The following is a 63,486-nucleotide window of genomic DNA, read 5'->3' on the forward strand; positions in this document are numbered from 1 at the left end:
CTCTTTGGACTGTTCTTGCCCATGTACCTGGCCACAGGGATTGGAAACTTGCTCATCATGGCAGTCAGCTCTGATCTTCACTTCAATGGCACCATGTGTTTTTTCTCTTAAAGCCATGGTTGTCTGACATCTATTTTATGTCTCTCACAGTCCCAAAGATGATTGTGGACATCCTAACTGCAGTCATTTCTGACATGGATGTGTCTATATCTTTTTCCTCCATGGATGTCTAACACATTTCTGAATGTGATGCCTTCTGATCAGATTTTGGCAGTCTATCTACTTCTGAATTTCCAAGTTGGTTGGAATCCTTGCTTCTTATTGTTTTATTTTTATTTAGTGTCTTGGACTATTACCTACACATTACAGTCATTTTGCAGTTTATCTTACTTAAAGGATGTGGAAATTTCTAGTTTCTTTTGTGACATGTCTTAACTCTTCATCTTAGTTCTTCTGATCCTTCTTTAATATCATTAAGTATTTTGTGAGATCATATATGAGTTCTTCCCAATTCTATGATCTTCTTACTCTAAATTGATGCTACCATTCTAAAACCACATCCATAGAAAATAGAAATCCGTTTCTATCTGTGGATTTCACGTATCTGTCATTTGTCCATTTTTGTACCAAATCTTGGTAAATACATTGGTCTCATTGTAGCACATTATATCAGAAAGCGTTTGGTGGGTTCGGTCATTTATACTGTGGTCAGTTATCTGCCAAGTCCCTTTATCCACTGCCCAAGAGATAAAGACTTTAAATGTTCATCAAGAGGCTTTATGACAGGAGACAGTCTGATCTCAGGGTCTGTGCCAGCTGTGTGGAAAAATGAGGCAAAGTGCAATAGTAAAACAAATTAGTATTGCACAGTATGACTCAGTTTTACAGTTTACATTTTCAGTATTTTACAGCTTGAAGGCTTAAAAATCTCACATGTTTTATACTGGAATAGTGTTAGCAGTGTTTTGAATAGAGATAATAATTCCTGAAAATGGCTGATACTCTGGTGATTGAACCAAAATCTGCACCCAATTAGTACCACAGGGTTGAGTACTTGACATTGGATTGAAAAATTGAAATATCTGAAATGCTCGATTTTTCCATGAAAAAGGAAATAAAATCAAATAAGTCATTTAATAGTGGACACATTTTAGTGTATGGAATCTGTTCCATGAACATCCTCCTCAGGAGAGTAAGCACCAAAGAAATTTGGCCAATCCTGTCCTCCTCTTTTTATTGTATTAATATTTGAAAGCACTTGGAGAGGACAATAATCTCATTTAATATGGCTAACTAAAGACAATGTGAATTGAGACTCTCCAAGATCATATAAAATCCAGTAAAACTACAGATCGTGCCTCGGCCCTTCAGTTTGAGTACTCTAGCCCAGCAGGCATGAAAATGGCGTCTCATCCTCCTCCTTTAGTCATCTTTATGAAGAAATTCCTACCAGAGACTGCTGTCTTCATTTCTGAGCATGGAGCCTGACCGCTTATTGAGTATCATGCTTGGAGTGGTGCTGCACCTATAACACCTGGCCAGGCTCCCACACAGAAAAGCCCTAATTCAGAGGTGCTGCTCTAAATAGGGGGAGGGTGAGATCATCAAATATCGTATTTATTTCTCCATACAACATGGTAGTTTTGATAGCCAAGTGGGTGAAAAACAGTGTGCTAAATTTCAGAAAACAATATCGCAAGTTTATTTTTGCAAAAATAACATTATTAAGGAAATGAACTTTGATACAGGCATGAAAGCACAATAAACAATAATGGAACAAGATAGAAATTCATGAAGTAAATTTACAAATTTATAGTCAAATATGGCCAGTTATCAGGAACACATAGTGGAGAAAAAACTCCTTTTTAAATGTAACAAAAGAACTACATTAGTAAGACAAGTTAACATCTTCCAAGAATCAACCATGTTGGAACATGAGGGATGAACCAAGAAAGCAATGAGCCAGCCTTTATGGTAAGTGGTGATGTGTGAGCGAGCCAAAGGTAGGCCAGTGAGAGAACAGGTCAGGGTCTCCTGTTAACCTACAGGTGGGTTGGAAATCAGATGTCCTGTGCTCTCCACCTCCCCTTAGCAACTGGAAGGTGTCCAGGACAACTGGAGTTGATAGCAACTAAGGCACATAAAGACACTAAATTCTTGTATTGCTGGGTTGATTAGGCTGACCTGGGACCACAGGTCTGAGCATCTATTGGGAGGATGACAGTATGCTGTATAGCAAGTATGAGGGATTTCCTTCTAACTTGACTTTGAAGGCCAGTACGGATTTAATTGTTTTGCTTTGCTCTGATGAATTGTTTTGCTCTATTGAATATTTTGTTTTAATTATTTTCATAGTGTTTTGTTTTCGGTTTCATTTTGTTATACCTGATTGAATGGACAACTACTGTGTAGATATCAAGACATACTATGGTACCATCTATTGTTATCTCGGTAACCCGCTCTGAAGTTCTATACCAGTTTCACTGCATTGTCTTTATTGGTTTATTCCTGTCTTGTTTTGTTGTATTTTACCATCTTTAAAATAAAAACAACCAAACTAGACACTCATAACACCATAAAATAGAATAAAGGGTTATGTGTAGCACTTGAAAGTGAATATCCACAAGTAAACACAGAGAAAGGCTTGATGACTTTGATCAAAGAATTATTTCCTACATACAAAGTCCAAAATCAAAGAACAAAAGAGAGATTGCATTACACTTAAAAAGGTCCAGACAGTTGGAGAATATATTTTAAAGAAAAGTCTATTTTTATCTGTATTTAAATATATCACTTATGAGATAAATATAGAAATTACAGTACAATCTTGATTTGCAACATAATTTGCTCCAGAAACCCATTTGTAATAAAAACATTGTATATCAAACTGAATTTTCCCTTGAGGAATAATGGAAACTTAGATGTTTTGTTTCACAACACAAAAATACTCATATAAAATGATTATAATGCTGTAATATAATACAAAAATAAGAAAATACAAAGTATAAAAAAATAAATTATCCTGCAGTTGCCTTTGAAAATCTTTGTGATGGTGCAAGTGAGAAAAAGAGAGGTGAGCGTTGCTGTGTAAGACACCTGACATTATCGTGATAGACCCTCTGCTGTCTGTGGGCACAGTGGAATCATTCATTCTCTTTTGTGTAACTCTGACTTGGAACCTATCCAGTGACACTTTTGCTTCCTTTGGATGATTTCCCAGAAATGTGACATGCTTAAACATATAGATTCATCACTCACACAGCTACAGCTGTATGCTTCTTTCCACCAGTGCTTTTCTACAAACGTCTTCAGTTTCCTACATTTTACATATCATCCTAATCTCACATGAAGTGAGAAATTTTTCTTTTTCCCTTTTCTCCTCCTCATCTGCAGATGAGATCTCCATTACCTCTGCCTGTTGGGACAACTGCTCACAATTGTTCGGAGGTGGGGAAGAAAGAAAGAGAGACAGAGAGATAAAGAGAAAGAGAGACTGAAGTAGAGAAAGAGAGCAAGAGAGAGAGAACAGGAAAGGAGAGGAGAGAATGGGAGAGGAGAGGAGAGGAGAGGAGAGGAGAGGAGAGGAGAGGAGAGGAGAGGAGAGGAGAGGAGAGGAGAGGAGAGGAGAGGAGAGAGACACAGTCATAGAGAGGCACAGACAGAGACTAGGAATCCATCAGCTCAACTGTGATCATGTGATGTGTGGAATCAAATACACCTTGCATTTCAAAACATTGCTCATTTAACGATGAAAATTTATTAGAAATATTTGATTGTTTTACAAAATACTTTTAGGACAAATCTCTTGACATCTAAGGTTTCACTGCATAGGGAAATCAAACCTAGCAACTATTAAAATACAAATAACTGTTAACAAGGCAAAGGAATTCTTTGGACATTTCTAGAAAGACACAAAATGAGCAGGAGCAATAGCCTCGAGAGATCTAGTGTATATCATGATGAGTACATTTTATAACAATCAACTCCATACTTAAATAAAAATATAACACCTAAGTGGGGACAGATGTTTATACAACCTATGTCTGAGAAAATCCCTGTGTCAAAAATGTACAAACAAAACTGACAGATCAGAAGTAAAAGTGCACACCACACTCCTCCAACATGAGCCTTAAAAAGAGACTTGAAAAGCCATTTCTCCACAGAATATGTATCACAAAGAATCACCTATATAGATGCTCAGTTATGGGGAAAAGAAAATCTCCTGATTCCCTTACCACTAACAAAAGATCTAGTGCTTATTTCCTACTATCTTTTATTTGTTCCTTATGCATACTTTGAGTTTCTCATGTAAGAGAATCCATGAAATATTTAAGCTTGTGTGCTTGATATATCTCACAATATTGTCGTGGCAAGGTGTATTCACTTTCTTTCAAACAACTGATTTATTCTTCTTTACAGAAAGTTATGGAAGCAGGAAGAAGGGATAGAATGTTAAGGAGCAGAGTGAACGAAGACACTGTGTGCACGCACCAGCTCCCCACTAGAAATGTAATTGTCACATACAGCAAACATCCGCTAAGGAAAGTGTGGGCTGAATACCAAGTTCCAAGCTACCGTGCATCCCATTCTCAGCCTGTTCCACTCAGATTTGGTGAATGTGTGGAATAATTTGAAAGAAATTTTTCGAGTATGAAGGCATGCAAAATCAGACTTACACTTCATCTATGGTAAAACTTCAACTGTGATGATTTTCACTCCATTTATTCTGTAGCACACAAAAACCCATAAAAACATTAATATTTAAGTGAAATGTTTGAGAGAAGCAACAGATTATATCAGTACATTACATGACACTGGAAATTTCAGGAATGCCCACAAGAAATTTTACCGGACTTGTAACTTTATAAAACATGCAGAGTAAAGAAAAGTTTAAAACTAAACTTCTGAGCACATTGTGGGAAAGAAACAAATAGAATAATATCAAATGTAAAGTCATAGATGCTTTGCAAATACAAACATTTTAGGATGTCATTGTGGGAAGAAAAAATATAGGCTTCAAAACTTCATGGTGTTTTTTTTCATGGTACAGGATGTTCAGTTAATTCTAAGATAAGTGGGTCATTAAGGATGAGAGGCTGCTCTCTTGAGGAGTCTTCCCAGGGCTCCGATCACATCCTTGTTCCTCAAGCTGTAGATGAAGGGGTTCAAAATGGGGGTCACTATAGTATACATCACAGAGGCCACAGAGCTGTCCGGGGGAGAATGGGTCCCCACAGAACTGAGGTAGACCCCAAGGTCTGTTCCATAGAACAAGGATACCACACAGAGGTGAGACCCACAGGTGGAAAATGCTTTAAACTTGCTTTCTGTGTAGGGCATCTTCATTAGGGAGGCTATGATCTGAGAGGAAGAGAAGAGGATCCCTGTGACGGGACACACACCCAGCAGGGCAGTTGACACATACAAAACGATGACACTGACATTAGCAATGGCATCAGACCTGGCCACCTTGAGCACCTGAGCCAGCTCACAGATGCAATGGGGGATTTCCGTGTCCTTGGAGAAAGTCAAGTGCTTCCTTATTAGAATAGGAAGCAGGGAGACCAAGAGCATGACAAACAACGACATCAGAACTAAGGAAACACAGGTATCGGGGTTCATGATGGTCACATATTTCAAGGGATAGCAGATGGCCACAAAGCGGTCATATGCTATTATGGTCAGCAGTAAGTTATCCATTCCCACAAAAGCCAAAAATAAAAATATCTGGATGAGGCACTCTGTATACAAAATGCCTTTGCTATGTGTCAATGTTCGCCAGCATCTTTGGCACTTTGGTGGAGGTGAAGCTGAAGTCAGCCAAGGATAGGCTGGAGAGGAAGAAGTACATGGGCGTATGAAAATGGGATATGGAGATGATGGCCAGGATGAGGAACAGGTTTCCGAGCACCGTGACCAGATACATGGTCAGGAACAGGCCAAAGAGGATGGGCTGCAATTTAGGGTCCTTTGAGATGCCCAGGAGGAGGAATTGGGGTGCGCCTGTGTGGGTCAGTGTTTCCATGTCACAGAACATCTGCTGTGCCAGGAAAAAAAATCATTTTTGAAGGCACAGCCAGATGTCACCATATTTACCTTACACCTTAAGTTGTCAAGAATCAGCAGATCTTTCCTTTTCTACTGGTGCCTACCAGTAAACAGGGATTTGCCCAGCCCAGTGACAGCTCACGTCTATTTCAGATCTGCATGATGGTCCAAAGTTCCCTTCATACAGTGGAGATTCATCTCTGTTTACATCACTGTTGCCCGAGTTTTAATTTACCTACTTGAATTTATAAACATAAACAAATTTTAAATTTGTTAGAACTTTTCTAAGATTGCTGAAAATTTTTACGCATATTTAATTGATAATCTCCATACTTCTTTTATTTTTTTCCTTTGTGAAAAATGGATTTTTCACAGAAAGAGCATTCATTCTATGACTGAAGGTTCTCAGTGATTTGAAAGTTAACCCTTAGTCTCTTATTTTTGTTTCTAAAATGTGTTTATTACCATTGTTTGTTTCTAAGGTTTAAAAATCCATTCACACTAATAATCCCAGAAAATTAAAGGTATTATTATTCATATTAAATATTATTTTTGGGTAAGTAACTCTCTCAAGATAATATATACGTCCATGTTTTTAACATTGAATTTTTGTGTCAGAATTCCTGGGATAGGGTGTTTGCCAAACAACATAACACGTGTAGCTTTGCGGTAGTTACTTAAATGCTCTTTACTGCCACTCCACAATCACTGCAGCAAGACAGTACAGGTTCACTGCAGGATGGATGGAAATTAAGAGAGGAGGTCTAATCTATCTTTGACTCCCAGAATGCAGCAGGTATTTCATGAATATGATTCTGTTCTTAATATCTCAATAAATGAGTCTGGAATAGGTATGACAGCAATACTCCCTTGAACTCTGGTTGCCATCATAGAGGGTCTCAGATTAATGCAAACATCAAACATGGATACCTCTTTTGGAGACAGCATTTCTAGTTAAGGAGATTTTCAGTGGCTTTTTCCTTCAGAGAATTCTTGCCCAGGATGATGCATGATATAAAACAAGATCAGTTCTAGACCTAGAATACAGCTTTACATAAAGCCATTGGATAACAGAATTCATCCCAGAAAAGAAAGTCAGTGAATATAAATCATAATCATAGACCCCACTGAAAGTACATTTGAGAAAAATCCAATAGGAATGCATGAGTGGGGCATCCTGAGCTGAGATTGTAAAAAGAAGACACCAAGGCCATTTTCACACATGAATAAACACATTTGTTTTTAAACACTAGACAAGAAGTTACATTACACACTGAAGTATTTGTGATAAACTCACTACCATGCAAAGAAAGCCTCCTTCAACTTCAGTAACTTGATATTTTATGAATATTTAAAAGGGTTGGTATGAAAAAGGAAATAAGACTGGGGATGGCATTGAGGAATGAGTGAAACAATATTATAATAATATAGAAATAACAAAGTCTATCAGAAAGTCAAATCTCCTCGTAAAAATTGGTGGGGAATACAAAATAAGACCCCAAACAAGTTTGGAACAAAGTAGACAATATCCTCACAGAATAGATCTTTGGAGAAGTAGTTCATGATCAAGTCACTGAATGCAGAAAATCTAACAGGAGCATATGTTTTATTGAAAAGTATAGAGAAGTTTTAGGAACTCACCATTTTCCCATTCTTGGTAAATGTATTTTCTTCTTCTTTGTACTCCACCCACACTCACAAGGACACAGTCACTGATGATTACTGCTGGACCTTTCTTTTCTGCATGAACTGTTCCCGGGGAGCCCAGCTGCTGGAACCAGAGAAGCACAAGCAATTGAAACATGATGGTTCTAAATGCTAGGTCTCACACTATGAAGCTCCTGATTAAATAGTCTCTTTGTCTTCCCATTGGATGCAAGCAAGTAAATACAGTGCAAAATGTTCAGCTTATTTTGAGTCTATCTAGGTAGCTGCCAGGGACCCATGTGGCTCTGGAGGTTCCTGGAGTGAAGGACCCTGAAACTATGAGAAAATAGACAAAAGCTGGGGTCAGGTGGAGCCCTTCTCTCCTGATGCGAGGAAAGGAACTGTTAAACCACTGTGGCATATTTATTTATACACTCAGAAGGATGATGTCAATTTCAACTCTGCTGCCTAGCAATCCATTGCTTGGATTGTCTAAGGGCTTGGTGTTTTTCTGGGTTGAAGCAACTTCTTCATGAGGCTTGCCCTGGGTAATCTTTGCTTTTGGGACAATCATGCTACAGCTATGCACATGTGGTCAATTTCTAGCATCGATGACTCCCAACAGAAAGCATGGAGGGAGATAAATTAATTTTCTCCAGGGAGAAGCTTTAGGGTTTTTTTTTTTTTTTTTGGTTTGATTTGAAAGTCATATGATTTACTCTGAGCAATACTGAACTTATTTAAAGAATCAATCAGAGGAAAAATATACTGTGATACACTCTTCAAAAGACTCAGGAGATTTTATATCAGTTTGGGGCCATAATGATATGAAAGAAAAAGGAAAAGACTTTTAAAATTTTTATCAATTTTTTAACTTCTCCAATTTATTTATTTTTGTCAAATAAAAAAGTATGGGCTTGTCATATACAATCTGATGTTGAAAAGTGTTATTCATTATGAAATGGTTACATTTAGGAAAAGTGACGTACATCACCTCATGTAGTTTTCATTTTTGTGGACAGAATACATTCTCCCTCAGTATTTTGCAAGTGTACAATATATCACCTTTAACCATAGTCATCATGCTTTAAATTTTTGAACTTATTCCTCATATTTAGTCAGAATTTTTTATCCTTTGCCCAACATTTTGTGACCACTGCTAATCTCTGTTAGTAATTGTTCTGATGAATTTCCATGAACTCAGCTTTATCAAATCTACATATGAATGAGATAATTAAATATTTATCACTCTGCATTTAGCTTATTTCATCTAACATTTTTTCTAATTCATCCATGTCAATGTAAACACTCTCTCTCTGTCTCTCTCTCTGTCTCTCTCTCTCTCTCTCTCTCTATATATATATATATATATATGTGTGTGTGTGTATATATTCATATTTTTAAAGCCTGCTTTTCCATTCACAGACAGGAAAAATACTCACATCGCCTATTGTCAATAATGATGCAATAAAAATCCAGTTCACCCTCTAATACAGAAAGGATAGATGTACCTATCAAGGTTTATATATGACTAGAACTTCACCTGAAGAGTTTATAAGAATTAATTTTAGTATGTTTGAACAACTACACTGAGGAAAATGAGAGACCATGGTAGCCACTGATGATTTCCTGTCATTTGTATTCAGGTTTTGATTGGTTTTAGCCTGCTTTCAATTATTTGATTTTCATATATATGAAGACATGGACAGCTATGCAGAGGAGGAAAACAAAACACATAATGGTAGCCATTATTGATATCCTCGCGTCTGGTCTTGAAAGCCCTTACAGCTCTCATTCTTGTGTTTTGATTACTTTTATAGTATTTTGATGTGTTTTACCTTATTGTATGTGAAGGTACGGACAAGTATTTCGAAGAAAACAAGAGACATTATGGTAGGCACTCTTTATTTCCTGCTTTATTTTTCTGAAATCCTGTTATTTGCATTGTTTACTCTTTTCTGCTCTACTTTGTTCTGATTTGTTTTGCTTTATTCTCTTTAAAATGAAAAAAAAGTTTCCATCATTTTTCAGCGCTCCTCTAATTTTTCATCTTTGTCTTCTTTGGATATGCTCACCAATGCTTTCATTATGTTTATCATTTCCATTTTTACCTGAGAGTTTATTTCTGATCTGACCTCCTTTATAGCTTCCTGGAGCTGTTTTTTACTTCCATTGCTATTATTTCAGAAATTTCAGGTGTGATTTCTAATTTCATCCATGTCTGTCTCCTGTACTAGATCTAGATTGGCGTTTTACTCTTTCTTTTGACATTTTCTTCCCTCCAGTTTAGTCAGAGGCCACATCCTAGTTGCTTCCTGTGTTGGCAGCCCTCTGACAGCAGGCCTCAGTGAGGGTTACTCGTGGCTGTGGGTCTCTGGTTGCTGACTCACAGCCCCTGAGGGCTTTGGGGATGTTTCTGAGTTGTGGAAGCGTCACTGCGTGTGGACTCTGAGACTCTTTGGGCCTCATTTAGGGGTCAAAGGACCCTGTGTGTTGCTGGACATGGACTGTTGGGCACCATGGACCACAGAGTAGCTCCTGGATGTGGCCTGGTTTAGGGGCACAGCTTTCCAGTCCTTGAAGATTTCATTGTGGGTTCTGGATGACAAGACATTGCTGGGTGCAGGTTCCCGGGCACTTCCAGCCTAAGGAATGTTTCCCAGGTGTGGATGTGACTCTGGATGAAGAGTCCCAAACCTCCAAATCCCAAAGGCCTCAAGGAGGGTTCCCAGATGACTGTGGGTCACAGGGTACAGCTCGTTGGTCCCCAGGAGCCTCACTTCTGGCTCCTGAGTGTGGGCAAGTCACTTAGCACATCTCCCCAATTTCTGTGGACCTCACTGTGCGTTTTCAGATGATCATGTGTCTCTGTTGGAGCAGATTCCTGGTCCCCACAGGCCTCAGAGACAGTTCCCAGATCTGGGAAGGTCACCCATCTTTCCATTTTCTGATACTCTGTTTAATCTCCTTTTCATGCTATTGTTATTTTCAATATACAGATTTTTTACCTTCTTTGTTAGATTCATTTTTAATTATTTCATTTTTGATGCTATTGTGAAGGGTGCTATTTCTCTAATTTCTTTCTGAGTGATCTTGTAAAGATATGCAAGAATGCTGTTGATTTTGAGTGTTGATTTTGTATTCAGCTACTGTACTGAATCTGGTTACAAACTCGAGAAGCCTTTCATTGGAGTTTTTGAGATTCTTTATATAGGATATCATGTCATCTATAAATATTGACAGTTTAACTTCTTCCTTTAATATCCTTACTGCTATATTTCACTATCTTCTTTAATTGCTCTAATATTTCCAGAACTATAGTGAATATGATTGGTGGTAATGGGAAATCATCTTGTTCCTGATTTTAGAGTGAAGCTTTTAATTTCTGTCCATTTAATATGGTGTTGGATTTGTTCTGTCATAGATGGCTTTTATCAGATTGAAATAAAGAACATCTATTCTGATTTTCTGTAGGGTTTCTATCAGAAATCAGTTGTCAAGTTTCTCAGATTGCTTTTGCTATCTATATTGAGATGATCTTGTGTTTCTTTGTCCTTTGCTCTATTGATATGGTGTATTATTATTGATTTGTGTATGTTTAACCGCCCTGCATACCTGAATGAATCTTACTTGGTCCTGTTATACAATCTTCTTGAAGATTTGCTACATTCTATTTGCCAGTATCTTATTGAGCATTTTTGTACCTATGTGCATTAGGAATACTTGCCTAGAATTGTCTTTCTTAGATGGTTCCTTGTCTAGTTTCAGAATCAGGGTAACACTTGCTTCTAGGAATAAATCTGGAAATATTGCTTCCCTTTCTAGTTCATTGAAGAGTTTGATTATTGGTATTAGATATTATGTACATTTCACCTGTGTAACCAACAGGATATTGGCTTTTTTTATTAGTAGGTTTTTAACTACATTTTCACTTTCATGGACTGATACTGGGTTCATTAGGATTTTTATAACTTCCTGATTCAGCCTTGGTAATTCATATGTATCTAGGAATTTATTCATTTAATCTCTTTTCCATTTTATTAGAATAAAATTCTTTAAGTATGTTTGATGATCTGAATTACTGAAGAATCTGTAATGATTTCACACTTTTCATTCCTAATTGCAAGAATTTGAGCCTCTTTTAATAAGGCTAGCTAAGAATTTATCAATCATATTTAATCTTTCAAAGAACCAAGTCTTCTATTCATTGATTTTTGCACTATTTGCTTAGTCAGTTGGAATAACTTTTGGTCTCATATTTATAATTTCTTCCCTTGTATGAGCTTTGGATTTGAGTTGTTCCTTTTTGTCTCTAGAAGCTTGAGACTCAACATTAGATTATTTAATTGAGCTCATTCTGTCTTCCTGATAAGGATATTTACCACTACAAATTTCCCTCCTTGGGAAACCTTCATTGCATCCCATAAGTTCCAAGATGTTGGATCAGCATTATCATTTAGTTGTGGATATTGTTCAAACTTTAATTTAATTTCATCTATGATCCATTTGTTGTTCAGCAGGGTGTTGTTTGATTTCCATATATTCACTGAGTTTTTGTGGTTTATTTTGTCATTGATTTCCAGTTTAATTGCACTATGGTCAAATAATGTGCATGGAATAATTTCAGTTACTTAGCATTTACTTAGGTATATTCTGTGGCCCAGTATATGGTATATTTTAGAGAATGCCCCTCGTGCAGCTGCAAAGAGTGTAAATTCTGATGTTGTTGGGTGGAACACTCTGAAGCCATATACACACATCTGTTAAATTTATTGTTGGTTTTGATATCATTCTGATATTTCTTTGTTGAGTTTTTGTGTAGGTGATCTATCTATTTATGAGAATGGGGTATTGAAATTCCAATTACAATTCTCTTAGTACATATTTGGTTAATTCATACCCAGTAATATTTGTCTTATATATTTGGCTGCTCCTGTATTTAATGCACACATGTTTATGATTGTAAACTCTTCTTAGAGCTTACCATTAACAAGAATTTAGTAACCATATTTTTCTCTTTTATTCTGTCTTACCTTGAATTTCACATTGTCTGTAAATAGAATAGCTACCCCTATCTTTTTCTGGCTTTATATTACATGGAATATTGTTCTCTCTCCTTTGATTTTTCAGGTTATGAAATGTTTTTTGTGTTAACGTGGTTTTTGTATGCAGCATATTGGTAGATCTTGTTACTTAATTAATTCTAGCAATCTATTTCTTTTGATTGGTGAGTTAAGACCATTAACATTAATGGTTGTAAGTGACATTTATTGATTTATTCTTGTCATATTATTAACTGCTGTTTTTAGTTTATTTCCTCTCAGAAATTCCAATTTGAGTCCTTCGTTATTCAATCATGTTGAATCCAGACTGGAGATGTCTGTTTTGATCTCTAGTTTTCAAAGTTCATTATTTTCCCATTAGATCTCATTTGGAGAAAAACACAGAATATGGGATTCAAAATAAAAATTCAGCTCTTGAGTCAGAGTTCCTGAATCATGAAAAACCTTTTGGAGACAGGGTCTTGCATTATGGTTAAGGCTGGCCTTTAAATCATAGTGTTACTCCTGCTTTAGCCTCCTATGTGCTGAGGTCACAGGCATGCACCACTTTGCCTGGACATAACTTTGATCTTCAAAAACAATTTTAAACTCTTTCAACTGCAAATATCTCACTTCCACAGTAGGATCACTAAATGTTCATTTCACAATACAACAAAAGGAAAAACTGAATCCATTGATGTAATTGTTCTCTGGTTTCTGGGATAAAATGGCCCATTCCTCAATGCAAACTTTGGTACTTCAGTTCTCAATGAAGGTGTTTGGGGTAACTCACACTTACCCATACTCCCTTAACCCAGGCTGGCATCATACGTGGTCTTCTGATTTGTAAAAACACACTAGTTTTCTCATGCCTTTTGGCTACCATATGGTTTTAATCATGGATGACCACTTTTATGGCTTACTGTATCTTCCCCAGGAAATTTTTTACAAGTGAGAAAAAAATGTGGATTATATAGATAAAGAGTAGAAATATCACCTCATCAAAATTAAATTTAAAAAATGCTTATGTGTCCATAAACTGGAGCCAGAATATATTGAGTTATACAACTAGCTATAATGGCCAAAATGCATCAGTAGATTTGATTAAAATATCCCAAAATTATACAAATAAATTTTTAATGTAAAGATTAAGAGGTAAAATAAATATTTTGAATAAACTTTCTCATGCTGTCAGGTGTCACACATTAGTAATGGATGTCATTGTTACCCACTGCAAACATGTAGAAATAAAAATAATTTAAAATAAAAATAAATCAAGTTGAAACATAAGAAAAATTAAAAATATAGCCCCCTATCTTTCATAGTAGTGTGGGTACTAAATGACCCACAAAACCTCTAAAACTTCAAAGGCCATTTATCATATTATATTGTTTCTGGCATTACTTTGATGACCAATTTACACATTACTTAGCGTAAGCATTGGGGCTTCAAATTCAAAGTAAGGAGTAAAAACCTCTTCTTGGGGGAAAATTTTGTCTCACTCTATGCTTCTTGCATAGATGCAAAAGTTAAAAGAAATAATTGCATTCTGCACTGTCCTTTGTGACCCAAAGCAGTTGAATTGTTTGGAGAATGGAAGATAGTAGAACAATTTACTTAATTATGACTTCTGACAATTCCATCTTTGAGATGCTAGAATGTATAAACCCCATCTCTCTTGTGCACCTCCCCTGAAATTCTCTTATCTCAGCCTCTGTTGAAAACATAACATGGCTTCCTTAGGGACAGATCATAGAGGAGAAAAACCACTGGAGAGAACCATGTGTGCTGCTGAGGGCAGGCGGCATAAGGAGAAGAGGGAAGGTGGGTATAGGGGTTTCCTCTAGACTTATGATGCTGAGAATTCACAATAATCCTTTAGCCTTCAAAGGTATAGGAGCCTCTGTCTCTGGTTTCCACTGACGCCTGTCATTTTAAGCAATTTGGCTTACTTTTCTCATTGGCACTCTAGATCTTTTCCCACTAAGAATGATTTTCTGTTGAGTGTTCAGCTTTTACTTGCTCCTTGTTGTAAGTTGTGCCATTTGTTAGATTTGCTTTCTTCAATGATTTATTCTTTAACAAGCCACTGAAAGGCTAGTATGCATGAAGTGTCTCATTTGTTTCAAGTTAATGTTTTTCTATGAAATCCTCTGTTTACTAAGTAGATTCCACTTTTCAGAGCCTGCCTCCACACTGAGGCTATCATCTTATCTCAGCATTCACAAGAGCATACAAATATTGTGATTGTTCCTGTTGTTTGATCATCACTCATGCCTCTTTTACCACATAACTGACCCCTTTACATATTGAGGAACCATTGAATATTTATATTTGCAGTGGCTGTCTGGACATTTCATGAAGTTGATGTGAATACTCCATTGTTGCTTGTCTGTGTTTTGAGAACCACCGTTATCTAATGAGTTAACAGAAATGTCTTTGCGTTCTTTTTTTCCCTGACATTCTTACACTGGATACCGCTGACATCAGTGCCTATTAAAGTTTCTCAAATATAATTTTCCATTGTAGTTATAGTTAAGATTTATGTCCACTGACCTAGTGTGTGATGAATTGACTAACACTCTTGTAAGTTAGGCTTGCATTCATACTTTAGCTATTTCTCATTTGTTACCCTTTTAAAATACCTATGGGTGCATTCTAATAGACTTTATTATACTCAATTTTGGGTTTATGTTCAGGCTTGATGCCAACTTGAGGATTTATTTTTGTGCTATAGTATTTTTGTTTTGACATTTAGTATATTTATTCAGAATTTACAATAAGGCAGGTGCTCTCTAGGTCCCTGGAAAGATAACATTGAGCCAAAGCTGACAACAGTCTTAGTGCCACAGATAAATAGAACATCACCTCCTACACTGAGCCCTGGGACTGGGAGGGAAACTGTTACTTCCATCCTCACAGCCTAGGATACTGTTTCCTGCCTCTTCTCCTAAGAATGTCAGTGACTCAACCCTCCTCTGTAGCTTAAAATTTCTGCTCTAGGGAAGACTCTCCTACTTGCCATGACAGAATAAGGATGCTCAATGATTCTTTCTGTCTTGAATTCATTAACACTCTCTAAACTGGACATGGTGGCACATGCTTTAAATCCCAGCACTCAGGAGGCTGAGAGAAGACAATTATGCGTTGGAGGCTAAACTGGGCTACATAGTAAAGTCAAGGCCAACATTTACTACATAATAATACCCTGTTTCAAAAAATTAAAAAAAAATTCTCTAGGCATTCATAATACTGACACTTTACAATGTAGTGTGTAAAAGTTAATGGGAAATCTCTACTTTCCTCTTACTTTTTAGTCAATGGGTTTATTTATATAATTTTGCAGTTTTTAAAATAATCATGTTTATTGGTACATTTTGATATCCATAATGATCATATTCATCATAGGGAGTTTGAAAATGATATATCTTGATTTTTCTTTTTTACCCATTTCTCTCTGCCCTCCAACGCTTCTTCTCCTTATTTACAAACATTGTTTCCATTTTATGTTTGTTTTCTCACTTTTCTTCATTTATCCTTTCCCTCTCCCTCTTCACCCTGATGGGTTCCCCTGTCTTTTGAATACTTTCTTGCTATTTCGCATCATCTGTTTATGCTTTGGTCCTCATGTACAGTTCCAGTTTCTCACACCAGACCTGCGATGTGATATTTATATATGTGTGACTATTTATTTCACTTAAGGTAATATTCTTGAGGTGCCTCTTTTTACCTAGAAATGTCTCAACTTTATCCTCCTTTATGGCTGTGTAGTATGGAATTGTATTAAAAATGACATGCGTTTTGTCCATTCAGCAGTTGATGCACATGTGGGTTGTTTCCAAGTTTGAATTACAACAGACTTCACTGTTCTAATTAGGGCTGTGGTTTCATACATTCTGAAAGAACTAAAGCAAACGTTTATCTTCATGAGTTTTGGGGGGAGTTTTAATTAAGTCCATTAATATATATTTTGACTATTACATTTATTGATTGTCATGGTTTATGTGGGTGGCCCCCAGGCCTCATGCATTTGCATTGTGCATTTGTGATGGGTTCATTGTCTAGCGCTTGGATTGGGAATGTGAGTGCTACACTGGCCTAGGGGTGGAGGCAGGATGTGATGTAATGACAGGAAGAAGGTGTCTGTGTATTGCTGGTTTGTGCCTTGCTGTTTGCAGTCGCCATGAACTGTGACCTAGCCATGCCACTCTGCCTTGGATCCAACTGAGTATGGACTGAAATCTCCAAAAACTATAAAAAATAAACCTTTCCTTTCCCAACTTTGAGCATCAGGTATTTGTCTCAGTGACAAATAAAAATTAACTAAGACACTGATGTAATACATTACATCCCGACTCTGCGGCATGGACATATAAGCTCATATTTGATTTGATTTATTTGATTTTGATTGGATGATCTTACCTCTTCATTCTATCTATATAATTCATGTTTTTTTTTTCTTATTTGGAGGAAATTCCTGGGAAGGTATTCAGTAAAAAAATCCATAACAACCTTCATTAATTAGAAAAGCTGTATGATCGTCAATGGCGTGAGAAGCCTCCTGTGCTTATTCTGATCAGAAGTCCATCTATGATACCAGCTGTAGACTAAGGGAGTGTTGATAAATGAGAGGTATCCAGAATGTTTTCACTGAGATGTGAGAACATAATTGCATTTTTAGGAATGGGCAGTTTTATCCCAGAAACCAAAGAAGAACAATTCCATTATGTAGTCAGTTTTGCCTACCATGCAGTGAAGATTTAGTGTTCTGACTGTAGAGGCGAGGTTTGCATTTGCAAAGACATTAAAATTATTTCTAAAGATTAAAAAATGTGTTATGTTCCTGCATTCAGAGATCAGGGAACTCTGACTTAAGAAATGGAGTTTTATGTATGGTTCTATATCCAGTGTTTCCACAAAAAGAGACCTAAATAATATCAGCCTTGAAAACTACAGGTCAAAGATGAAAACCTCAATCACCATGCCTTACTAGTCATTAAGGAGTCACAAAACAAGATCATAGGGAGGTATAATCTTTGTGCCTCTGGAAAACACCATGGTAATGACTGTGCTCAGTTCTTGTTAGGTCTTATCTTTGGGAAACACTGTCTATTAGTACCTTGGGAGAGGTATATATGCAAAAAATGATGTGGAAAAGGAGAACAATAATAATGGAAATGAGCAAATTTTCTATGTGTCATTTATTGAGACTATTACTCTACAGAATCCATTTTGAACACGGCAATATTTCAGTATTAGTTGCAGTTTTAGAAAAAAAAAATGTCACGTACTCTGAGCTGTAGAATCACTACAGATATTTACTCATGTAGTAAAGGTGGATTGTGTTAAAAGTACCTTTGAATGCCCTATAGTAAAAGTATTAAAATTAACAGAAGAAATCAAAGAAAGTACATAAAATGCCTTCAATTTTTCAGGAAAGTTAATAGCAAACAAAAATGAAGAAAATGCATTCAAATTCTATTGAGAAAATTAAAAGGAGTCAAGACTATAAGAAGGAAGAAATTTCAGCTACAGTAGATGAAGTGGAAATGGTTATACACAAATTTGAAAATGAAGTGAGTTACAACTTGGCTGTTATTGATCATTTCTGAGTTTCTCAATATAATAAAAACACTTATATCAAGTACTGATCTTGTCTGCTCAAAAGTAGTATAAGAATGCAAATGTTCCTTAACTTACTTGTTTTTGTTCCTGTTTCGCCACCCCCTGGGAGAATTTGAATGATAATAATCAAATCAGAGTGTCGTCCCCCCCCCCGTCAAGACTAGGCTTTTCCCTCTTTTAAAGTATGACTCATCTTGAAATCTTGTCATTTCTGTATTTCCTTCATTTGTATCATTTCTTTTTCTTAATTTTTTTTTTATTTTAAAGAGGGTAAGATTAAAATAACAAAGCAGAACAAAACATCATAAGGAAACAATTTTAAGAAACACGGGTTTCAAAGCAAGTCCACTGGAGATCTTCAGTGTCTACCTTATTGTCTCTAGTTTTCTTCCAAATAGTTGTACCCACCTTCAAACACATTGAATACATACAGAACATTGTAGAACTAATCTAAATGAAACAGGATGATGAAGGATTTTTAGTTCTTCATGTCCTGACATTGGGGAAGTCAACAATGACTGCTGTAACGTCTCACATTCTCTTTGAAGTAGCTGTTTTTATCTTTACATATGCTGAAATTGAACATAAGAGACTAGACTAATATATCTCTGGACAGAGGAAATAGTATTGCTAGATTTTATGTCATAATGCTACAGAATTGGCACTGGGTTTCTTAGTGTCTGTTCTTCTTCAGAGAATCTGGTCATTACATCATGCATTATATAACCTGTTCCCATAAACTGTTCAGAAATTCGCCCATGTGTGGTCCTCTACATCAATATCTGTCATTTCTGTATTATAGGGAAAAGGAGATCATAACAAGACAACAAAATAAATTCCTAGAAAAACATGAAATGAAAAAGATATATAAAACCACACCCTTAGGTGATCTACAGTAGTTACTATGCTTTCCCTTGTTATTTTCAATAGAATTTGAAAGAGCTGCCGGCCCAGATGAAACACTGTAACCAGAAAAGGCTGCAGCTAAACTCCTCCCCCCCCTGCCCCCTATAGACTTGATTGTAACCCTATATCCCCATCCTTAAGAATCTGTGCACCAATGAGATACCTGTGCATCTCTAATGGCCTTAGGGTGCTCTCCTAAGCTTAGGCTATTTAGATTCCCCCACGCCACGTGTCAGAGAGAGTTCGCCAGAGAGAGAGAGACCGCCAGATTCCAGCGGCCAGCGCTGGCCAGCGCGCCAGTCTCCACTCCCCGTGTTCCCGAAGAGACCACCGGCCCCGGGTGCAGAGATACTGCGCCCCGGGGCCGGCGGCGGGGGGCCCCCTCCCCGCATTCCCGGAATAAAGTCACCGCTGCCCACTACTTTTACAGCCGTCCACTCTGCTCCATTCCTCCCACAGACTTCTCCTCTCCTCTCCCTTCTCTCAGACCTAACAGATAGTGCCCTGTGACTCGGCGGCAGGTGAGAGACTATAATTTTCTCAGTTTTGTTTTATAGTCCCCTGCTGTTAAAACTTCTTCACTTCTACAGTCACAAATCCACTACAACCCTGGTGAGTAACTCCCCTGATAACTTTTAAAACAGGCTGTTTCTTTCCCAGCGTGTGCTCTTTCCTCCCTGTGTCCCCGACCCACGCGCCCTTCTTCCGGCTCCCGCGCACAGCCTCGGCGCCGCCGGTCCCACAGTCATGGGACGGCCTCCCGCATGGCCCGAGAGGCCTAGACACCCCAGGGGGGGGCCCCGCGCCCCGCGCCTCTCTCTCCCCCCCCAACCACGTTATAGCTCCCTTTCTTTCGCCGGCGCAGCGGCTCTGGGCGCGAGGGCCCTTTATAAAACTTTAAAAGCATCTTTCTTTCCCAGCGCGGCTCCTCTCCTTCCCCACCGCGCGCCGCCTCTGCGCCGCTGGTCCCACAGTCATGGGACGGTCTCCCGCGTGGCCCTCGAGACCTAGTCACCCCGGGGGGGCCCGCGCCTGGCTCCTCTGCGCCCGGCGCCTCTCCCTCCCCCCTCCCACCACGTTTTAGCTCCCTTTATTTCACTGGTGCAGCGGCTCGAGCCCCGGCCCTTCCCATTGATTGCCTCCGCCCGCGCCTGGCTTCTCTCCCTTTTGTTTCCCACTTTACGCCAGTCCGTCCGCCACCGCCGTTCTCCCGAGGTTAAATGAGACCAGACAATGAGACCAGAGATTCACATCAAACTGCTTTTGATTTTAAAAACAGCCTTTTTTCTTTCTTTTCGCTCTCACATTGCGTTCCAATTCTGTGGGCCTCTCTGGCTTTGGCCTCCAGCCCAGCCCATTTCCTGTTTCACCACCTGCATGGCCACACGGCGGCAGCGTCCCGCAGGGTCCCTGTGCCATACCCCGCCCGCCGTAGCCGCCCAAAAGCCGTGGCTTTCACAGCACGCCCAGCTCTGGCGCAGCCGTGAGCCTTTCAAAACAAAGCCCGCCTAACTTCACGCTGTGCCTCTCCCACGGCCACAGCATACTACTCGCCCTGCCCCACACACGGGGCTTCGTGCAGCAAGCAAGCCGTGCCTCTGACTGCCCCTGCCGCTGCGGCCACCCCCTCTGTCGCCTGCCTCGGCCGTCGCCCCGTCCCTCTGGGGGACCGAACGCGAGCCACAGCTCCCATTGGCGGCAGGCGTCAACTGGGATCACCACTTGGGGCCTCCAGGCCCCACCCCCTTACGCGGTCGCAGCGAAACCATGTCATTTCCCTGCGCCGCTTAGCGCGTCACAGTAAGCCTCTGTTCTCTGCTTATGGTGTCCTGCGTTCGCCCTGCCCACTCTACACGGCCCGCCCCTTCGCGGTACCGGGCAACAGGCTGCCACTGCTGCCTCACGACAATCAAACGCGCCGGGCGCGTGCCACAGATCTCAGTGTTTCAACCTGCCTTTAACACTACATGTTTCCAAAGTCTCAGGGCCCTGCCCAAAATTTTTTTTTACAGTTCTATTCCACTCGAGAGAGGCTATTTTTTTTTTCCTTTTTTTTTTCTTACAGTTTTTCTACCATTTGTTCACTATTGCTGGCCACCTGATAATTTTACCAACCTGCCTGCCTTATAATTTTAAATGCTGATATTAAATTCCTACATACTTACTTAATTCTACTATAGTCCAAATCCCAAACAAAAAGGCAAAACTTGACCTTCAAACCTTATAGAGATCTTAATATGGTTTTTCATATTTTTAACACTTGTGACACTTGGAGTTCTAAGACAGGTAAACCTACACAAGGTGGAGCTGCCTGCCCCCTCCATGGACCACGCTCAAATGCAGCAGAAGACACCCCATCCTGGCATTCTTTGAGACCTTACTCCAGGGCTACTGGACTGTCCTAGCCACCAGAGAGTGGGTAAGTCATCCTAAGTAATAGCCCTTACAAAAAATGTCGACACTGCCAGATTTGTCACCGACAGAAAATCGCTGCTGGAGGCTGAGGGGGTTCAGGGCAACAACAGCCCCCTTTAAGGTGTCCGTCTCAGATTCCAAGTCGCACTACAGTCTCAGGTAAGATATTCTCTATATTTGTGGACATAGAGGCCATATATACAGGATTCTTCCTGAGTATTCAGGTTGCTATATTAAATCAATCTCTATGACATGGTATTGATGGTCAACCTATGCCATTTACAAACAGGCCCATTTTTATACAGGTCCCAGTCCTAAATCATAAAATGCTTTTATTCCCTTTTAAACTGCCATTCTGGTTTCACATCACTCAGGCCCTAGATCTAACCATCCTTTTGATGCTCATCTCTGCCTTATGACTCACAGGTTGTCATGTTTTGTTGTCCAGTTTGATTCTTAATTTCTTACATTCTATTAATAATCATTTCTATAGCAGGAGTCCCTAACACGGTTGCCTACAGACTCCAACATCATATATACCAGAGACAAGCCTTACCTACCTACCTTTTAACTTTTATGCTTTCATAGGGGGGAATAAACACCTCTCATAACTTCACTCCTCCTAATCCCACGTTTATTTTTCAGAATTCTGCTTTGCCACCTCAACGTCACCCTGATAAAATACCATCTCAAAGCCAAAGTCATCTTCCTATCTACCTCACCTGGGTCCTTAAATATAATAGTGCCATCTCGCCTAATAACATTATGTCTCTTTGTTTTTCCAGTCTGACATACGTACATTCACCAGTAAAGTTGTCCTGGCTAAAACACCTGGCATCAGTGTCTACCTGGGCATCAACCTTCATCCCGTCAAACTCCCCTAAACCCCCAATACAGCGCCCTCAGCCAGCAGGAAGTAGTTACAGAGAGAGATCTTTGCCCCTTTTCCTAATAACCAGAAGACGGGATATGAAAGAGTTGCCGGCCCAGATGAAACACTGTAACCAGAAAAGGCTGCAGCTAAACTCCTCCCCCCCCTGCCCCCTATGGACTTGATTGTAACCCTATATCCCCATCCTTAAGAATCTGTGCACCAATGAGATACCTGTGCATCTCTAATGGCCTTAGGGTGCTCCCCTAAGCTTAGGCTATTTAGATTCCCCCACACCACGTGTCAGAGAGAGTTCGCCAGAGAGAGAGAGACTGCCAGATTCCAGCGGCCAGCGCCGGCCAGCGCGCCAGTCTCCACTCCCCGTGTTCCCAAAGAGACCACCGGCCCCGGGTGCAGAGATACTGCGCCCCGGGGCCGGCGGCGGGGGGCCCCCTCCCCGCATTCCCGGAATAAAGTCACCGCTGCCCACTACTTTCACGGCCGTCCACTCCGCTCCATTCCTTCCACAGACTTCTCCTCTCCTCTCCCTTCTCTCAGACCTAACAGAATTGTCCACATCATCAGACATAATATAATTGAACATAGCATTACATAGCTATTTTAATAAAAACACAATTTGGAGACATTGTAGGAATTCAAAAGCAGTTAGTAATCAAACCAGAATGCATATCTTATTACATCTTGTCATCTTCAGAGCAGTTGCTCTATTCTTAGATTTGATACTATCAAGCATATCAAACTCAGATAAAATCAGTCAAGGCAAAACAGTGGTCCAACAAATCAGCTTCAAATAAGATCTGTCATAGTAAGACAATATTAGTAATACATGGCTTCGGTTTAAATTAATAGCGAATTAAGAATAGTTACCATGGTATAGCCTGTTATTTTTGACATAGTTGTCTGTGCCCTCAAACCTAGTATGAGTAGACAAACTGGAACAAAATAAAATCAAAATGAATGAACAATAAAACTACTGTGGCTTTTAAATCCTGATACACTATTAACATGTCCTCTTCCTTCATTTTTTAGGCATTTCCTCACCTTTCCCTTTCTCCAGATGGTTTGTAAATTTGGGGTCACACTAGCTCCCTTAGGTTTGAGATTACAGGGTCAACCCATTATATATCTGAGCTGTGCTAACCTTTTTACCCCTGAGCTTGATCTTGAGCTGTATTCCTTTATTTACTAAAGCCACAGAGTTTTTCTTCCTTCTACCTGTGTAGTTCTACAATGCACAAGAGTGTTATTTCCAACCTATCTGTGCCTGCTGGATGAGTTGTCCCTATTTCTCTCTGGTTCCCTGTCACATAGAGCATCATTTTCTCATCTTTGATTTTCAGTCTATTAACCTTCCTTCTTGAGTTTATTTCCTTTTTAGTGCATCTCCATGGATCCTACCGCTTAATCTACTCTTCCTGTGTTTCTTTTTTGTTAGTCTATAAGGGCTATTTTTGTTAAAGATTATAGCCTACCTTCTTAGCCTCATCTCTGCTATTCTATTTTTCTGCTTTTATTTGTGCACTTTACTCCTTCATTCCACTGTCTGCCCCATTCTCTGTGGCCTCTCTGCCATTGTTGCTGGAATTCTGTTATTTTTTTATCTCTCCCTCTAGAATGCCCTTCAGCATTTTTTGTGGGGTTAGGTTGGTGGCCATGAACTCCCACAGTTCCCCCTTGTCTTGGAAAGATCTTATTTCTCCATTAATTTTGAGAGAGAGTTTTTCAGGGTACATAAATATGGCTTGGAGGTTCTTTTCTTTCAGGGCTTGGACTATTTTCACCAGGCTCTTCTTGATTTGATAGTTTGTGTTGCGAATTCTGTCATTATTATGATGGAATTTCCTTTGTATGTGATCTGCTTCTTTTCTCTGACTGCTTTTAATATGCAGTTCTTGTGGTGGATTCCTGGGATCTTGATTATTATGTCTCTGTGTTGATCTGTTTTGTTTGTAGTTGGTTGGAGTTTTGTATGCCTCATTTATCTGGACATCATTTCTTTTTCCTATGATGGGAAGTTTTCCTTAATTATTTCTGTGTATAACCTTTGTAATTCATTTTTGGTTACTCTTGATTCTTTGCTCATGTTTTTTTTTTTTTCCCCCTTAAGTTATAAATCCTCTTATCATCTTCTAGCCTTTGAATTGTTCTTGGTTCCTTGTCATTTTAATAGGTCTTTTCTTTCTTGATCACACATAAGCCTCTCTTCAAGTTTTGAAACACTAACTTTAGTTTCTGTCAAGTCATTTTGCCAGCTTTCAATGGAGTTTTTAGTTTCCTGCTAATCTCTTTGGATCTATTTCTTGTATTCTAGTTTTTGTTTATATTTTTCACCAAAAGTTTCTCTTCCTTTTCTGTTTTCCTCCATTCTTCCATATGTTTTCTTGAGAAGGGCTTTTCTTGAGAGGGGCTTAGCATTTCTTTAATTAATCTTTTTATATCTTGCCTCACTTTGATTAGAATTTCATTTTTTAAGTTCATCTATGAGATCACAAAGGTATTTATTTATGTCTGCTGAGGTTGTGGCTAATGTTGCAGATTGCTGCACTGATTCTCTTCTGTATTTATCTCTGCTGGGCTTATTTTCCCAAGGTCAGTAGCTGCAGGCTTTTTCTTCTTTCTTTCTCTTGTCATGTTTCTGGTTTCTTTCAGACAGGTGTGTGAGCAGGTCTCAGGGCCTCTCATATTGCTTATGGATTTCTAAAGTGTGCTTCATGGGGTTTTGCTGCCTTCTCCAGTTTGCTGTTATCTGAGATACAGACAGGGACAATGCGGACTGGTCCCTCTCCTCTGAGCCAATCAACTGGCCAGTGCCTTCAACAACTTAAGCTGTGCTGTGGTTGATGTCACAGGGTTGAGAAAGTTTCATCCCTGGCTATTCAGTCCCAACCAGGGATGTGACTCAGCCCAAACTGATCCCACCAGTCCTCTCTGAGCCACGGATGGCTGACTGATGCCACTGCAGTGCTGGGCTCTGGCCCACTCCAAGATGTCTTCCAGCCAGCCACACCCACCACACAACCCACTATCCAGCACTCACCAAGAATTACTGCAACTCTCCACCTTGGCTCCACTCCACGCTGAACCATGTACTCCCACCAAAGGTTCAACACTCATTATGAGTGTTGGGGTTCAACAACTCATATTATTTGTAGCTGCAGCTTCAGCATGACCGTGGATAGTCTGACTCCACAGCACTCCCAGCACACCATGGGTCAGGTCTTAGAGTGTGTCTGGCTCCAGCCCACCACCCACATTTTTCCTTCCTCCTCCTAGTTTTCTTTTTCCTTCAGTATCCTCCTGGAGTTGTGAGAACCCGTCTTCACTCATCCAGCCCTTTCCATGTTGGCAAATTGCAGCATCTGAGTTGTTTTTCCAGAGAGGCTCTCTACTCAGCTGCCTAGAAGCTTCCGTCTTCTTCCCCTCTCCATTCCCATCATTTCTGAAGGGAAGAGACAGAGGTTGGTCCGGACTCTGATTGGAGCATTACTGTGAACACACACCCCTTGCTCTGCTGACATACTTTTTCATAAAAGTCATTTGTTAGATTTGCAAAATAAAAGCAAAAATCTACATTTTAAGGAAAGTTTGCATATTTTATTCCTGGTGAAATAATGCTGTTCTTTGGGAATTTTGCTTTTTTCCCTCTTTTATTGTCCTTCTTTTGTTATTTTCTTTTCTCTTCCTTTTCCTTCTACCTTTATTTCTCATGTGTTTTTATTCTTATTGAACTTATTTATTTCCCTCCACTTGAACTGCATTATTTGATCATATTTATTTACTTCATTTCCTTTATCTATGAATAATACCATAATGTGTATACTTAGGTGTTATTTTTTTCATGTGTGCTTTGGTGATCATTTAGGTGATTGTTATTTTTTGATTTCCATGAATTGTGCTGAAGTATATATTCATTTAAATTTATTTGCTGAAATTTTGTCACAGGCTGCATAATGGTGATTCAGGCAATGGTGGATTTCCTGTGCTCTGTTGGTCCTAAAACAGTGTCAGTGATTCTTTTAAGGTTTTCAATGATGAAAGCAGCCCACTGTGGCATCCGTGCAATGGATTCACCACAACTTTCCTACAACATTCTTTTCTCAGTGATGTCCTAGTCAACACTTTTTGTGTAACCACACACTATGATATTCACACAACAATACAATCACTTAACAAACATTTTCTCAGAACCTACCCTATCTGTTAATGATAAAAGGACAATAATTGTTTTTAATCTTAATATATCTAGAAACCAGTTCAGTGCCTATGTAAAAAAGCCATATTACTTTTTTATTGAAAACTATCATATTCTATAAGTTTCACTATACTGAGTTGTTGTCTAACCATAAATCGTTCTTAGACCTGAGGTTTTCAGCATTGGGAAAAGCCCCAAATCCTAGATTTGAATCCCAGTAGTCTTATTCTTAGATAGATTTTCATGTGAAATTTTCTGGATTCATTAATTATATATATTTTTTTACTTTTAGGCGAGGGAAAGTCCAGGTAATTCATTTATTAGCTCACATTATAAATTAGTTTTGTGAAAACACAGGATAAAAATAGATAATCAGGTTAACACAGCTATCTCATCTGTCAAATGGGGATCATAATTAGATACTTTATAGGATCTGAATAAAATTTTAAAAGCACTTTGAATTGTACAGCTTATTGGTTCTTGGTTTTTTATTACACTTTTATCTGTGATTTAAAAAATTTATTTCTATTCATGTGCCACAGACTGAAGCCAATTTAATCATAATGTACACAGATGAAATTCTTAGGTTTTATTCTTACATCACATTGGAAATCACTGCTTTGAAATATTTGTTTGAATTTTTGTATATTTGTCTAATAGTAATCGTTACTATTTTAAATGACATGGACAGCCTATATCAGAGTAGACACATTCAACGACATGCTTCTTTTTGAAATATTATTGGCACATATTTATGACATATAGTGATTACATTCAGAATGAAAGATTGATATGTATACATATCACAGCTTTTTATAGATCACATTTCAGAAGTAATCTCCTGGAAAGCTACACTGAAATATGTATATTCAGCAACATGTTTCTTGGAGAGAAAGGGAAACAATGTAGCTTTTCACATTATGAATGATACATAGCATGAAACATTCCACTTGAATTCATGTGCTTTAGCCAAAAGGATGATTAAAATAAATGTTCCTCTGTACTATATACCATACTAGGGACTGGTACACAAAAAAAGTTGTGATCATTCCTTCTGTGATCACTATAAATAATATTGGAGCATAGAACTCAGGAGTGACTAACCAAAAAGAGAAATGAGCTACTTTTTATTATTTTAAAGAGGAAAACAGATTTTCAAAACAAAATAATAGAAAAGTAACAATAATTAACACATTATGTATTGTTATCTTCATAGTAGTTACTCAGTGTACATGATATATGCATGCAATATTGTCCAAACGACATTACCAAAACTGTTCTTTAGAGAAAACTGAAAGCAACTAATCGTGTAACTATATTAACTATCTTGTGCACATTTTTTCTTTTCTTCTTTCCCCATCACAGTTTCCTTTTATATTGAATAATTTCTTGCCAGTTCAAAAAATCTATTGTATTTTTAAGATCTCATATATTCAGCTTCTCACACTTAGGGAGACAATATGATGCTAACACATATGGGTTTGGTATATTTCACTTATGACTATGTATTTGCTTTTTCAGTAATATTTAGTGTTTCTATTTAATATTTAGATCTTTGATAAATTCTGTCTTTATATCAGTATATGTTAATAGACAAAACACAAATTCAAGGGGCCAGGAATGAAAAGGAGGGTCACCCCAATGGATCCCACTGAAATCTAGATCATCAATACTTGAAATCTTTTAAGATAGAAAACACAGAGATAAATAGAAGATTCCTGCACACAAGTGAATTGCCAAAAGTAAATCAAGAAGATAAACAATTCTAAATACCACAGTTTCAGTCGAGCAAAATGTAGTTAAAATATCACTCTAACAAACAATAATAATATCACTCTAAACAAACAATAATACTATTGCTGGGTTTCACATTATGACACCCCAGCATCAGCACTTGGTAGTTTAGTATCTCTTTTTCTTTAAAGTATCTGTTCACTTCATCATGTGTCATAAGATCAGTTCTCATAAAATGTTTATAGATTCTACACATGCATGAGAATTAACATGTGTTTCTATCATTTCTATATTAGAAGGAGAAACAAAACAAAGCAAGACAAAACAAAAAATATTCCTATAAATACATGAAATGACAAAGACATATAATATTGTTGTGCAAGGAGTTCTACCATAGTTCCTGTGTTATCTCTTGTTATCTTCAATAGAATTGGCTACATCATCAAACATAGTATAATTGAATAAATCAGTACATAACAGTGCTAATAAAAACACAACTTTGATTATAGTATAAAACTGCAAAAACAGGCAGTTGTCAAGCCAGAATGTGTATCATAGAGTCTTGTCATCTTCAGTGTAGTTGCCTATATTGTCAGAATTGATACTACCTATCATATCAATTTTGAATAACATTTGTTGATACCAAAAAGCAATCAAACAAACCAGATTTAAACAAGATCAGTCATGATAAAATAGTATAAGACATAGAGGGCTCCAGATTAAGATAATAGAAAATTAAAGATGATTGCTGTGCTGTGCCCTGATTCTTTAGGATAGCTGTCTGTGCCCTCAAATATAATGCAAGTAGACAAACTGGGACAGAATAAAATCTATCTAAGCAGAGTGGTGCGAGTAATGTGGGTTTTAAATACGGATACACTACTAACAATATGTTCTGCCATCTTTTTTTAAGACTCTCCCTCCTTTCACTGTGCATTTTTGGATCTGACCAAGATTCTTGATTTTAAATTGGTGTGGAGCAACCTATTTACCTAAGTGGTTTTGAACTTTCTCTCTCCTGAACTTAATCTCTAATTATATTCCTTTATGTATTAAAGCCTGTCTTTCCAACCTATCCACAAATAATGGTCTAGTTCCTCCTATTACTCTTTGGTTATCTGTCATATAGAGCATTGTTTTCTCATATTTGATTTTCAGTCCATGTACTCTTTTTCATGTTAATTATATTTCCTATAAGTAGCATCTTGGTGTACCCTGCTTCCTGATCTACTCCACATGTGGTTCTTTTGTTTTTAAAGTTAGTGTATCAGGGCTGGGGATTTAGATCAGTGGCATAAGTGCCTGCCTTGCAAGCCTGTGGTCATGAGTTCGATTCCTGGTACTGGTAAGAATCCAAAAAATTTTTAGTGTATCAAGATTCTCTATATTAGCGATTATAACCAACCTTCTTTGCCTCATTTCTGTTACACTCTTTTGCCATCATTTGTCAGCTAAACTTCAATTCTGTTTTCTGCTCCATGTATTGAGTCTTCTTTGCCACTATTCCTAGAATCATAGTGCTTTTCTCTCTCTCTAGTATGCCCTGCAGTATTCTCTGTAGAGTTGAATTGGTGGTTGCGAATTGCCCCAGTTCCTCTTTGTCTTGGAAGCATCTTGTTTCTCCCTTAATTTCTAGAGACAGTTTAGCAGAGTATATCAATCTGGGTTGGAGATTATTTTATTTCAGGGTTTGGAATATTTCTCTCCAGGCTCTTCTTGACTTCATGGTTTGTGTTGAGAAGTCTACCATGATTCTGATGGACCTTCTTTTATAGGTTATCTGTTTCTTGTCTCTAACAGCTTTTAATATTGTTCTTATATTAAATTTCTGGGATCTTATTACATCCCTGGGTAGCTCTGTTTTGGTTGTAGGTGCATGAAGTTCTGTAAGCCTCTTACATAAGAATACATTTCCTTTTCCTATTTTGTGGAACTTTTTCTTAATTATTTCTGTGAATAGATTTTTTTAGTTCTTTTGTTTATACCCCTGCTTCTTCATTCACATTCCTTATTCTCAAGTTATAGATACTGTCGTCATCTTCTAGCCTTTGTATTGTTACTGTTTTTGATTTCTGGTTATTTAAAAAAATTTGCCTTTCATAATCCCACATTGGAAACCTGTCCTCCAGTTTGGATAATTTATCCTTAGATTCTTGCAATCCGATTTTTCATCTTTCCACAGAGTTTTTAATTTCCTGGTAATCTCTTTGAATCTGCTTCATGTATTCTATATTATCTTTATATTCTTCATCACATAGTTCTCTCCTTTGTTTGAGATCCTCCCTTCTTCTCTCTGTGCCTGCTTGAGGGGAGCTTAGCATCTCTTTTATTAATTTTTTATATCTTGCTTTAATTGGCTAAATATTTCCCCTTTGAACTCATCTATGAGGTCCCGAAGATGTCTCTTCATGCACACTGGTGTTGTGTCTAATATTGCATGTTTACTGTTCTCATTCCATTTGTATTTACGAGTCCTGGGTTATTGTTCCCAGGGTTGGGATCTGGGGACTTTTTGCTGTTGCTTCCTCTTCCCATTTTTTTGTTTTTTTATTTCTTGCAGGAGGCCCCAGTTGCTTTCGTTGTTGGTTACAATTCTTCTGAAGCATGCTGGCTAGGTGACCCTTCCCACGGCAGTGTGCTAGTGACTTGCAAATGGAGGCAGCATATGCTGGCCCCTCCACTCCAGATCAGTCAAGCTGCTGAGGTGTACACTATGTTACTGTGCTCTAACCCCCCCATAGGTCAGTTGAATTTCTGAGGCTTCACTGCATTAGTGTTCACCCCTTCCATAGGGAATTGATTTCGGATAACCTATTGCGTCTCAGCCTGGATGAGGCCTGTGTGGTCCATGATACCAGGGACACCATGACAAGGCCACAGCTGTGAACACTTGGCTCAAATACTAATTAAGTAGATAGAGACTGCACCTGCAGGAATTACTCGTACAGTCTAACTTCTGCCCTGTCATGGTGAAGATAAGATGGTTCTCCTAAATTGACATGATTTACTACTTGGAGAACACTTTGGAGTCCCAAGGTCCTGCTCACTGTCCATGCTCTTCAGTTTCCCCACCCTTTTTTTAGACCTAATAAAGATGAGCAGTTCAGAGAAGTCTTTTCTTTTTTTTTCTTATTTTTTTTTATTTTAAAAAAAGATTAAGATAAAAGAGAACATAACAACCCAGGTCAGAACAGAACAATTTAAGCAGCATAGTGTTTCACCAAAGATAACCTGACATAACAAGAGCTACCATAGTGTCTCTTTCCTTCAAATATTTGAGTACACCTTCATATACTATAGTATCAAACATTAAAAACTGTAAAACCATTCAAGAGAATGAGAGTAATACAGGGTATTCAGAACCAACTAACAGAAAATAAACAATGGTTTCTATATTATCTCCTTGTCTATAACATTTTTTCTTATAACATATAATAAAATCCAATAAAATAAGACATGATAAAATTGATGAAGACAGAAAAACAAAAACTTGGTTGAACTTCAAAATAAGATGATATTAAGTGAGCACTAGCTATTATAATGTCTTTTTTTCTTCAAAATAGCTGTTCATATGGTCACAGAGAATAAAATCAAACAAGCCAGAATAAAACCATTCCAATTAATGAATGGAAACATTGTAAAACCTCAACCAATATAATGGGAAATCATGAATATCACATAATTTTATGTATTCTTACTATTTCTTACACTAGGGAAACTATTTGGTATTTCTACATGTGAGTTTTATTTCACATATGAGTATGGTCTCAAGCTGCATGCATTTATTTATAAATAGCTCAATGTGCACATTCTTTATAGCTGAGTAGTATTCCACTGTATAAAAATATTACAATTTTTATCCATTCCTCAGTTGATGGACACTTAGATTGTTTCCAAGATCTGGCTATTACAAATTGTGCTGTTATACATGTGCGTGTATATATATCATGTCTGTGCACGATGTTTTCAGTTCTTCTTGGAATATGCCAAGAAGTCGAATAGCTGGAACAAATGGAACTTCCAATACCAGCTTTTTGAGAAATCTCTAAGCTGACCTCCAGAATGGTTGCACGAGTCTACACTCACAGCAATAGTGCAGAAGAGTTCCTTTTTCCCCACAGCCTCTCCAGCATCTGTTGTTGGTAGTTTTCTTGACCCTGGCCATTCTTCCAGGACTGAGAAGGAATCTCAGGGTGGTTTTAACTTGCATTTCTCTAATGAGAAATGATGATGAACATTTTTTCATGTATTTATTTTCCATTTGTGTTTCTTCATCTGAGAATTGTGTATTCATCTCAGATGCCCATTTTTGGATTGAGCCTTTGAGTTTTCCAGATCTGATTTTTTAAAATTCTTTATATGATTTGCACAGAAGCCTTTGTCTGAGGAACAGTTCACTAAGGACAGTTTTTCAGGGTACATCAGTCTGGGTTGGAAATCATTTTCCTTTAGGATCTGAAATATTTCACTCCATCCTTTTCTTGACTTCATTTTTTGTGTTGAGAAGACTGCTGTGTTCCTCATAGGTTTTCCTTTATAAATGATCTGTCTCTTCTCTCTAACTGCTTTTAATATCCTATTATTATGTTGGATTTCTGGGATGGTGATTATTATATGTCTGGGTGTAGTTTTATTTTGCTAATGGCTATTTGGAGTTCTACATGATTCATTAAACCTAATGTGAGTTTCCAGTCTCATGTTTGGGCAGTTTTCAGCTATTACTTCCATAAATAGTCTGTTGATATCATTCGTGTTGTCCCCTTCTATTTCATTTATCCCTACCAATCTTATGTTGTTTTTCTTCGAGAGATCTTGTAGCTGTTGGATTGTTATTTCCTGATCCCTTGTTATTTTTAAGAGATCTTTCCTTTCCTGTTTTCTAGCTGAAACCTTGTCTTTGAGATCGGAAATTGTATCTGCACTTTCATTGAGGTGGTTTTTACAACTTTTGGTGGAATTTTTGATTTCCTGTATATCTCTTTGAATCTGATTTTTGTATTCTGTTTGTTTCTTATATTGTTCATCCAGGGAATCTATCTTTTTGTTTTGTTTCTCTGATTTTTTAACTGTGTCTTCTTTAGATGTGTTCAGCATCTCTGTCGTTACTTTTATCTTCTTTTATCTAGGAGATTATTTCTCATTTGAATTCTTTTAAAGCTTCCTGGAGTTTCTTTTTTATTTCAGTTACTATTATTTCATGTATTTCAGGCATATTGCACATACATTATTCTATGTACATGGCTCTTAGGCTTTCTTGGGATGGCTCGATTTTTGAGATTGCATTTTGGTCTTTTGTTTTGTCACATTCCTATATTTCTGTGCTTCAAGTGTTGTTCCAAAGCTTATCCTGGGCGTTTTGGAAATTGTCTCCTATGTCCTGGGCTCCTGGGACTCCTCTGCTATTGTAGCTGTCTCTTTGGGCAGTGAGGCCCTGAAATAAACGGTTACCAGTTATGGCTCAGGTAGGCCTAAAGCCTCCTCAAGCCATTCAGTTTCCCTTTTTGGCAGCAAAGCTCCCCAGTCTGAAAGAAGGCCACTAGGCATGGTCCAGGCAGGCCCGAATCCCACTAAGCCCAATGTTGTGTGGCTCCAAGCTGGGCAAGTCACCAACCATCCAAAGCAAGGATCTCAAACTGTCCCAGGGATCAGTCGTTTTGCAGGCATCCACCTTTTGGGTATCAAAGTTCCCTGGGCTAAAAGAAGGTCACTCACATCGTCTAGGTAGGCCCTCAACCTCATCCACAGGACTACTCCCTCCTCCAGGTGGCTTCAGCAACAATAGTGCTCTCCAGGCTGAAAGTAGGTCACTGGCAAGGCCCAAGGAGGCCCAGAAGCCCAGCTCTGCCCTCTCCTCCTGATGGTGGCACAATAGAAAAGAGTAGAAATGATACAGAATTTCAAAAAAATTAAGAGAAAATAACAAAGAAATCATTGATAGTTAATATATTACATATTGTTATCCTAGAAGAAGTAACTCAGGTTACAAAAATCAAAGCATAAAAATGAACAATCAAACAATAACAGCACAAACAATTCTGTTTGATGAGCAAAAATTTAGGAACATGGTTATCTCTCTTTCATGCTTAAACATATATTCAGTTATATGTGTACACCTAGAGGTTGTTTTTCTATTTTAGCACATTTTTCCCCTTTCTTTACTACAATATCTATTATACATTTTGGATATTATTATCCTTTAACTTTATTATTATTATTATTATTATTTATTTTTTAGAGTAGAGAATGCATATACTGTAGAATGGGTGAAAGAGATCTAGTATTTTTATACAATGCAATATTACTCATCTGTAGAAAAGGATGATCTTGAGGCTTTTATAGGTAAATGGAGGCAACTTGAGAGTATCCTCATAAGCAAAACAGATAGTGTAAACATTGTAGGAACTTGTATTCAAAATATAGAGTAGTTCACACATACACAGTTGCTTCCATTGACAATATTTTCCTTTAAAATGCATTTAAACTATAGAGAAGCAGCAGATCTAACATTTTCCTAAGAATTCAATCCCTTGGGACTCTCCTGTGTTCCAGTCATGCAGCTTGTCCTCTCAGGGCTACTTTTGTCCACGTACCTGATAACACTGCTCAGGAACCTTCTATCACTGTGGTGTCAGCTGTGACTCCCACTGTCAAACCCCTTCTTGCCATCTTCTTTGTGACTAATTCTGTTCCATCTCCACCATGGTCTGATTTTGAGCATTGAACATCACAGCACAGTCATCTACTATGTAGGCTGCCTGACACAAGGGTCTCCTATAGGGGTACAGCACTTTCTGTGATGTATGCAGCTGTCCCCACTGTGCCAAACACCTTCACCCATAGCTTGAGAGTCTGAGGCATCATAAGCACCCTGGCAAGACCTTCAGTATCCTTTAGGGACCTGTGACCATCACTTGAATATACTTTGGAAAAAGCAAAGCAAACTGACTTCTAGAACTGTAAGTCTTGCCTAATTTATTGTGTGGTAATATTGTGGCTTTAATTTCCTTAAAAATGTCATGGAAAAATGCTGATGGGATGAATAAGGAATTTTAACATTGAGTATATATATTTTGCTTTGTTTTTAAATTTAATTTGTAAAATGAAAATTATTTAAACTTGTATGATATTAACTATTTTGAAACAATTTTAATGTAACTGAAGTCATTAAAATGTATACTTAATATGGTTAATGCTTGTGCATTGTATGCTATGTGTATTTTACCCCATGCCTGGAATATAGTCAGATGTATAATTTCAAAATTATATATAAGTAACCAACGTGATTAGTACATATCAGCTTTGCCTGAGTGCAAGAGAAACCCCAACCCTCCTGTGGACGCTTATTTTTCTTTTCTCTCATTCCTCCATTAGCATTGGAAAGTCCTTGGAGACTGGAATTACATGGACCAATTTGGCTAACTATGAGCTCTGGGCATTGATCCACCAAGATCATAGAGCAATCAATAATCAGCTGGTGCTGCAGGCCTTTACTTACGCCTACAGTCCAGTAAGCTCTATGCCTGTGTTCCAGGCTCCATGGTATCAGCATCTGTAAGCTCCTACAGAGTTTATATTTATTTAAATTGTGAGGACAGAGACTGAACCTTCACTGGACAGCTCATAGAGGAGAGGCCTTGCATCTGGTTTCCTTGACTGGGACTGGGCAGAAAAACAGCATCACAAAGTAAGTTCAACAAGATCTCAAATATATGGAAGGATTCTGGAAAATAATTTTTTTCATCATGAGGACAGTGATGACAGTTTAGTTAGTCAGAGAGGAAGAAATACGAAAAATATCATTTATAAGGAATGGAAATTTTATGATGATGGTTGTAGGGGAAAGCAGAAATATTATTTCAAATTTGATTACCTCACACTATGTTTAGACTTTCCATTGTGTGTTCACAGAATCAGAAAGCATTCTTTTCTACAATGTTTCCTAAGCAAACACAGATGCAAAAATAAGTTTTGTGAAAATAATGACAAGGAGATAGAGAAGGACAGTAACTATAGCAACATGAACTGGTTTTGAGAGCTTGCTGTATTCCAGACACTGAGCAATCTGTTCTGTGTATCTTGTTTCATTCCATGTGCTTTGTCTTCCATAATCATAAGCAACCACATGATTGTTGCTTATAGCAAATGGAAAGCCTGCCATTTTAATGGATCCTGCAGTAGATTCTGAGGTAGAAAAATGACTCATGGGAGTTGGGTGTCTGAAACAGACATGGAATTATATGACAATTACCAGCGGCAGATTGTGCTTAACAAAACCAACCATCGCATTTCTGTGTCACTCCAAGCAGGGACCACTTGCTCATCATGCCTTTCTGGCTGGGATTTCTGAAAGCTCATAGAGCAGAAGAATGAATGACATCTGTCGCATCTCCCACAGGAAAGACAACGTCCTGTACTAGTTTCTCTCTTGTCACCACTGCAGGATGTTCTTGAAACTCCTGTATCTTGCTACCTGCATGCAATGACTCTACACAGCCTATTTGAGGCTGCCACCCTAAAATAGGGTAAAGCAGGTCAAGATTTCCTATTCCTTGTGAAATATGACAGTAAAATATAAAACTATCATGCACAAGCAATAAAGGCTTAGAATCTCTGCTCAAATATTTCTGTATTACAGTAAACAATGAAAAATTTTACTGCATTGGACAACATCTGTCAGTTTATTATTTATTTATTTTATTTTGTATTAAAGAGGTTAAAACAGAATAAAACACATCTAAACAAACTAGTATAAGAGATGCAGGACTTTAAAATATTACAAAATCAACAATAGTTGCCAAAATGTCTTTTGGTGTCTTCAAAATAGCTGCAGATAACTTCAGATGTAGTAAAAATCAAAAGAATAAGGTTTGGAGGTTTAGCTCAGTGGTATAAGTACTTGCCCAGCAAGTATGAGATCATGAGTTCAATTCTAGGGAAAAAAAATCAAACAAGAAAGAATAGAATAGAAACAATGAAAACAAAACAATGAATGCAATAAAGGACTTTAAAACAAGCCAATAGTAAATCCTAAATTGCTGCCATAATAGATATTTCCATTATTTTTATTTTAAAGAAGATAAAATTAAGCATAACAAAAGAGAAGAAAGCAGATTAGAAGAAAAATGTGGGTGACACGGATTTCAAAGAAAGACAGCAGGAGATCTACAGTGGCTACCATGTTTCTTGTTTTCTTCTAAATAGTTGTCAATATCTAAAAAGCACTAGAGTCTGGGAGGATATCAATTTATATTACACATCATAGCCAGAAGCATACATTCACTTGCTCCTGTCTCTTTGTGCCTTTTTAAACCAATGAATATCTCTGTTGTGTTTCTAAACATTTGGTGTAAATGCAATTAAATGGATTAAGTGTCCATGTGTCAAAAATATTAAGTAGAGCAGAATTTCTAGGGACCAGCACCGTGTGTGGGCTGCCAGCAGACTGGAAACAGCTAGATCCAAGCCTCTCCCCATGAGTCAGCATGATTTTTGAGCTGCAGGGAGAGAAAATAAGGCCACACCACGAACAAGCCCAGTCTGGGAATCAGTGCTTTTTAGATATAGTTTACTGTATTTATCAGTAAATTTCCTACTTGTTTAATCATGTAATTAGTTTATAAAGAAACAAAAACTCACAAATACTTAAGTCCTAAATTTTTTTTGCCACTGTGTTGAGACGAATGTTGTTCTGTTTGTTTTTCTCAGAGAGCTAAACAGATTGACAAACACACTGCATATTGTAGCAGGACACGGACCCAGGACTAAAAGGTTCATTTCCCCAGTCTCATTTCTCTGCACAGGTTCCACCACTGGGACAAAACGGAAATATTAGTCCATGTCTGATGATGAAATTCTTGTGGGTTATCATAAAGAAATCTTTATTGGATAAACCTCAGGAATATTTTGAAGATATATCTAAAGTACAAGAAGATGTAAATTGTAATGACATTGTTTTCAGAAAACAAGCTGAAGTTTAACACACAATATTTGTTGGAAATCAGTAAATATCAATCACAAATATATTGTATACAAATTTTCATGAGTGACAACAGACAGATGCATGAATTTTGAAAACATTGCCTTAACAGTCAGCTTACAAGTTATGTGGAGTATTTTTGTCTCTCAAATCATTGTGGCAATAGTTAAAGGAGAGGTAAAATCACTTGAGTGTATAATTTACTCTCTTTTAGGGACAGCGTTTTGTTTACACTAGATATATGAAGTCTAGGCAAGTTTGTAACAAAACTGTTAACTCATGAATCAATACTAACCCAGAAATACTGAAAGGAAAATCCACTCATGAAATTGATGAAAATAAATTGCTATGAGGATAAGAGAGCAAGAGAATGAAATTATGGAAAGATAGAATTCAAGTTTCTTAGATGACTTCTCAGGTCTCAAAAATTAGTGTTGATATAAGTGCTATAAAATATTTAGACGTCTGTGACTGACCTATTCTCTAAATGCTAGCAAATATCTAAGACAGTGACTCTCAACTTCAGTGTAAGAAAGTAACACAAGAACCTGAAATGTATATTTCAGATTAAATTCCATAGCCTGAGGCTACAGTATCTGGATATTTCAAAATGTCCCTGGATAAATGCATTAGAAAAAAGAATGACACATACTAACTTATTTCTAAAACAATTTTTACATTAATCATGTAAGGTAGATAATTATTTCTGTTCCTTAAATGAGGAGAATTACAGATGTGTTTCCCCTATGGAATGATGAATTTCCAAGTATGTTTATATTGTTTCTTGTATTTTTCTCTTTTGTGATTTTTCCCAGTTAAATCACGATATGGTTCAACAAAAATATGTATCTTTTACCATCACATAGCTGAAATAAGAGAAATATATCACCTACCTCAGGAGAGACTTATGTGAAAATCTGCCTGTCAGTATCAGGAAAGCTGGTCATTTTTTATTTCTAATGTCTCCCATTACATACAACGGTGTTTATGATCACATGACTAATAAAGCACATTACCACAATACAGAAGAATACTGAGTCAGTAAAAAGGACAGGGTGATGTCAAACTAGCAAATGTCATAGTGACACTGTGTTATAAGAAATTCTAGTATCAAACTAAATCATCAAATCTGCTCTTTTAACATTATTTTTTAAGTGATTGTTAAGCCCAGTGTGGGATAATGCTACATTCGTGGATATAATGTTCAAACTTATGTGCACCTATTTTAACCGCATTACACATAAGAGTTCAATAAAGACAAGGATAAGAGTTGCACACTAATTCAGCTACAAACATAGACTGATAGGCTATTCTCTCACTGAAAGATGGAAATTAGAAAAACAATAGATTGATGAAAAGTTATGTGATGTAACTGGATCAACCCAATGTGTTCTGATTATGATCAAATTCACTTTAATTTCACTTCAGAAATGAATTCCTAGATGCTGAAGTATTTTAGACACCTTAAGTCAAGAGATACAGTACCATTTTCTGAGATTTAAATAATTCATATATGAATGCTTTTTATTTTCTTCCAATAGAAACATATTTTTTAAAGACAGAGGAGTAACATTCTTTTAGTTTTTGAATTGAAAATTTGTTTGTACATTGCTGGGCTCAGAGATTTCTGACCCTTGAATTTCTTGGCCTGATAATATTTTGCTGTGGAGAATCTATAAAGGTAGGGCTGCAGAGAAGATAGTGGAAAACAGGCCACCAAAAATGAAAGACTTCATGATGGTCAGTGTTGTCACAATAGAACAATGTTGGTGAAGGTTTTGATCACCATATAGGAATAAATTGATGGGGAATATTTCAATGCATAACTTATACCGTTTTGTGTGATTTCACTTTTCTAATAAATTTTCTTTCTGAACAGGTGTTCGAGTATTATCAGGATGCATAATCTAACACATGCCACAGAATTCCATCTCATGGGCTTCTCAGATGACCCAGACGTGCAGTTGGTCCTCTTTGGCCTGTTCCTGACCATGTACCTGGTCACTGTGCTTGGGAACCTGCTCCTCATCCTGGCCGTCAGCTCTGACCCCCATCTCCACATCCCCATGTACTTCTTCCTCTCCAGCCTGTCCTTTAATGACATCTGCTTCACCTCCACCACGGTCCCTAAGATGATTGTGGACATCCTAACTCACAGCAGAGGCATCTCCTACGTGGGCTGCCTCACACAGATGTCTCTGTTTATCCTTTTTGCCTGTATGGAATGCATGCTCCTGGCTGTGATGGCCTATGACCGCTTTGTGGCCATCTGCCACCCCCCTGCATTATGCCGTCACTATGAGCGCATATCGCTGTGCCTTATTACTTTTGCTGTCTGTCTTTCTTAGCCTTGTGGATTCTCAACTGCATAATTCAATTGTTTTACTGTCTACCTGCTTCAAGCACATGGAAATTGCAAATTTCTTCTGTGATCCTTCGCAACTACTCAGCCTTTTATGTTCTGATCCTTTACTGAAAACCATGGTCACATATATCGGTGGTGTTATTCTTGGCTTTTTCCCCATTTTGGGGATCCTTTTCTCTTGCCATAAAATAGTTTCCTCCGTTCTAAAAATACCATCATCTGCGGGGAGGTGCAAAGCCTTTTCTACCTGCAGCTCTCATCTCTCAGCTGTTTGCTTGTTTTATGGAACAGGCCTTGGGATGTACCTTGGTTCAGATGTGTCCTATTCTCCCAGCAAGGGCATGGTGGCTTCCCTGATGTACACTGTTGTCACCCCTATGCTGAATCCCTTCATCTACAGCCTGAGGAACAGGGACATCAGGAGCACCCTGAAGAGTATTCTCATCTAGAGAGTGTAATCCCAAGATGTTTGTGGTCCATTTGCAATGTAGGTTTGAAAACATTGTGAAAATGTATACTCAAAACTAACTTGTAAAGAACTTTGTTGGTATTTTCTTTCTGATGTTTGATTCCTGAGAATTTTATTACTATTCATATTAAAATCATAGCTTATTGTGGTAAGTGGAATTCATAAGGATGCAAAGTCTCATTTTGGCAGTTGAAAAATTTTTAGAGATAGATAAAGAGATATTTTTTGCCACAAATGATACCAACACATGTTATCTCTATGCATCACATAAATAGAGTTCTCTATGATTTCTCTTTTCTGATTAATTTTCTTTTTGAAAGGACAGTATATTACCACAGTGTAGAATGGAGAGAAAATGGTGATTAACATTGAACAAATAGAACAGTTCACTTGAGGTTCTTCTTGAGTAGTGGAAGGTCTGAAGCATTTTGTGCAGAATCATTTTATTTTTCTTTTGTTAAATTTCAGTTCCACCTTACAAGTCTTTATAGATTGGAATAAATAACCTGGGCCAATTTTTGCAGTTCAGAGCTGTTTGTATTGAGACTCCATGATTCTAGTATGTAGCCAGTTCTAGCTGCATTTCATTTTGATTGTTCTGATCAGATTTTTACTGCTGAGTCTCCTCATTCATGGTTTTCTGAAATAGGGGGCCCCTATCTTATATTGTTGATATCAGTGCTCTGGGATTGTGAGGAGCCTCCCCTGGTCCTCTGGCATCTGATCAGTGTGGGCTCTGAGATTTTGCATGTGAGCCAGTAGAGACATCACTTGCTACCCTACATCCCCAACTTGCCAACATTCCAGTTGCAAACGTCCACAGGTTTGTGCTACAAGATTTAATTTGTCAGAGACTAACAAATCTGTCTTATGAACATTCTTGCAGAAAGGAAATTATTTGTATGTAAGTAGAGGACGTAACTGTTAAAGGGAAGATGGAGAGAAGACTATTAGAGACACTTCTTTACATCATGAGCACACATAGAAATTTGGATAATGAGACAGAGTAATGGCATTGTACACTGTTTTCACCACAAGACTTTTTAGTTTTAAATACTTGGGTGGTAATGGATGCCTAAATTCTCTTTTTGTTAACAAGATAAATAATTTGCATTTAACTATGATACTGTTTTCATAATAATCTGCATAAAGCAGAGTTTATGAAAAGAAGTGTATAAGTTAATGGAGAATATGGAATACAAGTTCTAGAGTTAATTTCCTGGGTTTGAATTCCACATCACAGCCCTTAAAAACACCAAGTGCCATCCTATCTCAGAGTCTTTGCTCTTGCTGTGCCCTCTGCCTTCCCTCAAATGTCTACAGGGCTCATTTACTCACTTCTCTAAGTCATTCTTAAATGACTTGTCAGAGAGGCCTTTCTTAGAAGCACTGACTTCTCCATTTTGTTCTCTAGTCCTGACTCTGATTTATATTTATTTATTTTTATTTTAAAGAGATTAAGACAAAACAGGATGCAACAAGGCAGAACAGAACAGAACAATGTAAGCAACACAGTATTTCACCAGGAGACAACCTGTAATTAACAGTAACTACCATAATGTCTCTTTCTTTTAAATAGTTGAACATAACTTCACATACAACAGTATCAAACATAACAAAATAGTACAAAACCATTCAAGAGAATGAAAGTATTACAGAGTATTCAGAACTGAATTACAAAAAATGAACAATGCCTATTCTATTATCTCATTTTCCATAGAAAATTGGTTTATACCATCACACATAATACAATACAATAAGGTACAACATGATAGAACCAATGGAAACAGAAGGACAAAAGCATGGTAGGACTTCGGAGTAAGATGGTATTAAATCAGCATTGAATATTATAATGTCTTGTTTTTTTTTTTTTTTCAAAATAGCTGTTCATATCATCCCAGATAATAAGATCAAACATACCAGGATAAACCCATTCCATCTAATGACTGAAATCTTTATAAGGCTTCAAAGCAATGTAATGGGGAATCATGATTTTTAAAACTCTTACATAACCTCTCCATTTCTTACACTAGGGAAACTATGTGATATTTATGCATGTGAGCTTGATTTATTTTGCTTGTGTGTATGGTCTCTAGTTGTGCCCATTTATTTATAAATATCTCAATGTGATCATTCTTTATAGCTGAGTAGTATTCCATTGTATAAAAATACCACAACTTTTTATCCATTCCTCAGTTGATGGACACTTAGGTTGTTTCCGAGATCTGGCTATTACAAATTTTGCGGCTATAAACATGGGTGTACATATCACTATTATATGATGTTTTCAGTTCTTCTGGGAATATGCCTAGAATTGGAATACCTGAGTCAAATGGGACTTCTAATTCCAGCTTTTTGAAGAATCTCCAGACTCACCTCCACAGTGGTAAAACCAGTTGACACTCCCACCAACAGTGCAGGAGTGTTACTTTTTCCCCATAGCCACCCCAGGTTTTATTGTTATTAGTTCCCTTGATCCTGGCCATTGTTTCTGGAGTGAGATGGAATCTGAGTGTTGTTTTAATTTGCATTTCTAATGACTAATGATGATGAACACTTTTTCATGTATTTATTTGCCATTTGTATTTCTTCATGTGAGAACTGTGTTCATCTCAGATGCCCATTTTTGGATTGGGTCTTTGAATTTTGGGGGTCTGAATTTTTAAATATTCTTCATATGTTTTATACAGGAGTCCTTTTTCTGAGGGACAGTTGACTAAGATTTATTTCCAGTTTGTGGGTTTTGTTTTCACTATGCTGGAGGTTTCTTTTGACGTGCACAAAGTTCTCAATAAATGTGATTCCATGTATTGATTTCGCAAGTAGTTCCCATGCAGGTTAATTCCTGTTCATGAACTTTCTACCTACCGCTATGTGTTCAAGATGTTTATCTACTTTGTCTTCCAACAGATTTAGTGTTTCAGTTTTTATATTGAGATATTTGATCCATTTAGTCTTTAGTTTAGTATATGGTGATAGACATAGGTCTACTTTTCATTTTCAACATATGGAGAGCCAGTTTTTCCTGCACCATTTGTTAAAGAGACTGTCATTCATCCAGTGAACATGCTTGGCTACTTTATCAAAGACAAGGTGGTTGAGAGTGTTGGTAGTTGTGATTCTAATCTATTCCATTGATCTTCACATCTGTTTATATTCCAAAACTATGTTGATTATATGACAGTAGCTTTGTAGTATAAATTCAAGTCAGGAATTGTGATGCCTTCTCCCTTGCCTTTGCTGCTTAGAATTGTCTTTGCTATTCTAGGGCCCTTCTGGTTCCAAATGAATTTTAGGAGTAATTTCTCTAGATATGAATTATGTTAGCATTAATTTCATTGTGATTGCATTGAATCTGTATAACAGTTATGGGATGGTGGCCATTTTCATAATATTTATTTTTCCTATCCATGAACACAGGATTTCTTTCCATTTTCTGAGGTCCTTTTCTATTTCTTTTTTCAGTGTATCATAATTTTCCCTGTATAGATTTTTTACTTCTTTCATGAGATTGATTCCTAGGTATTTCCTTTTTTGGATGCTTGTGTGAAGGGCGTGGCCTCTCTTATTTCTCTCAGAGATTTTTTTTGTTAGTGTATTGCAATGCTATTGATTTTTGAGTATTGATTTTATGTCCAGCTTCATTGCTGAATTTATTATATCTAGGAGTCTTTCAATGGACTTTTGGGGGTCTTCTATGTAGAGTATCATGTCATCCACAGAAAATGATAATTTAAGTTCTTCTTTTTCTATCTTTACCCCTTTTATTTCTGTCTCTTGCCTAATTGTTCTGGCTAGTATTTCCAGTAATATGCTGAATAGTAGCAGTGATAAGGGGCCTCCTTGTCGTTTTCCTGATTTTAATGTAAAAAGTCTTCAGTTTTTGGCCATTTAATATTATTCTGGCTGTTGGTTTGTCATAAATGGCCTTAATCATATTGAGGTAAAGACCATCTATTCCAAATTTATGCAAGTTCTTATCATGAACCAGTGTTGGGCCTTATCAAAAGCTTTTTCTGCATCTATAGAAATTATAATAGGATTCTTACTTTTGGCTTTATTGACATGGTGGATTACATTTATTAATTGATGTATATTGAACCATCCCTGCATGGCTGGGATGAATCCTACTTGGTCATGATGTATAACATTGTTGATGATTTGCTGCATCCTATTTGCCAATATTTTATTGAGGATATTTGTATCTGTGTTTGTTAAGGAGATTTGTCTGTAGTTCTATTTTTTAATTTGGTCTTTCACAGGTTTTGATATCAGAGTAATATTTAATTATGGAATGACAAGAATAATTGCTTCCCTTTTGCTTTCATTGAAGAGTTTGAGAAATATCAGTGTTAAGTCTTGTATTTCTTGTAGAATTCCACAGTGCATCCATCTTGGCCTGTGATCTTCTTTGTAGGTAAAGACTTAATTATATTTTCAGTTTCATTAATAGAAATTGGGTTATTCAGCAGTTTTACATGTTCTTGACCCAGCTTTTATACTTCACATGTTAATAGGAATCTGTCCACTTCTTCTGTGTTATCAAACCTATGAGAGTAGAGATTTTCAAAATAGGTGTTGATGATCTTCCACATTTCCATGGAGTCTGTAGTGATTTCACCTTTTTCATTCTTTATTGCATGAACTGGAGCTTTTTGTTTCCATTTTCAAATTAGGTTTGCTAGGGACTTATCAAATTTATTTATTTTTTCAAAGAACCAACTCTTTGATTCATTGATTTTTTTGGATTGTTTACTTAGTTAATTTCTGCTCTTATTTGTATAATTTCCTCCCTTCTTTCAGCTTTGGGCTTGACTGGCTCTACTTTTTCTAGATGTTTGATGTGTAGCATCAGGTTGTTTATTTGTACTTGTTCTGTTTTCCTGATGTGGGAACTCAGTGCAATAAATTTTTCTTTGAGGACTTCTTTGATTACATGTCACAGATTCCAGTATGTAGTATTTGTATTTTCGTTTGCTCATAGGTATTGTTTAATTTCGTCTTTAATTTCTTCTGTGAACCACTGATTGCTCAAGAGTGCATTATTCAATTTCCATGTGTTTGTGGGGTTTTTACAGTTTATTTTATCATTAATATCATGGTGCTATGATCTGATAACATGCATGAAATAATTTCAGTTTTTTTGTGTTTATTTAAATATATTCTGTGGGCTAGTATATGGTGTATTTTACAGATTGTCACATGTACTGCAGAGAAGAAAGTATATTCTGATGTTGTTGAAAGCAACACTGTGTATATCAAGTCCATTTGTTCACAGGTGTGATTCGGTTCTGTTATTTCTTTGCTGACTTTCTGTCAGGTTGATTTGTCCCTTGGTGTCAATGGTGTGTTAAGGTCTCCTGTTGTAATGTGTTATTCCTAATTTGATTTTTCATTTCTATTAATACTTGCTTTGAAGCTCCCTGGATCAAAGGAAGGTCACTGGGTGTGCCCCAGGCAGGCTGAAACCTGCAAAGCCTAGTCCACCATGGCTGCAAGCTGGGTAGGTCCCTGATCACTGGGAGCAAGGATCTCAAACTCTCCCGGGGTTCTGATGGTGTGCAGCAGCCCACCTTCTTGGGCAGTGAAGCCTCTTGGATTGAAAGAAGCTCACCAGACAAGGCTCAGGCAGACCCAGAACCTTTTTCAGCTCCTCAGCTCCCTCCTCCGGCAACAAAGATCCCCGGATTTGGGATGCCTAAATTCTCAAAGCATTCTTTCACTTTCACACTGGTTTTGGTTCCCAAAAATGTGTAATTCACAGGAGCAAATTTTGGGTGTCTATAATCTGTTTCCTCAGCACCTTGAAAGGGGGGAGATTACTTCCAAAGGTGGTGATGAAAATGAGCAGGAGGATGGAAGTAAACAAAGCATCATGAACCTACACTGAGGGATTCATGAATGGCAAATCGGAGTCTTCAGTTCATGGTCGTTTTTCATTTTACTTGCATTGTTTCTCAAATATAAGACAGACGTGCTAATATTTTTAAAGAATGAAAGAGGCACACTGTTTTCATGTGATCTTTTACAGGGTAGTGGGTAGAACAGAATGAAGAAATGTTTGGCTATCTGATACCATTCTCAGAATATCTTGCTAGTTGAATGCCTGGAGTTAGGTCCTTTGGCAACTAAGAACCTACTTACTTTTCTTGTCTCTTTGGGATGTGGTCCCCTTTTTCCTGTCCTCTACCCTTTGGGAGCCCCAAGTAAATCACAGGGGAAAGGACGTGACACCTGCTGCAGCCACTGGCAGAAGGATTTCTGAGATCAGAGGTGATGAGAAAAATATGGAAAATTCACAGTGGCTAGGAATGACCTCATTCTTCTGTTTTGTTTTGTTTTGTTTTGTTTTCACTGTATCCCCTGTATGTTCAGGATGGTACCAAAATAACTATGGAAAATATCCAAAATATCAGTTTACAACTGCCAGAAGTACAGGTATCTGTCATCCACCATATCTTAAAAGTGATCTTGTTCTTTTTCCACATTGTAAACTTTCCTTATAGATGTTCATATCATCCTCCTATCTTTTAAACATTACTAATATCAATAATAGAAATCCACAAACGATTTGACCATTCTTCCTCAGGTAGTTGAACTTTTAAATTTTTTTTTTTACAAATTATGTCTATTAGAATGTGTTTTTAAAACATAGCAGTACTCTCCATTCATTGAAGAGTTTGTAGACGTACACAAGACTTCGATTCTATTTTCCAACTTGCTCTATTCCCTCTCCTCCATTTCTTCATCCCAAAACCCTTGGCCAAGCCTAGCTCCATGTTTCATGGTATTGATCTATAGTTGATTTAAAAATAGCCCTTCTTGTACTATAATAGGAACAATGTGAAATCATTTAATATCCTTCTGACCTAATTGTGGTTTCAAGTTCTGGATCCCTGCTGAAAACCTTTTGATGCTTGTGAAGGAAAGTAAAGTACTGGTGGATCAGATATGAAGGCTCACAATTTATTTTTGAATCAGTTTCCATTCATTATTGATTCCGTAGCACATGGAAAGTGCTTTTGTTTTCAGACTCCAGCACTCCCCCTTCACATCTGAGTTGATTTCTTGTTGATACAACTGCAGCAATGTGGATTAAACTGGTTATGTGAGATTCTCCTGTTATTAATAGATGAGAGTTTATAATACGAAGCTGAAATGCAATTTAGTCTTAGAGCCAATTATATAAGATTCAATTTCATGCTTTTAAAATACAGTATTTTAGGATCTAAAATTATCATATTAGTTTTCTGTAAACTTGCATTTTGTTTTTGTCCATGTATAAATGCAAGCCTGTGTGTGGAGAGGATCAGTGGAATCTTTCATTTCAGACTTCCTGGATCCCATCTCTGTCTTGACACATGGGAAGAATTAAAAAGAAAAAATATTCTTAAACATTGAATAAACTCTTATTTGTATCACCACAGAGACACATAATTACTGTGTCTTCTGCAGTCTAGTACTTTCCACTGCATGGATTACATCTGTCACAGGAATGTCCTGTAGAACTACAGCCAAGGTACAGTGTTTCTGTTTTTGTCTATGTTAGGAGTACAGGGCCTTTGTATCTTTATTTAGAAGCATCTACTGCATTTAATTATTCCAAGTGCATAGAAAATATTTTCATGGGTATAAAATTAGTAAAATATACAAAAAGACTGGGTGATGCTATTAATGGGAAAGGATACATTTTAGTATTTTTACTCACTTTCCACACCTTTGTCTTTCAATTTTATCTCCCAATAAATTTGCTATTTGTCAAAAGAGAGAAGGTTTCACTTGAAGATGAAATGCAAAGTACCTAAATAATTAAGTTCCACACTTCCTTTATGTCCACACGTTTTGGGGAGATGGGTGACAGTCCCCATATTTCTGTGAAGCAGTATGAACAGGGGAAGTGTCCAGATTCACCCACGTTGTGCATTTAGTAACAGGTTGATGTAGTGGTCTAAGTATCTCCTTCCTCACTGTAATTATGATTATATATAACTTTCACTCTTCTCTAATGGACCTCAATGCAAATGTTTCTGCTTAATATGAAATTTCTTGGCTACTAATTATTTATGGATTATTAATAGACAGATTTCTGGAATAATTTTGAGAATTTATCTTATTAATAACATGATGGGCTTAATAGAACTGATTATTTTTAGCAAAATGTAAACAATCTATTATAAAATTGAATATACATCAATTATTGGAGTTCATACATGTATACTCTTGGTTTGTAGTGCCTTCTAATTTTTATTTGCATGATACAGAGAATTTTGAAAGTATAAGCATAACAATAAACTTAAAAATTATATCATGTGCATTTCTTTGGTAAGGTGGTCAATCTGTGAAATCATTTCATGGGTCAGGAAAAACAGACAAAAATCCACTAATGAGAGATAAAGAGGTTCACATTGAAACTTGGATTTTAAAATCTCTTGAGCACAAATTTAAAAATTTAAGATTAGAGATAAAACATAACAGTTTCAACAATTCCTTAAAAATATAAAGCAAATTCATATTCGAAATGAACCCATGACACACGTTGCTGGAATGGATGGTTTTGATAAATGCAAGATGACTGTGATCATTATGCATATTTAACGTGGACAGCCATACTTAATACTAAAAGAAAGCTAATTCATAGAAATGGTAACTTAATAAATGATTTTGTGCTGATCTATAGACATTTTTATGCCTGTTTCCTTTTTTTTTTTGTAAATAATAGTAATGAATGTCCAGATTTAGGTATACAGAGAATACTTTATACTAATTCGTGCTAACAAAATAGTGTAATCAAAATAGTGTAATCTAAATCCAACAATCTGTATACATCTTCTTCCCCCATGAATTAAAGCTATGTGGTCTCAAGAATTCCATTGTTTGAGATAAACGTGCATATTACCATGAGGGAAGCACGAAATTGTTCAGTCGTGACCTATAGAACATCAAGTACGTAAACTAGAAAGGTGAATAAAACCCAGGGAACCCTAAAAGTCTTGTCCATTAAAAAATAATAGCACATCTTTACCCCAATAGCATCACTTAAATTTTACATCTACATTGAATGAGCAGAAAACATTTAATTTTGTAGTAGAAAAAAAAATTATCGGTACTGGGGATTGGACTCAGGACTGCCTGCCTACAAGGCAGGTGCTTATGCCATTGAGCTAAATCCCAGGCCCTAGAAAAAATATTTTTATCGTGAGTTATCTGTGAGAGTGGAGTGCCAGACCATCCTCCTGGCTTCCTTAGAATTCCAGAAGAACTAGGCAGGTGATGGTGAGCATTAGGGCGGAGCACATGTGGCAGCATCCAAAACACCAAGTGGTTTTATTAATGACTTTCTGAATGGTACCCTTGAGGTTTATGTTTTGCATACTTTGTTTTATTTCCTCTGAAGAACAGTCCCCTAGTTATAACTGTGACATTATAATTCATATACAGAACATTAAAAATATAAAGCCATTTTTCTGTGTAACAAACCAGATGGTTAGATTCAAAAAAACAATCTGACTGTAAATTTTTTTCTGTCTGATTAGAGACACATGGTATCATTGTGCAACACCAGAATCGATCCCTTCATAACTATTCCCATGACTCCACCTCCTATATCTTTGTGGGCTTCCTTGCATTTTTTTGAGGAAAAAGAAGTGAAAATGAATGTCCTCAGAATTGTTTCTCTGTTGTGCCATAACAGGAAGAGTGTTTTTGATCACTGTTCTTCTCTTTTTATGTTTCCTGTAGATCACAGTGCAGAGTCACGCTTTGCACTTGCTAAATCTGCTGTAGGGAGGGTGACAACAGATCTCAGGCAAACACCACTAAAGGGTACATGCATAATGCTCAGATACACTTCTCTCTCTCACCCACATTCATGGTGCCACTGTGGCTCTCTGCATCCTCCTGTGTTCCAGAGTAGGTATAGTGTAACTGAGGCTTTGGCTGAAATCTTTCTGATGTTTCAGAAAAAAAATTACAGTGTTTACCTCACTGAATGCTGAAAGTGGTGAATTCATTGTAGTCCCAGTGGCTACACTTCTCATTGATGTGACCCAGTACAGGTTGTTAGCATCTCTGAGACTCTTCATTGTCAAGTGTTTTTATTTCTAGTGGATATCACTGCACTTGATGTGCATTAAAATACAACTCATGCCCACTATGTGATCAGTATGTGATGAATGCAGAAAATAAGTTAAAATTAAAAACATTGTTATTCACTGACTTCTAAGATGAGAGTGTGTAATCTATCAACTAATAATTTCTTCCTATTTGTTTTTTGAAATTCTGTATTACTTCTACCTTTTTTGTTTTGCTTTTATTTCTCTTTATATAAAATTCTTTTAAAAACTTTGTTCATTCAAATCTTTGATTGCATTATATAATTTGACTTTATTGATCCCTCTCAGGAGTTCTGGCAAAGATGGTGGGTAGATAACAGAGGCTCCCTGAGATAGTCAACTTAAATCCCAAAATAAAATAGCATAAGTATTCCCAAACAGTAGGAGATGGATAATCTCTACTCAGGAAGAAACTAAGGGGAGAAGAACCAATTAAACATACAATCCCGGTGCTACTCTTGGAAGAGCTAAATATTTGGTGCTCCCACTGCATTGCCCAAACTTGTGCCACCATGCCTTACTGAGCTGTCCAAATTCCCACTGCTTCCACTCACTGGAAATGCAGTCACCCTGTGGTTGGGGTTTGGTGAGTCAAATGGAGAGCTGAGCTGGTGGGGAACCTGCATCAACTTGTGGTGATTGCCAGGAATAAAACCAATCCACAGAAAAAAATGGACTCCAACAAACAGCATTCTGGGGCCAGGCAGACTAGCAAGAAAAAGGAGCAGTGGTGACTTCAGTCAGCTGCTCTGTGCCCAGATGGGATTGGTGGGGTGTTCTTGGCCTGGTACACACCTCTATGTGAGATCCAATTAGCTACCCCAAACCACTTCCCCACCCTGGTAGTGCACACTAACATAGTGAAGGCCTCAGCAGGTTGACCAACCAGAGGGGAGGGTCCCGCATATGGGCTTCAGAAGAACTGTAACCAACAAAGAAAGAAACTGGGGCCTCTTATATATACCTGTATAGAAGAAACAAAAAATATGAGAAGAGGAAGCAATAAGAAAATGCCCCCAGCCCCAAATCCTGAGAACATTGATCCAGGAAAGGTAAATACAAAGGAGACCAAGGACAGCAAACATGCAATATCAGACACCGCATCAGTGGACATAAAGAAATATCTTCCTGACCTCATAGATGAATTCAAAAGGGAAATACTTAAAGAAGTAAAGCAAGATATAAATAGATTAATAAGAGAAATGCTAAGCACCTTTCAAGAAGACACAGATGGAAGCATGGAGGAATACATAAAAGGAGGAGAATTGTTTGATGAAAAATATAAGGAAAACATTGAATACATGAAGCAAGTTCAAAGGTATTAGCAGGAAATTAAAAACTCCATTGACAGCTGGCAAAACTGCATGAAAGAAACTAAGGATAGATTATCTAAACTGAAGGAAAGGTTTGGAATGTGGGAGCATGAAAGGAAAAATTTCTTAAAAATAACCAGGAAACAAGCAGTAACAATACAAAGGCTACAAGATGACAAGAGGATCTATAACTTAAGAATAAAGAATGTGAATGAAGAAGCAGGGGTACAAATAAAGGAACTACAAAGGTTATTCACAGAAATGATTAAGGAAAACTTCCCAAACATAGGGAAAGGAAAAGATATACAGATGTATGAGGTATACAGAATCTCAGCCACCTACAACCAAAACAACTACACCCAGGCATATAATAATCAAGATCCCAGGAATCCAGTATAAAACAGAATATTTAAAGCTATCAGAGAAAAGAAAATGATTACAAATAAGGGAAAGCCCATCAGAATTATGGGCAGACTTCTCAACACAAACCATCAAATCAAGAAGAGCTTGGATCAAAGTATTTCAAGCCCTAAAAGAAAACAACCTCCAACCCAGATTGATGTATCCTGAAAAATTGTCTGTAGAAATGAATGGAGAAACAAAATGCTTCCAAGACAAAGAGCACCTGGGGGTATCCACAACCACCAATCCAATTGTACAGAGAATACTGGAGGGCATCCTAAAGAGAGAGAAAATTACCAGGAATCCAGGAACAATGGCAGACAGGCCTCAATGAATGGAGCAGAATACAAAATGAAGAAGAAAGACAACTAACGACAGAAAAAGAGCATTACAGAACTGAGGCAGAAAATTTTGGCTATAATGGCCAAGATAGATGAACTTGATACACTAAATTTTAAAAAGTTACAGGTAGAGTACATCAGTAGGTAGGGTCCACAAAGGTGCTCTTTAGAGGAAATATAATTTACCTAAAAAAGGGAATATGGACTGAAAATCAGATATGAGTAAACAATGCTCTATGTGACAGGGAACCAGAGTGTAATAGTCACAACTGAACAAGTATTTGTGGATAGTTGGAAAGACAGGCTTCAATAGGTAAAGGAATACAATCAGAGATTAAGTTCAGTAGGGAGAATGTTTGGAACCACTTAGGTAAATAGCCGGTTGCCTCCCCACAGAGGATGTTGGTGAGACCCAAAAATGCACAGTATACCCTGGGGGAGTGAAAGGAGAGGAAGAGTCTTGAAAAAGATGGCAGAAGATATTGTTAAAAGTGTATCAGGGGGCTGGGGATTTAGCTCAGCAGCATAAGCACCTACCTTGCAAGCAGGCGGTCGTGAATTCAATCCCTAGTACCGATAAAAAGTTTTAAAAAAAAGTGTATCAGGAATTAAGCCTGTATTACTCACACCGATCTGCTTAGATAGAACTTATTATGTCCCAGTTTGTCTATAAGCACTAGGTCTAAAGGCACTGGCAGCTATCCCAGTAATATCAGGATATGGCACAGTAATCAACTTTAACTTCCTATCAACTTAATCTACAGCCCAGTATAACTTATATTGTTTTATCATGACTGATCTTAGTTACATATGGTTTGTTTGATTGCTATTTATTATTAACATTTTATTCAAAACTGTTATGATTGATAGAATCAACTCTGAGAGTATAGATAATTACTCTGAAAATGACAAGATTCACTATGATACCCATTCTGGTTTGATTATTACCTATTGTAGTTTAACACTATGTACAAAGTTGTGTTTCTATTAGTACTGGTATGTATTGATATATTCAATTATATTATATCTGATGATATAGCCAATTCTATTGAAGATAACAAGAGACAGCACAGTAATCATGGTAGAACTCCTGTACAGTGGTTTTATATGTCTTTCATTTTATTTTTCTATAGGAATATGTTTTGTTCTGTACTGCTTTGTTTTATTTATCTCTCTAATACAGAAAAATAGAAATACACGTAAAGACTAATGCATGTGTAGAACCTATCAACAGTTTATGAGAAATGATCTTATGACACATGATGAAATGAACAAATAATTTGAAGAAAGAGACACTACAGTGCCCATTGCTGACCCTGGAGTGTCATGATGTGAAATCCAGCAATACTAGTATTCTTTGTTCAGTGTGATTTTAACTGGATTTGGTTTTTTTAATCTCAACCTAAATGAAGATATTGATAACTACATGTATGTTTAAATGTATAGGATTGATAAACATGATGCCGCATTTTATTAGATAGTTAAACAGAACTACTTGCAGTCTCACTGTTTGAATTCCCACTTATAATTTCCACTTTTGTATCTTGAACAATTATTTGCAAGAGGACAATATGTAAACATCAACTAGTGATTTATTACTGTTTATTTTTTTCTTTGAAAGTATGTATTATTTCTACCTGGTTTCTGTTTTGTTTAGTCTTTCTTTAAATAAAATTAGTTTTAAAAATTAAAAAATAAATTAAATAAAAGAAGTTGAAGCGAAGAAATTGTCTAAAATGGGGAGGCAGTGGCCATTGTTTGTCTTTTATCATTATTTAAAAACCCATATTGTTCTCATCGTTCTGTTTAGTTTGTTTTTATTCTGTTCCAGTTTGTCTTCTTGTATTAGATATGATGGCCTGGACAGCTATTCCACAGTTAGCAGGATATATCACGATAACCATTTTTAATTTCCTATTAACTTGATTTGAAGCCCTGTATTGTTTTCACTGTCTTGTTTTGACTGATTTTACTCTATTATTTTTGTTTTACTCATACCATAGCTGAGGATATAGGCAACTACTTTGAAGACAATAAGATTCACTATGATACCCATTCTTCTTTAAGTATTAACTTTTTTTGAAGTCCTGTAATGTATCCAATATTTCATCTTTATTGATTTTGTTCTGTACTGGTTTGTTCAATTTCATGATACCTGATGATATGGGCAATTCTTTTGAAGATAGCAAGAGGCATTATGATAACCACTGTTGATCACATTATATTTTGTTTTTACATTATGTACAACGTCCATCCTTTTGTTTTGACTGACTCTATTTTATTTTGTCACATTTGGTTTTATTCTCTTCAAAAAAAGTAATAAAAACTGAAGGAGTAATAAAACCAAAATGTGTAATTGTTATTATAAAAAGAGAGGAAAATAAAGTGCTCTGAAGGATATAACTGCATAAGTTATGTGTGTAAGATAGATAACCATATTACTAAGTTTTTGTTGGATTGTTGAACAGAACTGTTTGCAGTTTCACTATTTGAAAGCCCACTTTCTATGCTTTAATTTCATAACATGGACAACTATTTCTAAGATGACAATATGTAATCTATCAACTAGTGATTTTTTACTGTTTATTTTTTTAATTCTGTATTATTTCTCCACTATTTTCTGTTTTCCTTTTTTCTCTTTAAATAAAATTTAAAGAATAATTTGACTTTATTATGTTGTGATCCCAAATCATGATTGTTCTCATCCTTAACAGGTCACTCCATTTTTGTCTTCATGTATGCAAATCCTGGGAATCTGGGGAGGTATGTCCACGTTTGTCTTTTCAGTTTTACTGGTGTCTACATCCTACTTTTCAAGGAGGTGGCATTAATAATTAAAATATCAGTTAAATATCACCTCATTTTTACTTTGTTCATAGAAATTAAGCTCGAGTGGTGAATTCCTAACAGTGGAACCATTATTGCCTATGTATTGTTTCTTCCAAGGATGACTTGATGAGTGAGTGATCAGACACAACAGTCCCTGTATCTACCACAGAAACACTAGGAACTCACTATTTGGAAAAACAATAAAACATTCAAGAGATTTCATAAACAGGAACCAAAAATCAGAGCCATGGTGGGTAATCCCATTGCTTTCATTTTAGATCATGCATCTTTTCAGTGACCATGAGATATCTACTGAGTTGTCTAAAACAATTTTGTATGGATTATTATTAATGATGAAAATCCATCTTTCTGTCATTCAATAAAATGTCTGGTCAGATGAAATGTTTTCATTTTTCAGTAATATGATCTGATACGACCATATATGTATATATATATATATATATATATATATATATATATATATATAGTTTAAGTGTATATATATATAGTTTAAGTATATATATGTATATATATATAGTATAAGTATATATATATATAGTTTAAGTATATATATATATATATAGTTTAAGTATATATATATATATAGTTTAAGTATATATATATATATATATAGTTTAAGTATATATATATATATAGTTTAAGTATATATATATATATATATATATTTTTTTTATTTAAAGAAAAGGAAACAAAAGAATACATGGAGTTTTTAAAAAAGGGTAGAAATGATACAAACTTACAGAAAAACAAACGGTAAGAAATTGCTGGTTGATAAGTTACACATTGTCATCTTAGAAGTAGCTGTTCATGTTATGGAATTAAAGCATTTAGAATGACATTCATAAAGTGACACTACAAACCCTTCTGCTCTATGATCGAACAAGAGCTCAGTAACATGGTTATCAGTCCTACACATTTGTTTTACTTCTCAAAGAGGGTAAGATTAAACATATCAAAACAGAACATAGCAGTTAAAAAAACAATTTAAAGAAATACGGATTTCATAGGAAGCCCACTGGAGATCTTGATTGTCTATCTAACTGTCTCTAGTTTTTTACAAATAGTTGTCTCCATCTTCATCCACCTTATATACTTAGTGTATATTATAGAACTAATCAAATCACTGAAGACTTTTTAGGTCCTCAAGTACCAAATTAGGGAAGACAATAGTAACTACCAACTCATCTCTCCTTCTCTTTGTGATAGCTGTCCCCATCTCTACATATGCTGAAATTAACTCAAGAAACCAGTCCAATGTCATTCTAATCAGCAAACATTAGTATTGCTAGAATTTCTATCATAATGCTACTAAATTAGCCTCAGGTTTCTTAGTGTCTCTTCCTCAGAGTATCTGTTCATTACATCTTACATTATATAATCTATTCCCATAAATAATTAAAAAGAAAAAAAAGAACCCATGTGTGAATTTCTACATATATATCTATCCTCTCTGTGTTATAGGGAATACCAAGTCATAGCAAGACAGCAAAACAATTTCCTAGAAAAACATGCATTGGATAAAACATTTAAGACCACAATATAGATGATCTTCCATAGTTACTATGTTTCCTCTTGTTATTTTCAATAGATTTGACCACCACACTGGCTTATTATAGTTAAATATAGTATCACCTATTTTTATAAAAACTTAACTTTGGCAGCATTGTAGGGTTTGGAAGCTGTTACTAATTAATACCAGTATGGATATTCTTTACAACTTGTCATCCTCAGAGTAGTTGCCTCTACTTTTAGGGTTGATACTGACAAGCATACCAATTTCAAATAAAATCAGCCATGGCCAACCCATAGTCTTACGATTCAGATTCAATTAAGATCAGTCATAGTAAGACAATGTAAGTATTATAGGATTTCAGTTTAAGTTAATAGGAAAGTAAGGATAGTTACCATGGTATAGCCTGCTATTTTTGGGTCAGGATGTCTGTGTCCTCAAATCTGACATGAGCGGACAGACCAGAACAAATTAAATTCAATCTAAATATGGCACTAGGGCTACTGTGTCTTTTAAATCATTATACACCATTAGCAATGACCTCTGCTTTTTTTTTTAAAATATAGTTTCAGAGCTGTCTATACTAAAGACTAGCTTACCGTCCCTGCCTCATGTCTGCTACTCCACTTTTCTGCTATAATTTGTCCACCTTATTCCCTCATTCCATGGTCTGCCCTGTTCACTGAGGCCTCTCTGCCACTGTTGCTGGAATCCTGGTATCTCTTCCTCTCTTTCTCTTATATATATATATTTTTTTTAAGTAATATTGTCCTTATACGAGCAATTGTCAAAGGGCTAAGGTGAATATTGAAATTAATGAAGAGCATTAAATTAAAAGGCACTTTGGGTCTTAAATTAATTTGCCTGATTCCTTGTTATTTTAAAGATGTTTCCTTTCATGATCACACTGACTGATCAGCCAGCTCAGCAGGTTAGGTGTTTGTTTCAAAAACTCTTCTGGCCTCCAAGTGTGAGGTCAGTGGTCCTTTTCTTATCTCTAGTCACAATCATGTTTTCAAGCTTGAGAACCAATCTTCAGTTTCATTCATTCCCAGCTTTCAGTGGAATTTTTGATTTCCTGAATATCTCCTTGAATCAGTTTCATGTCTTGTAATTATTCCCTGTATTGTTTATTTAAGGCTTCCTTCATTTTCCTATGCTGCACTATTTTTTAAATGTATGACTCCTTTGGAAATATTTACCAAATCTTTAATTATGTTTATCATTTCTATTTTTTGCTGAGTGATGATTTGTCATCTGATTTCTTATATAGCTTCCTGGAGTTTTATCTTTATTTCCCTTGCAATCATTTCAGAGATGTCTGGTGTGTAATTTCCAAGTTCCTCCATATCTTTGTTTCCTGGATTTGATCTAGATGGGATGGAAATTTTATACTGCATTTTGTTCTTTTGTTTTGGCATTTCCCTGTGTTCCTCTGAATCGGCTGATACTGAATACTAGTTGCTTCCTGTTCTGCTGTATTGTCAGTCTGTGGGCCTCACTGAGGTTTGTTTTTGATGCTGGGTCATTGTGAAGTCTTCACTGATAGTTCTTGAATGACTGTAGATAGCTGGGCATGGCTCCTTAATGCCTATGAGCCTTGGAGACAGTTCCCAGGTGTGGATTGTTCGTTGAGTGCAGACTCCCTGTTCTACTAGGCCTCACCAAGGTTTCTCAAATGAACTGAAAGTCAGTGGACACAGTCTCCCAGTCCTGAGAGTTTGTGGATGAGTGTACATTGCTGGTCATAGACTTTTAGTCCACATGGGTCTCACAGATAGAGCTCAGGTATGCACAAGCCCCTAAGCAGAGCTTCCTGGTCCCAAGAGTCTCACTGATGGTTCTCCGTTCACTATGGTCTGCTGGGCACAGACTTCCAATCCCCATGGGCCTCAGAGATGCTGTCTGAGTCCGGGAAGGCCTCTGGCTTCAGCTTCACATTTCCTTAGAGCCTCACCAAGTGTTGCTATTTGACTTTGTATGGGTTGAGGGGTGCAGACTCCTGGTCCCCGCATTCTTCAGAGACGGTGTTTGAGTGTGGGCAGGCTGCTTGGCCCAGCGTCCAAAACCCCAAAAGTGTTGCTGAGAACTCATAGATGACTGAAGTACCCTGGCACAGACTCCTACTCCCCATGAGCCCTCAGCGATGCTTTCTGGGTGTGGGCAGGCTACTGCACACAGCTTACCAGTACCCAAGAGCTTCATTGAGTGTTTCTGCTTGACTGTTGGTTGCTGGTCCTTGTGGGCCTCAGAGATGTGGTCTAAGTGTGGGCAGGCCTCTGGGCACAGCTTCCCAGTTGATATTAAATGTTTTGAAACAAATGTGAATGTACTTGAAGTCATTAAAATATACATATATTTCATATATATATATATATATATATATATATATATATATATATATAATATGGTCAATATTGTGCATTGTTTGCTATGTGTATTTTATACCATGAAAAACATACAGGCTGATGGCCATTTAAAAGTTATACATAAAGTAACAGAAAGATTTAATATGTGCTAACTTCACCTGATTAGGAGAAAAATCCCCAAAACTCTTATGGGCACTTATTATCTTTATGACTCCTTCTTCCATTCTCTTTTGAAAGTCTTTAGAGATGGGGATGGCATGGACCAATGTAGTTAATTATGAGCTCTGGGTATTGAGTCTCTAAGGTCATGGAGTAGTCAACAATTGGCTGGTTTCCAGGTCTTCACTTTCATGATTCCTGTCCAGGGAGCTCCACACTTGTGTCATAAGATCCTTGGTTGTCTGCACTGGGAAGATCCTATCTGATTTGTATTAATTTAAATTCTGAGGGCACAGTCTGAAACTGCACTGGGCAGCAGACATAGGAGGATCTTAGGATGTGATTTCCTTGGCTGTGACCTAGCACAGAAATAGCATCAACCACTAAGCCCATTGGGATATCAGCGATTTGGGAGGCATTCTGAAATGTATGTTTCCCTCATCATAAGGTCAATTATTCCAGATTTTTAAAAATTTTGGTACCAGGAATAGAACTCAGGACCCCACACTTGCCAAGCAGGCACTGTGCCACTGAGCTACAGCCCCAGCCAAATATGTCAGTTTAGGTAGTCAGGTACAGAGGAATCAATATGAAAAATATCTGTTATAAGAATTGGGACTTTTATGATGGTAGTTGTAGTAGGGAAAGCAGAGTTATTATTTCAAACTTGATTTTACCATACCCCGTTTTTACTTCCCATTGTTGTTTCACACGTAGCAACAGAAAATTTATCTTTCTGCAATGCTTCTTAACACAAAAAGTTTTACCAAGGTGATAATATGGTTACCATGACATTAATGATAATATCATGAACTGGTTTTGAGAACGTGTTGTATTCTGGGCTCTGAGCAATCCGTTCTATGTTGTTTGTTTCATCTCATGTGCTGTGTCTTCCTGTAATTATAAATACCCACATCTTCATTGCTTATAGAAAACGGAAAGCCTGTCATTTTAATGGATCCTGCAGTAAGTTCTAAGGTAGAAAAAATGATGCACCGGAATTGGGCTGTCCTAAACAGATTGTACAAGAAACTATACAAGTGGAACTGTACAAGAAAGCCATTGGCAGATTGTTATACATTTAAAAAATAGTGGCAGGAGTCATACATTTAAAAACTAGTGCAGCATAGGAAAATGAAGGAACTGTACAAGAAATCCACTGGCAGATTGTCATTCACATCCTTTGACTTCTGTGTCAGTCCAGAAGGGAACTGTTTTTCACAATGTCTTTCTTGATGGAGGCTTCTGAAAGCCAAAATAGCAGAACCATGACCGGTATCTGCGGCATCCACCACAGAAAAGCCGTCATCCCATGCAGTTTCTCTCCTGCCACCACTGAAGGACATTCTTGTAGCTTCCCATATCCTCCCCCTGTTTCTACTAATTCCACACAGCCTCAAGTGAGGTTAAGGCAGGTGAGGATTTCAATTCTCTTTAGAAAATTTTAGAGTTAAATATGAAACTGTATTGCACCAGCAGCTTAGGCTCAGAACCTCTGCTAAAATCTTTCTTTGTTGTGATAAACAAACATTTTACTGAATTTGACATAATCTGTTGGTGTATTTTTAATTATTTATGTACTAAATATTTTTGATATATGAGCCTTATAGTCCATTTAAGTCCATCTGTGTAAAACATATGAAAACATAATGGAGTATTCATTTGTTTGCAAAGGTGCAAAGAGACGGGTGCAGGTGAATGCATGCTTGTGCTTGAGATGCATAACAAAACATCATATTTTTCAAGTGTCTAATTTTTTGGATAGATCATTCTATCTGTCAGTAAATTCACAGCTTGCTTACTCATGTAATTATTTTGCAATAAAACAAAAGCTCATGAATATTAAAGTTCCAAATTCTATTCAGTTACCACATGGAGACAATGTTATTTTCCTTGTGTTCCTCTGGCCTTATGGGCGGAGAGAGGACAAGAGACTGACAAAAGTTCTACTTTAGCAGAACAATGATGCAGGACTGACACGTTCGTTTCCCCATTCTCATTTCTTGGTACAGGACCCACCACTGGAACAAACTGTAAATATTATTCTCACATGATGAAGATGCAACATTCTGTGTGTCGTCATATAGAGAAAATTACCAGACCAACTTCAGAGATACTTTGAACGAATATCGCAAGAATAAACAGTTGTAAATTATACTGTCTCACTCACTGTTTTTAGCAAATAATCTGAAATTTTATATACATTATTTGTTGGAAATCAGAGAAGTATCACTTGCAAATACAGTGTATACAAATTTTCCTGTGAGCGACAAGGAGAAAGGCACAAGAAGTTTCAGAACATTATGCTAAGAATAAACTTGCAAGTTAAATAATATCTTGCTACCTCTCTGATCATGGTGGCAATAGCTGAAGGAGAGATAAAATCACTTTATGTAATCTACTCTCTTTTAGGCACAATGATTTCTTCCTACACAAGGTAGATGAGATTTAGGTACTCTTTAGGTGGGCTTTAAAGAAACTATTCTGGGTTCATATATCAGTGACAACTCAGAAATATTGGAAGGGAAGTTTCAATCCATAAAATTGACAAGAATAGATTTCTATGAGGACAGGAGTGCAAGAAAATGAAATAGTGCAAAGATAGCAAGAAACCAAATTTCTTAGGTTACTGTTCATATTAAAAATATTGCAGCTGATGTAAATGCTAACATGTAGATATAAACACACATGTATCTGTAGAGATATTAATGTGATATTTCTAAATACTAAAATATATTTAAGACAGCGATTCTCAGCTCTAGTATAAGAGAATAACACAAGTATATGAAATGTAGATTTCAGGTTAAATTTCATGGCCTGAGGCTGCAGTATGTGGATATTTTAAAATTTACCTGGATGAACATATTAGATGCAAGAGTGATGAAACCTGAATGATTTTGAAGACAATTTTTTACTTCAACTACATAAGGTAAATAGTTTCTGTTATTCCAGGAGGGGGATTACATTATTTACAGATGTTCTTACTATGTTTTATATACCTTGGTGACTGCAGATGAGTTTCCTAATATGCTTACATTGTTTCATGTACTTTTCTCATGTATTTTCCCAAATTAATCACAGTATGGTTTGATAAAAATGTGAATCCAAGGTTCCTTCAC

The 63,486-nt window shown here is 37.0% G+C and overlaps 1 protein-coding gene and 1 pseudogene across 1 annotated transcript; one reads left to right on the plus strand and one right to left on the minus strand.

Moving 5' to 3' along the window:
- Positions 1-5,082: 5,082 nt before the first annotated feature.
- On the minus strand, positions 5,083-6,025 carry LOC100736063 (olfactory receptor 7D4-like). Its single transcript, XM_013155694.1, is given in 2 exon segments — positions 5,083-5,764; positions 5,766-6,025. Coding segments are annotated over 2 exon segments (942 nt in total).
- Positions 6,026-40,375: 34,350 nt separating this feature from the next.
- On the plus strand, positions 40,376-41,291 carry LOC100712687 (olfactory receptor 7E24-like; annotated as a pseudogene).
- The last annotated feature ends 22,195 nt before the right edge of the window (positions 41,292-63,486 follow it).

Source organism: Cavia porcellus, unplaced genomic scaffold (assembly GCF_034190915.1).
Source record: "Cavia porcellus strain 051 isolate PalLab524CR breed Dunkin Hartley unplaced genomic scaffold, mCavPor4.1 scaffold_17, whole genome shotgun sequence".
Lineage (NCBI taxonomy): Eukaryota > Metazoa > Chordata > Mammalia > Rodentia > Caviidae > Cavia > Cavia porcellus.